Source organism: Lissotriton helveticus, chromosome 4_1 (assembly GCF_964261635.1).
Source record: "Lissotriton helveticus chromosome 4_1, aLisHel1.1, whole genome shotgun sequence".
NCBI classification, from domain to species: Eukaryota; Metazoa; Chordata; class Amphibia; order Caudata; family Salamandridae; genus Lissotriton; species Lissotriton helveticus.
Genome location: NC_136063.1, coordinates 2,111,094,768 through 2,111,166,856, shown reverse-complemented (window position 1 = coordinate 2,111,166,856; position 72,089 = coordinate 2,111,094,768).

Below are 72,089 nucleotides of genomic sequence, written 5' to 3'. Positions count from 1 at the left end.
AGCATATGAAAATTTTTGAGTTAATAGAGATATGAAATTAGGTGTTTCAAAATAACTGCGAAGGGGAAGTAGGTGTTGTTGGTGATTTATGGTATAACATTTTTAAAGAGCTAAAATAATTAACATTAATGATACCCTGCCTATGTTCACCATCTTCCATTTGGATGCAAGGGAATATATTTTTTAGAGGGGCAGGAAATTATTTGCCAACAGATAGCCTATTTAAAGTTGTGCACTTATAGGTTCTGATACCTTTGGATTGAGTTGCTATTTGTACTTTTTCATTTACTTTTTACTATTTTCAGTTCTTTTTGTCAGTAGCGCCACCTGCCCGCAAGGATTTTCGCTAGCTTCAAAATAATTTTTATTAAGAGTGAAAAAAAAAGAAATAATAAAACCATTTTTAAAATAGATATTTATTGTCTATAATAAATATTCCTTAATATAACTTATAAAGAACTACAGTCAGCTATGTAATTCAGACAATGAGTGTTAGAAGCGGCTGTCTCTAGTTGGCAGAGGAAACACTGCTGCCGGGGGAGGACACATGACCATTCACTGGTACCTCCTCATCCCTTTCCCCTGGCGGTACCACCACCGCATCAGAGGGATCTCTGGATTCCAACCAGGCCTCCAAAGCTTTGAGATATTCCTCCTTCGCTGAGATGCCTTTGGTAGGGACTTTAAATTTCTTGCAAAAAGATTTCAGCTCCTTTAATTTGTAATCCTTTATCTTACTCCTATCAAATTCCCCCACAACAACAGGGGCAGTGACTCCGGCATCACTCATGGTCAAAACTGGCAGTTTCAAAAATCAAGCTTCAGGAAAGCGGAGAACAAAAATAGAATATCCAACCAAGTAGATTGTGAATGCGCTATGGTCTGCTTTCACTATGTAGCGTACACTAATCACTGCACATGGGTCATAAATGCAAAGTTCAAATCCTCACCGCTGACCCACCAATGTTAGAAGCGGCTGTCTCTAGTTGGCAGAGGTATACACTTCTGACAAATAGGGACACACCTTTTCTAGTCAGGGCAAGGGGATCACACACTTAGATAACCCCTGCTCACCCCCTTGGTAGCTTGGCAAAGCAGACAGGCTTATCTCAGAGGCAGTGCGTTAAGCATTGATGACCACATACAGTAATAAAGTGAATACACTACAAATGGACACAACACAGTAGTATTATAAAAATAAGAATGTTTATATAAGGCTTAGCACAAGACCAAATAACGACAAAAATATACCACAATCTTAATAAATACTCTTGGAAGGAAAAACAATAGTTCAAGCGTAGTTTCTTCTTAGCACAAAGTCTTTAGTATCAAAAGCAACTCTTCTTCTCTAAAACACAGTTCTTGGCAACAATGTAACCCACACGGGAGTCACACGACGTTGAGGCAAAGTTAATCCAAAGGTTCGGCGTCGACCGCGAGGAGCGCTACGTCGAGCCCGGAGTCGCACAGACCCCAACAACACAGTACCTTCGAAAAGTGAAGCACTCGATGATCAGCGGCGTCGAGATGTCCGGCGTCGCGTCTTCGGCGTCGATCGGGCCTCGGAGTCGGGGCGATCTGCAGCGGCGTCGACCGAAGTCAGGCAGGAGCAGCGCTCACGAGGTGAAGCAGAATACGGCGTCGTCGATGTCGATGTTGCAAGAGTGAGCAGCGCTCACGGCGTCGAGAGGGCTCGAAGTCGATGCGATCAGCAGCGGTGCCGACACGAGGTCACTTGGAGCTGGAGCCGAACTCACTACTCACTGGCGTTGTTGCTGGCGTCGATCGAGCCCGGCGGCCGGCGTCGAGGATGCGGGACACTGGAGCCGTTACTCACGATGTCGAGCTGGATTCGGCGGCGTCCGTCGGCGTCGAGATTGCTGGATTCTTTCAGAGGGGCTGGATTCACAAGTTCCAGCAAACAGCACTTTAAGCAGATGAAGTCCTTTAGCCCTGTGACTTCAACAGGAGACTGGCACTCTTCCAGCCCTTGGAGATTTTCTTAGCAAAGATTGAGAGTACACACACAGTTCCTCTCTCCTGGTTCCTTGGCAAAAATAAAGAAGCAATGCAGGATTCCCCCAACAAACAACACTCTGGCAGAAGGGGTAGGCAGTCCTTAGATCAGCAGGCTTCTTGTCCTTGGTTCACGTTTCCTTGTCAGAAGTGATCTAAATTCTTGGTTCAGGGGTCCTTTCTCTTATACCCCTTTTTGGCTTTGATCCCTTTGTCCATGCAGGGGAATTTCCCCCCATCTTGGGTTTGTTGTGGGTGTTGCCAGGCCGAAGCACCTGGCCTATTCACTGTGCAGGGCAGAGTCTTCAGCCGCCCAGCAGGAGCGGAGCCAGCATTGTCACTGGCAGGGGCAGGGCCATCAGTTGCCCGGCAGGAGGTGGGCCAGGAAAGTCCCAGGCAGGCACAGAGTCATCCGCCGCCCGGCAGGGGGGCGGAGCCAGCATTGTATCAGGCAGGGCAGGCTATCAGGAGCTACTCTTCCCCTACTCTCAATGCAAATGCCCCACTCACCCCACACTGACTCATTCAGACCTCTGGAGCCACCCAGCTCCTGTCACACGCACACCAGAACCAGCAGAGACCGGTAGACAGTTAGACAAGAAAATAGCTACTTTCTAAAAGTGCTATTTTCAAACACAGAGTCCAAAAACCATCCACACAAACGGATGCGTTATTAAACCCTGAGTTCAGGGATACCAAACTCGACATTGCACCATGCTCCCCGAGTCCGCTAGGATTATAGCATTAATAATCCTGGCAGCCCATTCTAACTGATGGAGAGCAGGTTACCTTACAATAGTGAAAAACGAATATGGCTGTAATTCACTATTAGGACATGCCAACCTTGTCAGGCTTGTCCTACCTTATGCTTACAATGCACCCTGCCCGTGGGCCTACCATAGGGGTGACTAACATGAAGTTAAGGGAAGGTTTGGGGACTGGCAAGTAGGTGTACTTGCACAGTCTGCGTGACAGTACCAGACTGCACGTGGTCTAGCAATGGTAGACCTTCAGACATACTTTTACTAGGCCGCTCTTGTGAGGGGCACAACACGTGCTGCAGGCCCACTAGCAGCATTTGTATTTACAAGCCCTGGCACTCCTGGTGCACTCTACTAGGGACTGACAGTAAACCAAATAAGCCAAACATGGAATTCAATCAATACAGCAATTTCACATAGGGAGCACTTGCACTGTGGCACTGATCAGCAGTGGCACAGTGCCCAAAGCATTTACCAGCAAAAACATCGTAACAGAGGAGGCAAACAGAAAAAATGGAGGAGAGACTCATGCCAATGATGCCAGGTCTAAGACGAGGCCTGCTCTGCGCAGGGCCAACAACACTTCCTGGAGGTGGCGCAAGTGTTCCTCCCAGCTGGCGCTGAACACTGCGATGTCGTCCAGGTAGGCGGCACTGAAATCCTCCAGTCCAGCCAAGACCTGGTTGACCAACCTCTGGAAGGTGGCAGGGGCATTCTTCATCCCAAAGGGCATAACCCGGAATTGGTAGTGCCCATCTGGTGTGGAGAATGCTGACCTCTCTTTTGCCCCATCAGTCAAGGCGATCTGCCAGTACCCAGACGTTAGATCAAACGTACTAAGGTACCGGGCAGCCCCTAACCGATCTATGAGCTCATCAGCTCTGGGGATGGGGTGAGCGTCAGTCTTGGTGACTGAATTGAGTCCTCGGTAATCCACACAGAACCGAAGTTCCGGTGAAGCACCAGGCGCTGCAGCCTTTGGGACCAAGACCACTGGGCTGGCCCAAGGACTGCTAGAGGACTCAACCACCCCTAAGGCAAACATTTTGGAGACCTCCTCCTTGATGTATGCTCTGACCTTGTCAGTCACTCTGTAAGCCTTGTGCTTCACAGGAGTGCTGTCCCCGGTGTCCACATCATGGACACACCACTGAGTAACACCAGGAATCAAGGAGAACAGATCAGGGAATTGTCCCAACAGTTGGCGACAATCCTGCTGCTGCTCAGGGGTCAGTGTGTCAGAGAGGACAACACCATCCACTGACCCATCTTGCTCTTTTTCATACAGGAGGTCAGGAAGAGGCTCACTCTCCTCCTCCATTCCAGCATCTGTAGCTAGGAGCATGCCCACTTCGGACCTTTCTAAGTGGGGCTTCAAACGGTTGACATGCAGGACCCGCAAGGGGTTCCTGGGAGACTTTAAGTCCACCATGTAGGTGACATCGCTCTTTTTCTCCACAACCTCAAATGGTCCAGTCCACCTGTCCTTGAGCGCACAAGGTTCCACAGGGGACATGACCCAAACTTTCTGTCCAGGCTGAAGCTCTACCAGAGTGGCCTTCTGGTCGTACCACCGCTTCATCTCCTCCTGGCTGGCCTCCAGATTTGCCTGAGCAAGATCTCTGAAGCGCCTGGTCTGGTTCCTAAAGGCCAGCATGTAACTGTATACATCCTGGGGAGGTTTTCTGGGAGATTGCTCCCAGCCTTCTTTGACCAGACTCAAAGGTCCTCTTACCGGGTGTCCATACAAAAGCTCAAAGGGGCTGAACCCTAGAGACTTCTGCGGCACCTCACGGTAAGCAAACAACAGGCACGGCAAGAGGACGTCCCATTTACGCCTCATTGGTTCTTCAAGACCCATAATCATGCCTTTAAGGGTACGGTTGAATCTCTCAACCAACCCATTACCTTGAGGGTGGTAAGGAGTGGTGAACTTGTAGGTTACCCCACACTCCTTCCACAGAGACTTCATATAGTTGGAAATGAAGTTGGTGCCCCGGTCTGACACCACCTCTCTGGGGAACCCCATTCGGGAGAAAACACCCATCAGTGCCCGTCCCACCACGGGGGCCGTCACTGTTCTGAGAGGGATGGCTTCCGGGTACCGTGTGGCATGGTCCACCAAGACCAGGATGAACCTGTTGCCTAGGGCTGTCTTGGGGTCCAGGGGCCCAACAATGCCAATCCCCACCCGGTCAAAGGGGGTACTGACCACGGGAAAAGGTTGGAGGGGAGCCTTCTGCTTCCGCCCGCTTTTCCCACTTGCCTGGCAAGTTTGACAGGTCTTGCAATGGATATCTGTATCCCTTCTCATCTGAGGCCAATAAAAATGGGTGACAAGCCTGTCATAGGTCTTGTCCTGCCCCAGATGTCCAGCTAACGGAACGTCATGAGCCAAACCCAGTAGGAAGGCTCTGAAGCGCTGGGGTACCACCAGCACACGGGCTGACCCAGGCTCAGCAGCCTTAGGCTCGCTATACAGGAGGTCGTTCTCCCAGTAAACAAAATGTGACCCTGACTGATCACCTGAGGTTTGGGCTGAGGCCTGCTGCCTCATACCCACAAGAGAAGGGCACACTTTCTGTTCTACACAGAATTCCTCCCTGGAGGGACCACCATCCTGCTGCCAATGGGTCAGCTCGGGCAGGTCTCCCAGTTCAGCAACTTGTTCACCTGTGGGTTCCAGGGCATGCCCCTCAAGGCCTGCCTCCTCCTGGACCACGGGAACTACGGGGGATGGTTTCCCGCACCCCCTGCCTCTTCTCTTCACAGCTGGGTCCTGGGCCATACTTTCAGGCTCCAGAACACCATCAACACCCTTACTTGCTGTCATCGATCGAGTGGTTGCACACACCCACTCTGGCACACCCAACATTTTCAAATGTGTCTCCCTCTCCACCTTAGCCCAAGGGGAGTCTTCTAAATCATTGCCCAGGAGACAATCAACAGGCATGGCGGGCCTTACAGCAACTTGAAGAGTACCTGAAACTCCCCCCCATTCAAAGGAAACTTGAGCTACCTCACACTCTCTCTGGGAGTTGTCAGCAGCTATCACAGGGTAGAATCCGTGGGGAACAACCTGCTCTCTGGACACCAAGTGACACTTGACAGCTGTCACACTCGCTCCGGTGTCTCTGAGAGCTTCCACTCTATGGCCATTAATGATCACCCACTGCCTATATTTCTTAGTGTTACTAGGCAGCGGGGGTGGAGAGACCAATTCCATGTCTCCTAGAGAGACCAGGGACATCTCTGCGGGACCCTCCCCACCATGGGCAACCATCTCCTCCCCTCCCAGGGCTACACTCGCCAACTGACGGGGGGCGGCACGGGGTGGTGCACTAGAGTTCTTCAAGGGACACTGGGGATCATAAAACCGGTGTCCCACATGCTTACAAGCGAAGCAGGTCATTGGGCCCCTACGAACAGGTTTACCTGTCGGGGCCTCTGATTTCTTCTCTGGGGGAGGCTGGGAACCCTTCCCTTGGTTCCCTTGGGGATTACTTTGGGGCCCTTTCTGGAACTCCCTCTGTTTACCCTTGTCCCCCCCACTCTTCTGCTGGGGACCCTGCCCACCTTTGGCTGAGTCTCCCACTGGACCCTTGTGGACCCTGGTACTGACCCAGCGGTCCGCCTCCTCAGCAAGTTTTCTAGGGTTAGATATCTTGCTATCAATAAGGTGCTGGCGCAGCTCTGGAAAACAGTTATTAGACAAGTGCTCCCAAGCAAACAAATCATAAAGAGCATCATAACTTTCCACTTTGCTGCCCTTTACCCAACCATCCATGGCTCTGCAAAAAAATGACACATATTCAACCCACGTAGTACCAGGCAACTTCTTACATTCTCTAAAGGCCTGTCTGTACTTTTCTGGGGTTAGGCCATACCTTAACATTAAAGCATCCTTCATATGAGCATAAGACATCCTATCCTCAACAGGCATGTCTAACAGGGTATCTCTTCCCTCATTCACAAAGCGACCCCACAACCCCGCTCCCCAATCCTTCTCAGGGACCCGGTGGGCCAACAATGCTAACTCATATGCTTTAAACCATTGACCAATATCCTCATTCTTCTGAAAATCTTTAGGAAAATAAAACCTACTTTCTGCAGGCACAGATGGGATGCTGCCACCAGAGGGATTCAATTCTAACTCTTTAGCTTTGAGCTCCAACTCCCTCATCCTGGTATCACGCTCAAAAGCTAACTTCTCTCTTTCCAACTCCAACCTTTTGAGCTCCAGATCAGCTTCTCTCCTGCCTCTTGCATTCTCTATCTCCAACTGCCCATTTATCTTAAGTTTTGCCATTTCCATGTTGTAAGCTCGCTCTTTCTCCCTTTCTTCTCTTTCTTCAGGAGAAAGACCTTTGGAGGAAACACTGCTGCCGGGGGAGGACACATGACCATTCACTGGTACCTCCTCATCCCTTTCCCCTGGCGGTACCACCACCGCATCAGAGGGATCTCTGGATTCCAACCAGGCCTCCAAAGCTTTGAGAAAATACTCCTTCGCTGAGATGCCTTTGGTAGGGACTTTAAATTTCTTGCAAAAGGATTTCAGCTCCTTTAATTTGTAATCCTTTATCTTACTCCTATCAAATTCCTCCACAACAACAGGGGCAGTGACTCCGGCATCACTCATGGTCAAAACTGGCAGTTTCAAAAATCAAGCTTCAGGAAAGCGGAGAACAAAAATAGAATATCCAACCAAGTAGATTGTGAATGCGCTATGGTCTGCTTTCACTATGTAGCGTACACTAATCACTGCACATGGGTCATAAATGCAAAGTTCAAATCCTCACCGCTGACCCACCAATGTTAGAAGCGGCTGTCTCTAGTTGGCAGAGGTATACACTTCTGACAAATAGGGACACACCTTTTCTAGTCAGTGCAAGGGGATCACACACTTAGATAACCCCTGCTCACCCCCTTGGTAGCTTGGCAAAGCAGACAGGCTTATCTCAGAGGCAGTGCGTTAAGCATTGATGACCACATACAGTAATAAAGTGAATACACTACAAATGGACACAACACAGTAGTATTATAAAAATAAGAATGTTTATATAAGGCTTAGCACAAGACCAAATAACGACAAAAATATACCACAATCTTAATAAATACTCTTGGAAGGAAAAATAATAGGTCAAGCGTAGTTTCTTCTTAGCACAAAGTCTTTAGTATCAAAAGCAACTCTTCTGCTCTAAAACACAGTTCTTGGCAACAATGTAACCCACACCGGAGTCACACGACGTCGAGGCAAAGTTAATCCAAAGGTTCGGCGTCGACCGCGAGGAGCGCTACGTCGAGCCCGGAGTCGCACAGACCCCAACAACACAGTACCTTGGAAAAGTGAAGCACTCGATGATCAGCGGCGTCGAGATGTCCGGCGTCGCATCTTCGGCGTCGATCGGGCCTCGGAGTCGGGGCGATCTGCAGCGGCGTCGACCGAAGTCAGGCAGGAGCAGCGCTCACGAGGTGAAGCAGGATACGGCGTCGTCGATGTCGATGTTGCAAGAGTGAGCAGCGCTCACGGCGTCGAGAGGGCTCGAAGTCGATGCGATCAGCAGCGGTGCCGACACGAGGTTACTTGGAGCTGGAGCCGAACTCACTACTCACTGGCGTTGTTGCTGGCGTCGATCGGGCCCGGCGGCCGGCGTCGAGGAAGCGGGACACTGGAGCCGTTACTCACGATGTCGAGCTGGATTCGGCGGCGTCCGTCGGCGTCGAGATTGCTGGATTCTTTCAGAGGGGCTGGATTCACAAGTTCCAGCAAACAGCACTTTAAGCAGATGAAGTCCTTTAGCCCTGTGACTTCAACAGGAGACTTGCACTCTTCCAGCCCTTGGAGATTTTCTTAGCAAAGATTGAGAGTACACACACAGTTCCTCTCTCCTGGTTCCTTGGCAAAAATAAAGAAGCAATGCAGGATTCCCCCAACAAACAGCACTCTGGCAGAAGGGGTAGGCAGTCCTTAGATCAGCAGGCTTCTTGTCCTTGGTTCAGGTTTCTTTGTCAGAAGTGATCTAAATTCTTGGTTCAGGGGTCCTTTCTCTTATACCCCTTTTTGGCTTTGATCCCTTTGTCCATGCAGGGGAATTTCCCCCCATCTTGGGTTTGTTGTGGGTGTTGCCAGGCCAAAGCACCTGGCCTATTCACTGTGCAGGGCAGAGTCTTCAGCCGCCCAGCAGGAGCGGAGCCAGCATTGTCACTGGCAGGGGCAGGGCCATCAGTTGCCCGGCAGGAGGTGGGCCAGGAAAGTCCCAGGCAGGCACAGAGTCATCAGCCGCCCGGCAGGGGGGCGGAGCCAGCATTGTATCAGGCAGGGCAGGCTATCAGGAGCTACTCTTCCCCTACTCTCAATGCAAATGCCCCACTCACCCCACACTGACTCATTCAGACCTCTGGAGCCACCCAGCTCCTGTCACACGCACACCAGAACCAGCAGAGACCGGTAGACAGTTAGACAAGAAAATAGCTACTTTCTAAAAGTGCTATTTTCAAACACAGAGTCCAAAAACCATCCACACAAACGGATGCGTTATTAAACCCTGAGTTCAGGGATACCAAACTCGACATTGCACCATGCTCCCCGAGCCCGCTAGGATTATAGCATTAATAATCCTGGCAGCCCATTCTAACTGATGGAGAGCAGGTTACCTTACAATAGTGAACAAGCATTTACAATGCAACGGTTTCGCCTTTGACAAAGTTAGAGCCCATGCATCCTTCCTCACACCCATGCATCCACAACCCTGCGCATCACTCCCTGCGCACATCCCCTGCAACCACCCCCGGTCAAGTGCCCCGGTGTACATCACGGACAGATGCCACCACCACCCATGGCCCCACCCTCGGACCCCCCAACAAACTCTCTCTTACCTCAGGGCCGGAGACACCTGCAGGGCAAAGAGAGACATTAGAGGGTGGAGAGTGAGAGTTGTCGGGTGAGAGGGACCGAAGCCCCTCAGGATAGAAGGCGTAGTAGACAAGCAACGGCCGGTTATTGGGAGAGATGGACTGGCGAGGGGAGTCAGCAACGAATGGGTGCCCCCAAAGGCGGCGGGGTGAGAGGGAAGGGGCGAGGGCTGTCACGGAGTGTATACTACATGCGGGTAGTAGGCCATATGGTAGTGAGACGTACAATCCCCCCTCACCCCCCAAAAAAGCCATGGACCCTTGCCTGCTCCTCACCTGGAAACGCAGTCTGCCCTTGTCGAGGGAGGCGGTGGTTTCCTGCTGCCCGGGCTCTGCTGCTGCGTCCCCTTCGGCTTTCTGTTCTGGCTTCTTCTCTTCCTCCAAGCTAGCCTCCTCCTGCCGGTCTGCGCGGCCTCCCTCCGCGGGGCTACCCTTCTCCTCTGCGGGCCGCGCCCCCGAGCTCTCCCCGCTCTCGGGTTTCCCCTCTCCGCCGCCCCTGGCCTCCGCGTCCTCTTCCTCCGTGAAGGTGGGGAGCCTGCGGGAAGCGACGGGCGAGTACACCGCGACGGTCCGGGGGAAGCGTACGGTCTTGGGGGGCGAGGAGGCCGGGGTCCCGTCGGGCTCCTGCAGAGCCTGTCACCACACGCCCCGCCTCCGGCGGGACAGGGTACGGGGCCCCAGCGAGCACTGCACCGAGGCGTCCTGCCGGGGGTTCACCTGCACCCCCACATCGCGGGTGTTGGCCTTGCGCAGGCGCGGGGTCAGGTTGGGGTTCACCTGGGACAGGATGGCCTTGAGCTGCGCGCGCTGGTAGTTGTCGAAGTACTCTCCGGTGTCCGCGTAGGAGGTGAGGTAACCCCGCTGCCTCCAGCCGCCGCCCTTGCCTTTGGGGTTCAGATACCTGTAGTTGTACGGCGTGTAGGCCGAGTACATGTAGCTGTCCATTGCCTCGTCCGATATCGTAGCCATAGTGTCTGGCCCCGAGCCCGCCCCTGAGGCCTAATTAAATAAGGGCGGCAGGTGAAGTCTGCAAACGGCTCAATTAAGACATGGAATTGGAGTTTGGCAACCCCACCTGCAGAGACAGACCCCAGACTCGCCATAAGCGCATAGCAGAGCTTATAGTGGATAATACAAACTTGTTTTAGCCCAAATCTATATTTAAAGTCTGCAAAATGTCTCCCTTAGCTGAACCCGCGCGCCTTAATTGAAGTAGTGCAGTGCTTATTTTAACTTTACACGGGAGGCAACTTTGTCTCATGAAATTTATCTCTCTAAACACATTTTGCCTTAAGGTTTCTAGTGGCTCAGCAATTAATAGACCGCAAGAAAAACAAGTCAGGTCCCGGGCCGCGCTGTGATTGGCTGACGTCACGGGGGTGTCCCGGGCCGGCAGCCAATCACAGCGCGGCCCGGGAATGACGTCACGGGGGTGTCCCGGGCCGGCAGCCAATGGCAGCGCGGCCCGGGACAAAGGGGCGGGGCTTAAAAAAAGCACCAGAAACGCCCCCGAATCGCGTTTTCGAGAGAAAACGCGATTGACAGCCTCTGCCTCCCAATGGCTAGCCTCCATTTATGGAGCTAGCCAATGATAGGCAGAGGCGGGTCATCAGCCCAGATAGAACTCAAGAGGTTTTGCTAGCGCATGCGTACTTCGTACGCATGGCTAAGGCAAAACCTAAAAACGAATATGGCTGTAATTCACTATTAGGACATGCCAACCTTGTCAGGCTTGTCCTACCTTATGCTTACAATGCACCCTGCCCGTGGGCCTACCATAGGGGTGACCAACATGAAGTTAAGGGAAGGTTTGGGGACTGGCAAGTAGGTGTACTTGCACAGTCTGCGTGACAGTACCAGACTGCACGTGGTCTAGCAATGGTAGACCTTCAGACATACTTTTACTAGGCCGCTCTTGTGAGGGGCACAACATGTGCTGCAGGCCCACTAGCAGCATTTGTATTTACAAGCCCTGGCACTCCTGGTGCACTCTACTAGGGACTGACAGTAAACCAAATAAGCCAAACATGGAATTCAATCAATACAGCAATTTCACATAGGGAGCACTTGCACTGTGGCACTGATCAGCAGTGGCACAGTGCCCAAAGCATTTACCAGCAAAAACATCGTAACAGAGGAGGCAAACAGAAAAAATGGAGGAGAGACTCATGCCAATGATGCCAGGTCTAACAATGAGGTATTATAAAACACAGTGAAAACTGTCACAGACTTCAAGTTTTCAGACACTAGGGACTCACTGAACATATTTCAAACACATGGCAATTGACAATCAATAGGCTTTGATGTATATTTGGCTACATGCCTTTGAATTTTTCTAAGTAGTGGCTGGCAGGTAATGAGGGTGGAGCAGCCGGGGAAAGGGTTGCGGGGTAAACTACAAAACCATTTTTTTAAATCTTACCTTATCTGCTGGCCGCATCTCTCTTCTGCTTCTCCCGAACCAGGAACACAGAGGCTCCCCATAGCCAATCACAACTCTACAATGCAGCGTTGTGATTGGTCTGAGTGCCATAGATCGGCGCTCATATAGGGACGGGGACCTGGGCATGTTCCCCACCAGGTAGTGTAATGCAGCCTGGTGAGGAACATGCAAAGTGCGCATGACTGTTTGGCAGGGCCATGATGGCTGCCAAGCAGAAATGCCCACTTGGAGTGGGCAAACCACTCTGTCACCCTGCGCCTCCAGCCCCGCCCTAACCGAGCCCCGAAACCTCTGAAAAATAAAATGATAGAAACTACAGTGCTATCCTTTTATGCTTCCTGCTCAAAGAGCAGTGGGGTGACGAGCCACCCCTGGTGTTTCATCCTTAAGAAAGCTCTTGATGTGGGTATTTGAAAAAAAACATAGTAGTGATCAAAAAATAATTTAAAGTTTTCAACCACAAGTTATGTAATAATAATATCTACCTTTTCAAGCATGTAATTACATGGTAGTGCCCCCTACCATGACAATAAAGAAGGAATTAATACCCAATGGGGCAAGTTAGGACTCTCTAATGAGCTCACACTGGTTTTACTACAATCCCTATGCTTAAATATGTGTGCTGTATATACAAGATACATATGGGCCTGTCACAGAGTGTGCTACTACAGTGATCACGCGGGGGTGCTTTGAAATCATTGGTTATCTAATTTTTAGCATTAAATGATAAATCAAAAGATAGAAGTAATAATTAAACTATTTTGAATTATATCTGTGCCACAGGTAATTACATCGGCAGCAAAGACAGGTATGAGAGCCTTACGCCTCTACTATTAGTGCATGATGTTTTAATCTTAATAGGTGTAGTTCTTCCTGGGTACGTTCAAATGCATGAAACATCCACATCCAGAATAATTCGCTATTTAACCATATCCAAGGTAAAGGATGAATAAATGTAAACCACCTTTTGAGTATACCCTTTGATAACCGTATCTCTACTTCTATCCAGATATATAAAAAGATTATCATGAACTTCCAACATCCGAGCGGTATTCATATGTTTAGAAACATTTTCTTACATTGTAACATGATTTAGAGCACGCCAAGCATCTTTAGCTTTATCCTTCATCAGGGAGTACATCATAGGTCATCTTGTGTAGGGAGGAGGAAGATGTGCTCCTAGATCCCAGTGCTGAGCTGGAACATGTTGAGCCCTCTCAGAGCCACAGGTTTGGAAAAAAGAAAAGCTCTTCATTCTTTTGAAGGCTCTCCAGCAGCTGGCTTAGCTGATCACATAGACACTACAATGTATTTTTCTGTTAAGACATTTTAAAGATGCAGTGGCATCTGGTAGGGAACTCTGGTGGGGGTTCAAGGGGAAGTTGGTAGAAAAAAAAATCAAGAAAAGTTACCAGATGGTCGCGTTGCCAGCTGCCACCTCTCCTTGTCGCAGGAAGAACCCGGCTCTCAGTCTCCCTTAGCCAATGACAACGCTACAATGCAGCACTGTTAGTGATTCCCCTAAGGTCCCCTAAGCCAATCACAAAACTGCTTTGAAGCATTATAATTGGTCTGAGCAGCATGGTTCGACGCTCAGACGGGTTACAGGGAGCCTGTGCATGTTCCCCACCAGGCTGTGTAACGCAGCCTTATGGGGAACATGCAAAGTGCTCATGAATATTTGGCAGACCCAAGACGGACCTTCAAACATTCATGCACACTTTGAATGTGCTCACCACTCCTCCCTTGGCCCCTGCTCTGGCCAGCTCTGCACCTACCCGCACTTAGGTACAGAAAAATCAAATGATAATAACATTTCATTATTATAATTTTATTTTTCCTCTGCACTGCTCTTAAAGCAGTGGGGCAATGCTCCTCCGCCATAGCCGAGGAACCACGCCTGTAAAGATGTATCATACAATACCTTTCAATTCAATCAGGGGCTGATAAAGTGCGCTGCTCACCCGTGAGGGTCTCAAGGCGCCGGGTGGGGGCAACTCCGGATCAGTCAAAGAGCCAGGTCTTGAGGTCCTTCCTGAATGTGTGCAGGGTCGGGAGCGTCTGATATTGGGCTCTCGTTCCAGGTCTTGGCTGCGATGTAGGAGAAAGTTCTCCGGCCTGCTCTGTGCCTGCGGATGCGAGGGACCTCTGCTAGGGCAAGGTCAGTGGAGCGGAGGTTCCTCTTGGGTATGTGGAAGGAGACTCTCTCGTTGAGGTATTTGGGTCCGATGTCGTTGAGGGATTTATAGTTGTGGATGAGGAGCTCTTCTCGACGGGGAGCCAGTGGAGGTCTCGTAAGTTTTGGGTCATGTGCTCGTGACGTAGTGTTCCGAGGACGAGTCTGGCTGCGGCGTTCTGGATGGTTTGTAGTTTGTGTAGAAGAGTTCTGTTGATTCTGGCCATAGGGCGTTGACGTAGTCCAGTCTGCTGGTGATGAGCGCGTGGGTGTCGGTCCTTCTGCAATCGGGGGGATTCATTTGAAAGTCTTGCAGAGGATGTGTAGGCAGTTGAAACTGGTGGAAGCGACTGCGTTGATCTGGCGGTTCATGGAGGGGGAGTAGATGAGGATGATGCCGAGGTTTTGTGCGTGGTCTGTAGGGGTGGGTGTCTTTCCGAGGGTGGAGGGCCACCAGGTGTTGTCCCAGGCAGAGGTGCAGGGGCCGAGGATGAGGACCTCGGTTTTCTCTGCGTTGAGCTTCAAGCAACTGTCTTTTATCCAAGCAGCGACGTCCTTCATTCCTTCGTGTCTTCGGGGTTCTTCGTGAGCAAGAGGATTAGCTGGGTGTCGTCAGCATAGGATAATATGCTGAGGCCATGCTGTCTGATGATGGCGGCAAGAGGGGTCATGTGTATGTTGAAAAGAGTCGGGCTGAGCGATGATCCGTGAGGTACTCCGCAGTTGATGTCAGTGGGTTCGGAGAGGAAGGGAGGGAGTCTGATCCTCTGAGCTCTGCCGGAGAGGAAGGATTGGATCCCGTTGAGGCGGCTCCTTGTATCCCCGCCTCATGTAGTCTGGCTGCAAGCTTGCGATGGGAGACTGTGTCGAAGGCTGTGGAGAGGTCTAGGAGAATGAGGGCCGCGGTGTGTCCCTGGTCGAGTAGTATGCGCATGTCGTCTGTGGTGGCGAGGAGGGTGGTCTCGGTGCTGTGGTTGCTGCAGAATCCAGATTGTGAGGCTTTGAAGATGGAATTCTCTTTGATGAAGGCGGTCAGCTGGGCATTTACGAGTCTCTCTGTGACTTTGGCTGCGATGGGGAGGAGAGAGATGGGCCGGTAGTTTTTCAGGTCTGTTGGGTCGACCGTTGGCTTTTTGAAGGGGGGGTTTAACCTATGCCCGCTTCCAGTCGTCTGTGAAGATGCCAGATCTGAAGGTCCGTCCTAGTTCGGATGCGATGGCGGCGACGGTCCTGTGGAAGATATGGAGTGGGCAGGGGTCCTTTGGGGCCCCTGAAAGGGTTTTCGTCATGGTCATTGTGATATGTTTGATGGTGGTGGGGTTCCAGGTCGTGATGATTGGCTTGTCTGCAGTGGTGGAGAGGGGGGTGGTGTTCGGCGTCTATTCACAAAGTTGTCATAGAGGTCTTGGATCTTCAGATGGAAGTAGGAGCTGAACTGGTCGCAGAGTTCCTGGGAGGGTGTGACGTCCGTGGCTTCGCTGGGGGGTGTGGTGAACTGCTGTATGACATTGAACAGTTCCTTGCCATTGGCCGCATTGGCTTGGACTTTGTCTCTTATGAAGGACCGTTTGGTGTCTCTTATGCACTGGTGGTATTCCTTCAGGGCGCTCCTGTGGTTGTTTTGTGCTTCTGTGGTTTTCTGGTTTTGCCAGGTTTTCTCTAGGTGTCTGCAGGAGCGCCTAGCTTCTTGGAGTTCTGAGGTGAACCAGGTGGCTTTCAGTGGGGATCGCTTGGCGGGGTGGCTGAGGGGTGTGAGCTTGTCGGTGCAGCAGGAGATCCACCGGTGGAATTCTTTGGCTGCGGAGTTAGTGTTGGTTGTGGCGCTGGGGGGGTCTTGGAGGAGGGTCCTGTTGAGGTGTTCCTCTGTGACCTTGCTCCAGTTCCTTAATGGCTTGGAACTGGAGGTTTGGCTGAATCGGATGTTGGTTTCTCCTGCGAAGATGGGGTTCAGGGTGTGTCCAGCTCTGTGCAGGGCTTGTTGACCAGCTGCTTCAGTTCGAGGTTGGTGAGGTTATCAAGGAGAGTGGTGGAGTCGGGGTCATTGCTGTTGTCGAGGTGGAAGTTAAGGTCTCCGAGTAGAATGTAGTCTGTGGAGGTGATGGCGTGGGGTGCGGTGCAGTGAGCTTGGCGATGGTGGTCGTGGACTGGGTGCGAGGTCCCGGCAGTCTGTAGATGAGGGTGCCTCGTAGAGTGGTCCTGGGGATGGTCTGGATGTGCAATATTGAATTTTAGTACATCGGCTAATTTTGCAAATCTTGAAATACTTTTGACATCTGTGAAGAAAAACAAGTACCAAATGTTAGTCCATCATTCCTCATACATGACAAACCGCTCATACAGAACAAAATTAACCAAATCCAAATCTGATTGCGCTCCTGTTACTTAAGGGGTCCAACAAGTTTCGAGCCTGTCCCATAACTTCTTTGACCTTTATGTGGAACTCCTAACCACAATCTTGAAGCGATCAAACCTCTCCTATTATCTATGCAGCAGACATACAGCTATACCTGAAAACCTCATCCAAAGAAGATATAATCTCTCCACACAACACCCTAAAGGACATTCAAGCTTGGCAATTCTCTAACCACCTAAACAAAAACCAATGAAAACAGAATTCCCCCTTCTACTCCGCCCTCCTGTTAGACACCAGTCCAAGAGTGTCTGGTCTCAAGAGAAATCTTAACCTTCCCTAATAAAATCATTGAAGTTGCTCGGGATAGCCCTCGATAAGAACCTTAACCTTCAACTATGACAAATGTTACAACGAGAAATGGTCTATGAAACTCCACACCCTGCATCCCGAATCAGATTTTAAATCTCTTGTCATCCAGACTAGACTAAAGATATGTGCTGCTCACTGGATGCCCTAACTCCCACTTGGCACAACTGATAGCAAACCTCTAAGCTGCTGTGAGACTGACCTAGGAATGAGATGCTCGAATTACATCAGTCCTGTGCTCACCGCCCTCAGCTAGCTACCGATTGAACCCAGATGCATACTTAGAACGGGAAGCAGCCTTTAGCACGACGCCGGAATCACGCTATGCCTTTATAGCGCAGGCAATAGAATGAATGTGTGGTTAACACGCATTCGTTTAGCACGCAAGTCTTTACAACAACTTGCTTTAGGGGGCGCATTGGTGGAGAGGTATTGGATTTAAAATCCAACACCTTTCCTACTGTTTCGCAGGCTGGAGTTGGATTAGTAAATGATACTAACTCAAAGACCAACGCCCCCCCCCCTTGCAGGCAAGTCGTTGTAACGACTTGCGTGCAAAAGCAGCGCGTTGTTTGGACGCATTCGTACTAATGACGGCGTTAAAAAGGCATGTGTTCTAAATGCATGCATGATCCCAACATACAATCATTCAGAACACCTTGCATACACCCACAAATCCATTCACAAAAGCATCCTGAAAATACTGACTGAAAACAATCAAGTTGACTGGAGGCTGTTGCTTTCTGCACAGCGCCAAATCATTACTCAAACCACCCAAGTTAAAAAGAAAAGAAACCCATTCCTGGTCCTTCTCCGGAAATGTATACGGGATAACCCTCCTCAGAAGCCTTCAAAAAGAGCCGATAGCAGCTACTAACCTACCTCCGGGGTCCACACTTTGAACAAAGCCTGTGCGAAGCTACCTCAAATGTAACCCCTCAAGTTTTCATTACTGTAGACCCCTTCTGCCCTCTCGAACTCTCAATATAGAATTCCCTGTTCTGTTGTCCTTGTTGCCCTTGTGCTTAATTTGTAAAACAATTAGGTGCCAGGGCCCTTCTTGGAAGGCCCCTGCAGCACCCATACCCTGCCAGCGCTGCCAGGATGTATGACGTTACAACGCATACTTTTACATCGCATGCCTTTACAACACGGTTTTTACATCGCATACCTTTACAACGCATAGCGCTTTGGGGTGCTGGATAGTGAATAGTTTATTTACTATTCCAACTCCAGTCCACGTGGACACTAGGGAAGGTGTTGGACAGTAAATTAAACATATTCCCTATCTTAGAGCGCCCTCCAGCGCAATGCTTTGTAATGGTTTGCGTTGTAAAAGTTGCGTCGTAAAGGCACTGCGTGGTAAAAGTTGCGTTGTAAAGGATGTTTCCCGCGCTGCCAACATAGCACTTAACCACTGTGTGACTGAATGCTGTTTATCTTCCTGTGAGCAGTACTTTGTCTCTTCTCTCCCTATTATATCTTCTATACTTACTGTAAAGTGGATCGACTGACGCCCTAGGTCTACATAACTGCAAATAATTAATTACATTCAGAATTATGCACAAAAATCGATAGTTGACGCTAAATGTACGTATGAGGGGGCAGACATTCAGAACATGTCTGCATACTGGCTTCTGTACATTACAATATATAGCTATCATTAAGAGTATCTGCCAAAGTGGACACAACCCGCATTCACACTCATTTTGTTATTTTCTTCTATGCCTGCTCCAGTTTTCGCACACTCAGTTACCACGAGCTGCTAACTTTGAGTAACTACCGGTACAAAGCACTGTGCTTTGTACCGGCAATAGTGGTGCAAAATGTTTTTGCTTATTTTATTGCCCATTACTTACCACAAAGGTCATAATCATGAGCAAAAGCATGCAAGAAACACGGTGCTATGCTTTGCTCCGACTCAAAAAATACTAATCCGAATTTTTATTCGTAAACCAATTTTAAACATTTCATGGATCACAATAAAGAGCACATTAATCACGTGACCAAGCACCATGGTCGACTGTGCCACATAGTTACTTCCATTAGTACTCACCACATAGTATAAAATACTAAAGGAAGGAGTGAAATATACCTCGACAACCCCAAGGCAAACACCCCTCCTCTCTGGGCTTCGGACATTGCAAAATCTAATTATGAACTGGCCCAGCGGAACTTCACATCACTTAAATTCTTCCTACGGCAACACTCACTTACCCATCATGTGTTATCTTTTCAATCAGTCTCAGGGGGGAACATCGTTTTCAACGCGGTTTTTACACCGCAGTGCCTTTACCCCGCAGCTATTACAACGCAAGTCGTTACTACGACTTGCGCTGGATGGCGCTATGGGATAAGGAATCTTGTAAATTTATATTCCAACACCTTCCCTACTGTTACGGGTACTGGTGTTGGAATATAAAATTATAAGATTCCTAAATCCACGCCCTCCAACGCAAGTCGTTGTAACGACTTGCGTTGTAATACTTGCGTGGTAAAGGCATGCGTTGTTACAACATGCGTTGTAACAACGTACATCCGTCTCAGGACCCTCAGCCTGAGTAGGCATGCTAGCTTCCAGTCACCCCCTCTTTATACTGTAAGACAGGTAGCCTTATTGAGAGCTTCTCCCCTCCTCTTCCACGGCAGTAGCAAAGCGGGATACCTTTACTCATCACCTAAAAGTGACAGGTACCATGCCCCGGAAATGACGCAAGTGCTCAAATGTCCCAGGGGGTGGGACCACATAGGGGCGGGTCGTTTTGGAGACCCCAGTGAACCAAAACCCTAGGACTCCCTGTCCCCAAGTTGTGATGTAGAGGTGTACCCCTCTTTTAGGAGCTGCTTACAATATATATAAGGCGTTCTTAAGCGCTGTGTACAGCTACCAAGAGCCTGGATACAGAAAGCGGAACTTATTAATATGAAGAGATACAGCCCACTCATCAAGAGCACCCTGTTGTCGGGTGGACAGGCCACTATTGAGTACATATTTGCTCATATTTAGAACAAAACAGTAGAATTCCAGGGTGCAAAGTGGCTAGGCCGTATCCCATGGATACAGGTGTGGAGGATGCTAGAACTACAGAGTGTATATCTATAAAAAATGCAAAGCTAATATGCTATATACTTTGAAAATGTAAAGCATGTTTTGTTTATGTTTTGTTAATATTCTTTATTTCAATAAAATGGCCTTACACAAAAGAATGCATCTTTCATTTCATGGGCTGTGGCGGTTGATAACATGTCAGGGGACCTTTTAGGAAACTTTATTATGACACATGAGGTGTTTGTAGCTTTAGAAGCACCGATGCTCAGTATAGAAGGGCTGTAGCTGAAAATGAACCGGTAAACAGTGACCTGGTGAAGACCTGGTTATCAGGGGAAGAGTCGTATTCACTCCAAAAACCAGCCAGAAGGCGTTTTTAAAAGAGGCGCCCTACAATTGTTAATGCACAAATAGATTATCAATGGCAGGCGGACATATTCAGTCTTCAAGATCTAGCAATGCATAATAACTGTGCACGTTATACATTAACCGTCATTGACGTATTGTCCAAGTACGCCTTTGCAGACCCACTAAGCCATAAAAGAGAGGCTGACGTCATAGCCGCTTTCAAAGCCATCTTCGAGAAGAGGCAAACCCCTCATAAACTACAAACAGACGCTGGGAAAAATTTCTTTAACAAGTCGTTTCCGAAATTATTAAAGGAGCACAGTGTTCAACATTTTGTGTCACACAGGGAAGTAAAAGCTGCGGTTGTAGAGCGGTTTCACTGAACCTTAATGTCTAAGATGTGGAGTTATTTTATGGCCTACAACACGTACAGATACGTTGATGTTCTAAAGGCTTTTATGTATTTTTGTAATGCCAGTTATCACTGTAGCATCAAAACAACGCCCGTAGAGGTAACGCTGTATAATTTGTTAATGGTCTTGAGAACAGTGTACGGTAGACATTTCGCTACAAGGGTGAAGAAATCTCTTTTTAAAAAAGGGGACCATGTTAGGATTTCAAAATTGAAAGAGGTGTTTACGAAAGCATATCAGCAGATTTTTAGGGACAAAATATTTATAGTGGAAAGTGTGGAGCTTAAAGAGGGGTTGTATATTTACAGGCAGAAGGACTATGGTGTCTGGTGTCATTTACAAGGAAGAGTTACAAATAGTACCGGACGATCTGCGCAGGGTGTACAGGGTTCAAAAGGTTCTGAAAAGGAAGGGTAACAGTGCCAACAGCCAGGTATTTGTCAAATGGCAGGGATGGCCGGGGAAATTTAACAGTTGGGTGTTGGCCAGCTCCCTGAAGGGTGTGTGAGTTTTGGAACTGTCTAAAGCTCCTGATAAGATGGGTACAGCTCCCTTTTATATTACCCTGCCGTCCAACGCCTTTAATGACATGTTCCTCGACAACCAGATTTCTAATTACACAGTGAAATTGGCTAAACTTGTTGACTTGAAAGGTGATTGGGAGGTAGCCCTAACAGAAATCCAACTACAGAGAACCTGGAATACATTTGCACCAAACAAAGCCAAATCTATATCTAGACTAATATAATAAAGAGAGAGCCCAAACCTTTGAGGCGGGTAATCTCAGGAACCACAGCACCAATCACAACACCCAATACAGCATTGGAAAGGACAGTTGCAGCAGATGGACATAGGCTATACAGCTGGCCACCATATACATTTTTTTCTTTTTTATAAAGCGCATGGTTACGTCATCTTGGCGTGTCCCCACGCTAAGTGAGAGGGGGGTGGTATTTACCGCAACAGTGGGCCAAAGAAAGAACGTTAGGGGAAAAGTAGTCCGTTGTTGTCATGGGCGTTCTGCTTGAAAGCCATGGGCGTGTGCATAGAGCGATGGGCACGGCATGCTGGGACTGCCGTCCCGAAACGAGGGGGAGTTGCATTTGCCATTTGGGCGTGTGCATGGGCATGTGCATAGAGCGATGGGCGCGGCCTGCTGGGATTACGAGGGGGCGTTGCATTTACCATTGTTGTAGGCGTTGGCCTTTGACGCGATGTGGGGCGTGTAATTTCCGTCTGATGGAGCCGAGCCGTCCCAATACGAGTGGGCGTCATCCCAATACAAGTGGGTGTTGCATTTACCATTGTTGTGGGCATTGCATGTTGACGCCATGTGGGGCGTCTAATTGCCGTCGGCTGGAGCGGAGAGTCAGGTGGAGCGCACAAACACGTTCACGTCTGTAGCGGACAAAAACGTTCCCATATTGCATTGAGGACACGGTTTCACAGTGAACGCATTCTTCTGCGGGGGCTGAGCCGGGTGATGAGGCGATTCTGAGTCGCGGGGCCTGAGCCGGGTGATGGGGCGATTCAGAGTAAGTTTTTTATTTTAAACGCGGGGCCTGAGCTGGGTGATGGGGCAATTCAGAGTATGTTTAAAAAAAAAACGCGGGGCCTGAGCCGGGTGATGGGGCGATTTTGAGTAAGTTTAAAAAAAAATGCGGGGCCTGAGCCCGGTGATGGGGCGATTCAGAGTCATTAAAAAAAAACACGGGGCCTGAGCCCGGTGATGGGGCGATTCAGAGTACGTTTTAAAAATAAATTGCCTTGCAAATTGAAAGCATTGCAGACATTCGATTTCATCCCCGGACAACGTCGGGACGGGCTGCTAGTTTAACATAAAGCGTGAGCAGGACCCTTTGAGCAGACACGCAGGCTTTCCATACAGCTACAAGTGTTGTAGATGCCATCAACAAATCCATATCCGACATTGAAACATATACGAATATTCATCAGAAGGAAGGTGTTGCTTAATGCGTGGAGTGGCGCTGAGGGAAGTAGAGTGTCATAGAGTAGATTGTCAAAGAGTGGAGTGTCATAGAGTGGAGTGTCATAGAGTGGAGTGTCATAGCGTGGAGTGTCGTAGAGTGGAGTGGCATAGTGTAGAGTGGAGTAAGGTGTAGAGTGGAGTAGAGTAGAATGGCATAGAGTGAAGTGAAATGTAGTAGAGTGGAGTGTCATACAGTGGAGTGGGATAGAGTGAAGTGCAGAGAGTGGAGTGTCGTAGAGCTGAGGTGAGTGTCGTGGAGTGGAGTGCCATGCAGCAGAGTAGAGTAGAGTAGAGTGGAGTGGCGTAGCATAGAGTGGAGTAAAGTGTCATAGAGTGGAGTAAAGTGTCACAAAGTGAAGTAGAGTAGAGTGGTGTAAAGTGGAGTACAGTAGAGGGATGGTGGCCTGCTGGGGTCAGGAGACCATCATGTCTGTGACTGCTTTTTCAATGTAGCAGGTTTTTTTAAAATGAAGCCCATTTTCCTTTAAAAAAATGAAACGTTCTTGTTTAATTTTTTAGGAGTAAGCAGTGGTCCGTGGGACCATTGCCTGCTCTTAAAAAATATTTTCTCATCCAATCACAAAGGGGAAGGGGTGCCCTGGGGATCCCTTCCTGTTTGCGAGTGGCTTACCACTTAATCGAACTCGCTATTAGGCTATTAGGAACGGACGCCCTTGGTACGCCTCTTCCTAATAGTGTCTCTCAAACACTATTTTGCAAGTCACCGACTCGCAAAATAGCATTTGTACATACCAACACCCTTTTTTGCAGGTGCGAACGGCCAGATTTCCCATTTGCGTTTGCAAAAAACGGTTGTACATTTGACCCATAGTGTGGAGCGGCTTGGAGTGGAGTATGCATGGTGAGGTAGTACACTGCCATTACAGATAACATATTTTCAATTGAAAATGACAATTACATTTGCACAAACATACAGTTTCTCTGATAAAACTATACAGGACACAAACAATAATGTGTGGAAATGGCATCACCTAGTGATTGATTTGTTTGGATTGTATTCAAATATTTGTTTCCTCCCCGCTTTCGAATTACAAAAAACATGTGCTTCATTTGTGCTTTCCTAATTTTGACATAGTCTAAAATATTTGCACAGTTAATTTACAGACATTTAAATTTTGTTGTATGCTAGAAAAAAAACATTTCTTTCACGCCCCCAGATTGTGAGATAAATCTTCTCAGTTTGAAGTCAGAAAAAGAAACACAAATCTCCCTCAGAAGACAGAGTGTGACATTTGACCTCTGTCTTTCAATGCACAGCAAATGTGACAAGATAAGAACAAACAATAAAGGCCTGTTTACAGAAAGCAAGCAGTTGTGGAAGCATACAGGCTTATACTATAGAACAGGGACAAAGACATGCTAGACAACCTAAAACAAATAAAGCCAGCAAATAGAAAGCAAGCAAAGGTGAGTTACAAATCACAAAGCTAATCGTAAGCAATGGGCGGCATGCATTCTTAGGTCAGCTTTCAGAATGTCTCGAAGAAGTCTTTTGCAACTAGACAGCTTCGACCTAAAAAACACTGGTTTTAACGTTAAGAATTTTTTTTTATGCTTCATTATTGAATTTGTTTGGGCTGCTAGATTCGTATTAAAGTCCTGGTTATGCAAAAGAACAAATGAACATATGAAATAATTTCATTTTAGCTATTGACAACAGACAGCTTTAAGCTGTCATTTGGAGCAGCTATCTGGGATAGCACAAAAGAATTGGCAAAGCCAGTCGTTTTCACAGCCAAGACTTGGCTTTGCTTTTGAATGCCAACGTGCTAATGTACCAGCCACCTCCCTTCACTATCACTTTACTTACAGACAGAGGGACCAAGCCACTGCGTTTTCCATCTCTGACAAAGGATCTATAAATATTCCTCTGGTTTAAATGTGCACGGTAAACACCTGCTGTGGTGGGCAGCAGCCTTTTAAAGTGCCTGCTTTGGAAGCTTCAATGTTTATGAAGGCCTCAAGTAAGCAGGGAAATTGTGCTCTTTTGAGAAAATGTAGCGCCAGGAAGAAGGGAGAATCAGTAGCACTGGGCACAGGGGTGCAACAGGTGCTGCAGCACCCACTGCAAAATTGCAATGAACTTGGCAGGAGAAAGGGTAATAAACAAACTATTTGTTATGTCTTTTTTCTTGAATCCTGTTGCATACTTAAAAGTCAGTCACAGTATGAATTTAATTATGAAAACCAGCAGTTGTTTAACATACAACCGTTGATTCCAAGTCAACAAACTTTGTGTATTTTGGCTTCATTCAAAATGTATTTGGTTTAACAAAAAAGTACATCACATTGAAGAATTAAGGTGTTTCAGTTATCATAAAATACATTACGTGATGATTTCAAAAAGTAAACTTTAATGAAACATATGCTGGGGTCCAGGAGGAGGTAAAACAGGGAATCTATCTAAAAAAAACTCAAGAAGGTGAAAAACGTTCACAAGCTTTTTTCCATAGTTTAGAAATATTTTTAAAACATATTGCCACTAACAGAAGTATAAATGATGGAGTGCTATGGGTACGACTATTCTCGAAACCAATATCAGTCCTGGAAAAAATGTTCCAATTAGTCTTATAGTGCAGGAGGCGACAACTAGAATGGGGCAACTCGACCCCGATTGGGTTATAGGAGCACATCCTGCTCTGATGAAGTACCCTACCCTGCAGCCCACCAGGAAAATGCCAGACTGGCAGGAAGGCCAGTCCAGATCTAGTGTTGGAAGCTCGTGATCTAAGCAATGTCAAAAACAAAGACACAGTCAATAAAGGCTATTCCTCTATGGGAAACATCCTTTACAATGCAGTCATTACATCGCACTGCTTTTACAACGAAACTATTACAACACAACTGCCTTTACATTGCATGCCATTACAAGGCATGCCATTACAACGCTTGTCACTACAAGGCATGCCATTACAACGCATACCATTACAACGCATGCCATTACAACACATTATAAGGTAAGTAATGGGGATTGTTTTGCTTATGGGTGGGTCTGGGTTTTGGAGTATTTGGGAATAGTATGTTTACCCCTACACGATCCAACACTTTCCCTACTGTTACACTCACCGGAGTGGGAATAGTAATTTTGACCCCTTTACTAGCCAACACTTACCCTACTGTTGCCCGAAAAGTATTATGCATTGTAATGGTATGCGTTGTAATGGAATGCGTTGTAATGGTAGTTTTTAAAAATGCGTTGTAATGGCATGCATTGTCAAATCATGAGATGTAATGATAGTTGCGATGTAAAAACCGCATCTTAAAACCATGTGTTGAAATTGTTTGCGTGTAACGTCATATATTCTGCTACATAGTTCATTGTGCTTCTTAGTAAATACATTTCATTTGAGATGAAAATGACGCAATTGCAGACCCACAACTCTATTTTAATGAGATAATGGGACAGATCCAGTGTATTACTACCATACATTGTCTGGTATCTTCACAATTACATCCAGTTTTTCCAGTCATTTTAAAACGTAAATTCTCACATTATTTTCAGAACATATTCTGTTGTTGGTTTACTGATTGTAAGCATTTAATACCAAGGAGAAATACATTGCTTTAAAGCAAGCATTCGTATCGCAGCAGGGGCACCTCAAACATGAGAAACTTTATATAGTATAGTGTTGTCACTGGATGGAGATGGTAGAAACCAGATTTCATAAATAGGGTGTGATAGACAGACAGGCACAGATGCAGTTGGAACAGTAATATATGGCTCACCTCACATCACACATATTTACAATTTAAGACACATGAAGGTAAAGCAATTTCCCCAAAATCACACATTAGAAACAACATATTAGGTATGGAAGATAAACTGCTATCCTACAATATTTTAAGTTATGTTATGTTGTGTTTTGCTATTTTATGTTATGTTTCTGTGTGACCCTTGGTCAGAAACATTGGGGGGGTTGTGACCTTAAGATTTTCCAAAAATCACACTGGCATATATAGAATAATACAAACAAGGCATGAGGGGCAGTGGAGACAGAAAGGAAGGCTGGTTGTTAGGGCTAGTAAGTCGTAGAAAACGTAATATTTTGTAAAACAACAAACAATGTGTGTTTTTGTCTGGGGGTATATTTAACCCCTCAACTGCTGGACCTTCAACTCCCTGCCCTCTCATCCCACTCATGCTAAGCCCTTAGGCCGCCATAACTTTTTGTCCACATAAAGTAGCCACGCCAAAGTTGCGTCCTTTTTTTTCCAACATCCTCAAGATTCTAAAGGTACCCAGGGTTTGTGGATTCCCCTGTAGCCCAACTTTAATATTTTTTGTGCTCTCAACCTAAATCCAGTTTGTGGTGGAAACCAGTGTGAAACTCATGGTTGATCCAGGAAAGTTATGCATTTCTGAAAACTAGGCAAAATTCCAAATTCAGCAAGTAGTCATATGTGTAATCCTTCAAGGTTTTCCCAAATAAACTAACGCTTGAAATAAAGAGAAATTGAATATCAGTAGGAAAAACAGCCATTTATAAAAATGTTTTCATCTGTAACGTTTTGTTGCGACAGCCGATTTACAAGCAATGTAACATTACGTTCGTTAGACCCTGTTGGTTGTAGGGATACATAGGGTTTGTAGGTTCTCCAAGAACCCGAGGTACCCAGAGCCAACAACTGAGCTGAACCGTACAATCGTTTTTCATTGTGTACTGAGTATTGATCAAGTCACGTGGTGAAACGTGCAGAGTAAAAAATAGGTAACCTATGTAATTCTGAAATGGGCACAAGATATGGAGTTTAGGAGTAGTGGTTATTTATACATCTCTGAATTTGTGGGTAACCAAACAAGCATATGATTTAAAGGGCATTTTTCAAACTGTCTTCTTTCTGACACACTGGCTTACATTTTACAGTCATAAATAAAGCAAAATCCAATTGGTAATAACAAATATCCTACTAATCTATACTCGCACATGTCTTTGGATAAAAATGATACCTCAATTGTGCAGGTAGGCCTACTGCCTACAACAGGAAATGCCCCAAAAGGTAAACATCCCTCACAATGAAGCCGTCATGACCGAGTTGTAACAACTCATACCATTACCCCGCAAGTCGAAACAACGACTTGTGGAGGAGGGAGAAGGTGTTGGATTTAAAATCCAACACCTTCCCTACTGTTTGCACAGACTGGAGTTGGAATAGTAAATTATACTATTCCAATATCCAGCGCTACCATCAGCAAGTCGTTGTTCCTACTTCAAGCGAAGTAAAGGCATACATGAAAAGGAGGCATATTTGCCCCATAATGCAACAAGGATACATCACATTTTTCCATTTAAAACTAACTCATTTTTTGCAATGTGGGTAGCTGCGGATTTAGGGCCCTTGCTCAGCGGCACCTAGGGAAACCTAGCAAACCTGTACAGTTTTTTAAATTAGACACCTGGGGGAAACCAGGGTAGGTTACTTGTGTGGCTCTCACCAGATTGTTTTACCCAGAATCCGTTGTAAACCTATAACTTTGACTAAAAAAACAAATTTTCCTCACATTTCTATGATGAACAGTTCAGGAACTGTTGGGAGTCACAAACTTCCTTTCCCCTAAGTCTTTTGATACAAATGGTACCTCACTTGTGTGGGTAGGCCAAGTGCCCGGTACAGGAAAAGGCCCAAAACGCAACATGGATTAATCACATTTTACCACTCAAAACTGACCCTTGCGTGGGGATTCCTATTGACCATGGTTTTATCCGTTCCTGTTATAGGCATTAGGCCCAACCACACAAATGGCACCATGTTTTTAATTGCCACAAATGAGGCAATCCTGGGTGTTAGAAATGTTGTGGATTCCTGCGGATTGCGGATGTTTCCATCACAGAAATAAAAGGAAAATGTGTGATTTCAGCCAAAGTTTGGGGTTTGCATGCCCTTGCAGGTAAGAACACCTCCTATGATTCACACAAGGCACACCAACCTGGAATTCTATGGTTGTCTACTTTTCAAAAATGTCTGTGGTTGATAGGTTTCCATGAATGGTGGCCGAGCATAACCCCAGACCCACAGCTACCCCTATTGCTGATCTCTCCACCTACCACTTAAGGGCCATTTGTGTCATGGTCTCTTTGCCCACCCACACAACTGAGGTACCATTTTTACCGGGAGACTTGAGGGAATGCTTTCTGGTAGGAAATTCGTGCCTATCTCCAGATTCCAAACGTTTTCCTCTCAGAAATGTGAGGAAAATGTGTGTTTTAGTCAATGTTTGAGGTTTGCAGGGCATTTTGGGTAAATAAATAGTGTGGGATGCATGCGAAGCACACCACCCTGGACCCCTCCGGATGTTGAGTTTTCATAGCTGTCTGGGTCTGAAGGAAGTGGCCCGAAACGGGTCACACTGGTCACTCAAGACCACCTATATGCCTTCCCAAATAATGAAGAGTTGGTGAGACAGTAGAGAATAAAAACCAATTAGTTTATTACCTATACACGGCAGCGGAGCCCAATCTGATCAGTCTCCGAGGAGGACTGCAGAGGGGTCTGATCTCCCTCCTCATGGTCACAACAGTTATACAATTTTTACACCTCCAGAGACCCACCCAAACTGGAATTTTCCAGCTCAGGCCACAGCAAACAATGGGAGGCACATAAGATAGGCTGTGCCACTGTACAAGGAACACGCTATCTCAAGGCCATGCAGCAGCTCTCTACCATGTAAAGCTGTGAGAACAAGCACAGCTAATGGCCAAAAAACATGTAACAATAAACAGTACATTCATTAGGACAACGAAGCTCCAACCTTGAGGAATACGAGTCAGTGGGCGGGGTGGCCTTCTCGCAGAGGCGAGCATTACAGAGACAGACACTTGATCTTGGCTATGAAGCAAAAGGGCGCCAATAAAGATGGCACCATGCATGCTAACATAAGAAGAACAAGGGTTCATACGTGGAAATAGAGCACAGTAATCACAAGTGTTACAGGAATTACATTTCAAATTCAACAGGTCTGTTAGTGTTTTCCAGATTGGCTGCCTATCCAATCCCAAAATGTTCAACTTTTCACCAATGCACCTGGCCTATACGTAAAAACAGTACTCAAAAGAATCAAATGTCCTCTCGCTTGCCATTGAGATGGGATGCTTTAATCCGCAGGAAAGATGAAAGACTGTTGAGATTTTAGGGGTGAGGGTGGGGCCTGATGTTGAGATGGACAAGACCCCCCACATTATTTGATTAAAAATATATATTGCTGCCATACGGTGGGCTAATTAACCCCATGTGGCCCCCCGTGGGGGCAGAAAGAATGCTTCCCCATTACTTTGGGATGGCATGGCCATGCCCATGCCAATCAGCCCCGCCCTTATATTTTAAAAAAACAAAACTTTTTTCCTATCGTCCAGTGGGCTTTCTGCCTTCACTGCAGGGCAGATCGGGGGTAATTACCCCATCTGCCTCTCAGGGGGAGCAGAAAGACTGTTGCCCCATTTACATTGGGTAGAGAGTGACCATGCCTATACTGGGCAGCCCCCACCACTGTATTTAAAAAAACAAAATCCCTGGTCTAGTGGCCTTTTTGCCCTCCCGAAGGGGCAGTTTGGGGGTAATTAGTTGGGTTGGAGGCATGACCATGCCAATGTTTAGAAGCCCCCACCTTTATATATATATATTTTTAAATCCCTAGCGCCCAGTGGACTTTCTGCCCCCCATGGGGCAGATTGGGGGTAATTACCCCCAATTGCCCCCAGAGAGCAGAAATACTGTTTCCCCATCTACTTGGAGTGGGGCATGGCAATGCTCATGCTGGGAAACCCCTCCCCTATATCTTAATACAATTTTAAGAACTGATATCTAGTTGACATTCTGTCCCTTTGGAGGGTAATTGTCCCATCTGCCCCTGGAGGCAGAAAGGCTGAAACATAAAAGTTGCCAAGGGGGAACACAAGCCCTTGCCCAAGGAGCAGCTCCCCCTGTCTGTGGCGGCTAAGGGGCGGATCCCTGCATTGGGGTCGCTCTCCGTTGCCGATCCCCAAGCAGGGATCCCCACTGGACAGAGGTACCTTTGGAAAAGGGAGATTCTTCCCTTTCCAGCGATACCTTTCTCTTGAGAATCAGTGCTCGGGGGCTGAGATATGCCCCTGATCAATGAATCAGTAAAAGTAAAACGAGACATCGGCTCGTTTTACTTTCACTTTTACCAGTGTGCCCTGCGCGCTGATCATCATTGTAGTAAAAATAAAACAAGCATTGTCATAGCCATTAGGTCCCGCCTTTGGGACCTTATAAGTGTTTAGCCATGCAACACTTGATGTTGTTGCACCAAGAATATTGTGCTAGATTATTAAACACTTATAAGATCCCAAAGGCAAGATCCTATTGGCTATGCCAATGCTTGTTTCTTATTATATCCACTTTTTCCCATCCGAGAAAACTTGAAGTAAAAAACTTCACTCAGGGAGAAATTGCTCTGACTGAAAGTAAGCGTTTTAGCATGGTATGCAGAGAGGAGAATGACCTCTCCTACTGTAAAGCTCATGGAGGGTGTGTACAAATATGTGCCTTTTGCCTTTTCTAACACAATTGTTTCCAGAGGCGACCCATATGCGTTGATGTGCAAGAATGTCTTTGCGTAGTGCCTTGTTCCTCAGAGGAATAGTCGATTTTAGCTTGTTGTGCATGAATCTAGGTATCTGATGGTCAGATTTTTTTCTGAAAGCTTATGGAAGGGGCTAAAATGGGCTACGGTATGTGTCTTGCTCCATTTTTCATACACAATGGTTTTGTAGTGATATCAGTTGTGCTAGCCGCATAAACTATAACTGAGAGCATGTGGTGGTTTCTGCACTCTAGGTTGAGCCTGACTGGAATCCCTACAGTCAGTATTTTCTCCAACTGGCACTTAGGCCTGGGCGGAGTTCGCGAAGTTCCAAAAAACTCTACGCTTAGTTCTGCAAGTGCTCACAGTGTGTTGCGTCATGCTGTTTGCACTGATTTTTAGTGCCGGGTGTTTGTGTACCACACTGGGAAATCAGCGCAAACTGCACCATGAACAGCTCAAGCTTGCATTGCTTCTTTATGCCGTTTGAGCATGTAGGCAGCTTCCTTAAGGCAAATGGATGGTTTCTCAATGCGAGCAGTCGCGAACATATGCGACCGCCCACGTTGAGAAATCTCACTTGGAGGTGATCTACGTTGGATTTTCTTTGCTCGCCAACTGAAAGTTGGTGAGAACAAGCGAGGAAAAAACTCAAGCAGAGCTGAGTTTTTTGGAACTCCGCATGCACCGCAGAGCACATAGTGCGGAAAACTCCCCATACTTCACTAACAGAGCAGAGTTCACCGCCCAGGCCTACTGGCACTAACAGTCTGGTATAATAAATTACAAGAGGGTAAACCCTTAAAATAGATGACATTGTTTCTTTTTCAATTTCAACTTATGATTTGTGCCTTGGGTGAACACAGTGTGATCACTTGGGATTTTGACACATGTAATCCGCTACACCCCGCTGTCTTCGCTCCTTTGTCCCAAAAATATAAATACTTCTGTCAGGCATAGAACACAAATTAAATTCAGTGCAGCCTTGCTCGTGCTATTAACCAACATAAAATGAGAATTGCTGGAAAAAGGAGCACTACAAGGATTTTGGCACTACAGACGAAGTGCCTTTTTGACTCCTCCCTGGCAAAGGGGGCATTTTTGATGCTTGGAGTGGGATTGCTTTTATCTGGGGCAGCTATTGGCCTGGTTTGGAAAGTTCTGTGTTCCTGAATCAGTGCCCCAATGGTCTGCCTCTGCTGGAGGTTCCGCTTCGAGATGTGATCTATCCATACCATTTTCTCAGATAGGGTAACGCCCAGATATTCCAAGGTAGCCACTCTCTCAAGCGGTATTCCTCCCAGTAGTATTTTCCCCCTGAATGTTCTATGAAGGTTTATTAGCAAAAGCTTTGTTTTCGAGGTATTAACCTCGAGGCCTCTTAGTTCACAAAAGGCCTTAAAACGATTCAAGAGCAGTGGTAAAACAATGGGCATTTTAGATACTATCAATGTGTCATCTGCAAACAGGAAAGTAGTTACCTTTACTTCCCCCAGTGTCGGGGCAGCCGCTGGCACATCTGATAAATATCGGACAACACCGTTAATAAATAGTGAGAATAAAGTGGGGGCCAGCACTCACCCTTGCCTGACTCCCATTTCCGCACTAATTGGATCCGACAACTGCCTCTGATCACCCCAGCGGACCCTGGCGTAGTTGCCCTCATGGAGTCGGACAACCAACGCCAGGAGTGCTGGGGGAGGCCCAGCTCCTGTAAAACACACCACAACTTATATCTGGGGATTAGATCAAAAGCAGACTTCAAATCTATAAAAGCAATATATAAGCCCACCTTTTCAATGCACACGGTTTTCCATGCCAATAGACTAAAATGAAAGACCTGGTTGATCATACTAATCCTCTTTCTGAACCCTGCCTGGAAGGGGGACAGAATATCTTCCTCCTCCACCCAAGCGGTAATTTTAACTAAAAGTGCCCGAGAAAAAACTTTCTGTGCACTATCACTATCAAGTCTCTCCACGACCTGGGCCCCAAGTACCTCAACGACCGCCTGACCTTCTACACGCCCACCCGCCAGCTACGGTCCACCAGCCTCGCCCTCGCAGCCGTACCACGCATCCGAAGAGCCACCACCGGAGGAAGGTCCTTCTCTTACCTGGCTGCCAAGACTTGGAACTCCCTCCCCATCCACCTTCGGCTGACCCAGGACCATCTCGCCTTCAGGAAACAACTCAAGACCTGGCTGTTCGAGCAGTAGCATACCCCTCCCCCCAAGCGCCTTGAGACCCTCCCGGGTGAGTAGTGCGCTATACAAATGGCATGATTGATTGATTGATTGATCGATCAGACTGATAGGCCTATAATTGGTTGCTAATGAACAATCACCTTTCTTAAAAACTGGGATCACCTTGGTTTCCTTCCAAAAAGGTGGAATAGGAGCCCCTGCAGCAATGCCATTTGCCAGAGCCAAAAAGTATTTGGACCAATTGGAAATATCACTTAAGAAGACATCTCCAGGGATGCTATCAGGCCGCGGAGGCTTTTCCTTTACAATAGATTTTACACTGAGTGTAATATCTGCTAAGGAGAATAGATTTGAGGTCCGATGGCAGCTATGGTCAATGGAGAAGACCTCGTCAATCATATCCATTGAACCAGTATATACCGCAGTAAAATGGTCATACCACGTGGATATGGACATATTATTGGAGGGTGGAGTTGGTTTTTCTATCCCCCCTTGTCACAAGAAGTCAGAATTGCCGAGTGTCTTTCCTCATACATGCATCATTAATCTGAAGCCAACGGTCTTCCTCCCAAGCCATTTTCGCCTTGGTTAATGCTGCCTTATAGTTTCTCCTTATTTCTCTTATTTCTGCCAGAATATTTGCCCTAATTGCAGTTGCTACTTCCAATAATAAGACCCTACATTCTTTGTTAAACCAAGCCAGCTTTATTAGTTTTGGGCTTACCCTTAGGCCGATGGGGTATAATAAAATAAGACGTCAGTTGTTAAAAAAAAGCTGAATGGCACTCCATGATCTTGTGAAGCTCATCCTGTTGCTCAAGTAAATTTCCCAGTTCGCTGCAACTATCTAATAGTTCAATCTGTATTTTTCCAATTTTCAATGTATCAATAGCGACTAGCTCCCATTTTATTCGCCTGTTGTTATACATTTCCCTAGACGTAAGTTGTACACTAGGAGCTGTTTGGGCCAATTCATGAGTTTCTTTATTCAAATGTTACTTTTCGGTAATTATCACCATTTGTCATGGAAACTGTGATACGACCACCTCACATTGCACCAGGAAGGCTGCCAATTTATTTTAGAGCCGTTCACGACCTTCAATGTTTATCTGGGCACATGACGGATTCATGATTCAACTCAGTAAAAATTGATGTGTACTGAAGCATTGCCTGGGTATGGAATAACAAAGCTCATACAAATATTGTTCAGTTTGGGAACTGCCAGAAGGGAGGACTATGATGAATATGTATAAATAGTAAAGAGACTTGACAAATATTTCCATGTGCAAAAAAGGAATGTGGTCAAATGAAGAGATTTTTTCAAGGGTGCAGCATGTTGAGCAAGTTAATTGATTCACTCGCAGTGGGTATTGATGACACCTTGTGAGTTTGACAACTTTACAGAGCAGGTCATTTGGGACCAGGTTGTGTGAGGTGCAGGGACAAACAATGCAGCAGAGATTGTAAACATACAAGAATCACACCCTGCGGCAAGCCATAGAAATAGCAAACAGGACTTAGAGCTTGCAGGGATATACAGTGATACAAGTCTAAGGTTTGCAGGACAGTATGACACATTTGATTTTAACAGTAGGTGTGGCTCAGGAAGCAAAAGCAATATTAGTGAAAATCATAGCGAGACCATATTTTCTGTATAATCACAGATGGTACAATGCTTGAGTTGTTGGTCAACAAATGTGCATTCACAACTATAATCTCAGACAATACGTTTGAACAGAGATGACAAAACACACCACTCAATGATCTAGCTGCAACTCCTGGAATACATAGTGGGAGGATGTATGACGTTACAACGCAGGCTATTACAACGCCTGCCTTTACAACGCGGTTTTTACATTGCAATCCATTACAACGCATAGTGCTTTTGGGTGTTGGATAGTGAATAGTTTAATTTACTATTCCAACTCCAGTCCCCGTGGACACTAGGGAAGGTTATTGGATAGTAAATTAACCTATTCCCTATCCTAGAGCGCCCCCAGCGCAATGCGTTGTAATAGTTTGCGTTGTAATGACCGCGTTGTAATGGTAGTGCGTTGTAAAAGTTTCGTTATAAAGGTTGTTTACCATAGTGGGATAAAAAAAGATTTCGGGGGTGATTACCAGTTTGGTGGAGTGGGAGTGGGCCGCCACACCACTGCCCCACTCCCACACTGCCAAACTTGCTATGCAGGAACAAGGGGTGCATCTACACAGGGGGCACACCATGGCCTTGAGGCAACAGGGGGCCTCACCACCCTGGCGGTGAGGAAACAACTAATTTGTCTGGGGGAGCCATAGGGGCACAGCCAGCATATTGTGAGCCTCTAACCGCCGCGCCACTTCCGAGGGATCACAAATCCCTGGCAGCTGCGGCTGTCCAATGGTGGTCTAACCACCAAATTCGTAATAGGGCAATTGGACTGTAGGTGCAGCGGTTGCCTTACAGCCACCGTGGGCTTGGCGCAGTGGCGTCACTAGGGGGGTGCGGGGGGTGCGGACCGCACCGGGTGTCACCCCATCTGGGGGGTGACACCAATTTACACTGACGAGTCTACCTGTGTCCTGCTTTAGTGCAAGAAGCGCGCCACCACCGCACCCCGGCCCGCCGTAGCTACGGGCACGATCCGCCATCTGCATTCTGCACGTGCACGGAATGGATGGGTCACAGAAGTCAAATAGTCAAGGGTTTGGGTTTGCATTGTTGTTCTGTGATGAAAGTCGAAACGAAACCGAAGCCAAACCAAACCCAGTTATGCATATACCAGGCAGGCAGGCAGGCAATGGCATCGTTAACTTGCAGTTTGGTTTCACTGACCCTTGCCCAGCAGTTTGGGTCCCAGGGCCAGAGGGAGTAAGACAGCGAGAGAGGGAGTAAGACAGCGATAGAAGGAGCTAGACAGAGAGAGGGAGCTAGAGGGAGTAAGATAGAGAGAGGGAGCTAGAGCGAGAGAGAGGGAGCTAGAGGGAGTAAGAGAGAGAGAGGGAGCTAGAGGGAGTAAGACAGAGAGGGAGACAGGGAGCTAGAGGGAGCAAGACAGAGAGAGGGTGCTAGAGGGACAAAGACAGAGAGAGAGGGAGCTAAAGAGAGTAGGACAGAGAGAGAGGGATCTGGACGGAGCAAGACAGAGAGAGAGAGGGAGCTAGAGGGAGTAAGACAGAGAGAGAGGGAGCTAGGGAGTAAGACAGAGAGAGGGAGCTAGGGAGTAAGACAGAGAGGGAGAGAGAGGGAGTAAGACAGGAAGAGAGGGAGCTAGACAGAAAGAGGGAGCTAGAGGGATTAAGATAGAGAGAGAGGGAGCTAGAGGGAGCAAGACAGGGAGAGGGAGCTAGAGGGAGTAAGAGAGAGAGAGCTAGAGGGAGTAAGACAGAGAGAGAGGGGGCTAGAGGGAGTAAGACAGAGAGAGAGGGAGCTAGAGGGAGCAAGACAGAGAGGGAGCTACAGGGAGTAAGAGAGAGGGAGCTAGAGGGAGTAAGAGAGAGGGAGCTAGAGGGAGTAAGACAGAGAGAGGGGGAGCTAGAGGGAGTAAGTCAGAGAGAGAGGGAGTAAGACAGAGAGGGAGACAGAGGGAGCTGGAGGGAGTAAGACAGGAAGAGAGGGAGCTAGACAGAAAGAGGGAGCTAGAGGGATTAAGATAGAGAAAGGGAGCTAGAGGGAGCAAGACAGGGAGAGGGAGCTAGAGGGAGTAAGAGAGAGAGAGAGAGGGAGCTAGACAGAGATAGGGATCTAGAGGGAGTAAGACAGAGAGAGAGGGAGCTAGAGGGAATAAGACAGAGAGAGGGAGCTAGAGGGAATAAGACAGAGAGAGGGAGCTAGAGGGAATAAGACAGAGAGAGGGAGCTAGAGGGAGTAAGACAGAGAGAGAGGGAGCTAGAGGGAGTAAGACAGAGAGAGGGAGACAGAGGGAGCTAGAGGGAGCTAGACAGAGAGAGGGAGCTAGAGGGAGTAAGAGAAAGAGAGGGAACTAGAAGGAGCAAGACAGAGTGAGAGGGGGCTAGAGGAAGTAAGACAGAGAGAGAGGGAGCTAGAGGGAATAAGACAGAGAGGGAGCGAGAGGGAATAAGACAGAGAGAGGGAGCTAGAGGGAGTAAGACAGAGAGAGAGGGAGCTAGAGGGAGTAAGACAGAGAGAGGGAGCTAGAGGGAGTAAGACAGAGAGAGAGGGAGCTAGAGGGAGTAAGACAGAGAGAGGGAGACAGAGGGAGCTAGAGGGAGCAAGACAGCGAGAGGGAGCTAGAGGGAGTAAGACAGAGAGAGGGAGCTAGAGGGAATAAGACAGAGAGAGGGAGCTAGAGGGAATAAGACAGAGAGAGGGAGCTAGAGGGAGTAAGACAGAGAGAGAGGGAGCTAGAGGGAGTAAGACAGAGAGAGGGAGACAGAGGGAGCTAGAGGGAGCAAGACAGAGAGAGGGAGCTAGAGGGAGTAAGAGAAAGAGAGGGAACTAGAAGGAACAAGACAGAGTGAGAGGGAGCTAGAGGAAGTAAGACAGAGAGAGAGAGGGCTAGAGGGAGCAAGACAGAGAGAGAGGGGGCTAGAGGGAGTAAGACAGAGAGAGAGGAAGCTAGAGGGAGTAAGACAGAGAGAGGGAGCTAGAGGGAGCAAGACAGAGAGAGAGAGGGAGCTAGAGGGAGTAAAACAAGAGAGAGAGGGAGCTAGAGGGAGTAAGACAGAGAGAGAGGGAGCTAGAGGAAGTAAGAGAGAGAGAGGGAGCTAGAGGGAGTAAGAGAGAGAGAGCGGGAGCTAGAGGGAGTAAGACAGAGAGAGGGAGCTAGAGGCAGTAAGACAGAGAGAGAGGGAGCTAGAGGGAGTAAGACAGAGATAGAGGGAGCTAGAGGGAGTAAGACAGAGAGAGAGAGGGAGCTAGAGGGAGTAAGACAGAGAGAGAGAGGGAGCTAAAAGGAGTAAGAGAGGGAGAGAGGGAGCTAGAGGGAGCAAGACAGAGAGGGAGCTAGAGGGAGTAAGACAGAGGGAGCTAGAGGGAGTAAGACAGAGAGAGAGGGAGACAGAGGGAGCTAGAGGGAGTAAGACAGATAGAGGGAGCTAGAGAGAGCTAGACAGAGAGAGGGAGCTAGAGGGAGCTAGACAGAGAGAGGGAGCTAGAGGGAGTAAGACAGTACCTAGCGCCGTACATTTCGACAGAGGTGGTCCATGCGGTAAGTCGTGAGGGGGTTGATCCAGCGGGCTATAGAAAATATATCATAAACTACGCTACCCAACTTCATAACCTATAAACAAAATTCTATACTAAATATGGACCCATTTATGAACCTGATATATTTTGGGCCTACTGAATCAGGTGGTCAGAATAAATCTATATACACATTATATACACACTATATACATTTTTATACATTTGCAGAAAGAATATTGTCATTAGAATAAAACCCAACCATTTAAACGACCACCATAGGCGATGTGATCTAGCTAAAGGTAACCTATACTTCTAAATAACCAAGACCAGCTTGTTTGTTAAAAGTAAGATTTTATTTTCTAAATTATGATATATATGTTGTAAGTTTTATAAATGAAATTTATTTGCAATAAAGCAAGCATGATGGTAAGAAATATGGAAAAATACAATTTAAGCAATTGAATCAAATTTAAAGAAATTATATAAAGTTTAGCATTTCTAAAACCTATTTCCCTAACTGAGCTAAATAGACAGAAATCAAAGTAAAGATCTTTGAGGATTCTTACGTGCTCCACGCAAAGTCCAGCAGCACATCACCCTCATCGGAAAGTCAGAAAGCAGCAGCCAGCCCAACCCTAAGGGCATGACTTTTTATACCTTTCTACGCTAACTAAACTAGCAAAGGAAAGTTTTCAGAAATCTACGACGTCCCATTGGTTGAGAGTGACAAGTGACATGTCACCCGATTCTTAAAAAGTTCCACAAAATCATGTCTTACAAAGACCATTGTCTCTTCCACGTGAAGCCAGAGGCTTCCTGCGACTGCAACTTTGTATTAAGTCATCCTCGCAGCTTCCATAGTCTTTCAGTGCAACTTCCGCGGATGCCAAGTTAAGGACTGACAAAAAGTTCACTTTCGACCTTGGCCATGTCCGACAGAATGATGTCAGCTCATCAGTTTTTGCTTTGTGAATGCAGCTTCAATAAACGTTTTAATTCAGAATGGGCGTCTCGTGACTTTCTGCAGAATTATATATCAGCTTTTATTTTGTGGCTCAAATAGCTAGGCCTCAAAAGCAGGCAACTTATGATTTCTAGTATAAAACAAACACAAGAAAAGTATTAATGTAAGAAATAAAGTATAATCTGTATCCACCCCATGGTTTACTAATTAATTAACCCACCCTATTAATCAAAATGTTACCTAGCCATTGCAAACAAATAAAGCAGCGTTTATATTTACCAGTCTCCGTTTTTCAATGAGACCCATATGCACCTAGAATAGTAGAAATGACATTACACAGACAAGGAAAAGCAAAACAAGCACATGCTTATTTAAGTTTGCAGCAGTTAGTAATGACAAAAACGAAAACAATAAATTATTTTATTATTTTGCACGAACAAAAAGATGCAACATTTATGCACGTTTATGAGCACACATGTTAGTCCCCCCACGTGTAAAGTTTAATCTAGGTTGTATTAGCACGACATATCACAAATCATTAATAATTTTATTCATGTTATGGAAATGTGACTTTGCGAGTTTAAACAAAATTTTGTTTTCTATCTCGCTCCATCAACTCCCTCATCTGGTGATTAACAAATCACCACACCAGCACTCAAAATTTTGGTAAATTAAATTTTTAAGAAATCGATTCAAATTCATTTGTATTAGTAAACCTAAAAGTCTGTTTCAGCATAATCTTTGCAATTAACATGACGCTCTCTATGTAACTCCTGTAACTCGATCTCCCTTTCCTCTTCTTTTCTGAGTTTATAGATTCTCTTCTTTTCCTTCAAGTGTTTCTTTCTTTTATGTAACAAACAACCTACTTTAGTCAAAATAAAAATGAATACTATTATAATCAAAGGTGCCAGAATCTTGCCAAGAATTGAACTTCCGATATTATGAAACCAGTTTTTAATTGCTTGAAACCTTTTTGAAAGTTTCCCAGTAAAATCTTCTTCTTCTAAAGGAATTATCTCTGAATGCATTTGTGTAATATTCTTAATATACATTTCAATATTTTTACTTTCATCCGGTATATATGTACAGCAATGTTGGACATGTAAAATGCCACAGACTCCTCCTTCTTTTGCTAGGAGTATGTCTAAAGCAAGACGATCTTGAATTACCATGGATCTAATAGCAATAACTTCAACATTCACTAATTGAAATCCATCAGCAGTGTCAGTTGATAATCTATCAACTATAGTGGACAATTTTCTGATTCTCCCTGCATTTAGGGTTATACCAACAAAAGGTATTACAGCTTGGAAAATATCTCCCAGAACTTCAGTAAAAGTTTCTCTTTTAGCTCTATTTACATAATTATGAATTTTAAACAATCCTTCTGAATCTCTGTCAACATGAAACACTTTAGGAAAAACAATTCCCACATAACAAGTTCCATACCAATGGTCTGGAAGGTTATAGTAAGCTTTGTCACCACAAACAAAATAAATTCCAGGGAAGATAGGATCTTTTCCACCTTTAAATCCCCAACCTCCCATAATCTGATAAGTATCTTCACAGTTACTTGCACCTACAAAATAATTATCAAAAAGTGTATTATCTCTTCTAATGCAAAGCTTTCCACTAACAGGTTTGTCTATGTGAATTGCAATATTTTCAAGCATTTTGCCATTTAATTTCTCATCCTCTTTTTGCCAGAAGGATGACTTAGTCTGCTTGACTAATTCATTTCTCTTATAAATTGCTCTTCTCTCCTCAACCATATTCAAAAATTTCTTTCCTTCAGCACTTAATTTACATGTTAGATTATTCTTATAAGCATACTCATAAGTGAGTTCGTTAGTAACAAGGAAATATTCTCTCAATTGTTTAGCTTTCTTATGCTTATTTAAAGCATTATCAATTTTAACATTAGCAAAAATTTCATCATAATTTGAATAGTAATATTCTAAACGACCAGTTTGATAAAATAAACTAGTTAATACACTACATGTAACAGCATAAGTGAGAGGAAGCATATTATATGTTACTCCCTCAGAAACAGAAGCGGGTAATTTAACGCATACATAACAGTCCTTTGCATCCATTACCTTTACATATTCACTCAAAAGCTTTGTGAATGTATTGCTTGAAAAATCACCTATTGATTTATCTTGATGGATGTTAGGCTGATGATCAATTACTTTTGCAGATGTACTATGTTTAGTTTGGCTAACCAAAGCTTTGCTTGTTATGTTAACTTTGTGTAATTCTCTATTCATTTCTAAAGGTATAATCACAGCTAGTACCAACCAGAGCAGAACTAAAATGAGCAGACATACCAGAGTCATCTTACAGCATCTTTTAAAAACAGAACATCTTGAAGTGCTCTCCTTAACGTAAGGCATTTTTAGGTTAGTTTTAGCCTCAAAAAAAAATAAATTTTAAAATTTATATACACCCCCTTTTAAAATATATTTTTCTTTTATAACCCTAAACAAGATTTCTTCGACCTTATGTCATACATAAGTTTTCTTCTACTAAACAGTTTTTCTTCGACCTTGTGTCAACTAACAGGATTTCTTCAGCCTTTTGCCAATTTAATAATTTTGTACTTCAATCATTGTCACTAATTTCTTGGATTTCGTTTTCTTCTTCACTACTATCATATATGTCAATAACAGGTGGAATTACCAAGTAAGTCCACTCAGGAGACTTGTATTTCTGGTTTGGTTTAATTATTCTCTTCCCTTTTCTCGATATCACTTCTATTTTTCTTCCAACTCCAACTTCTTTTCCTGGACTCTTTTGACTACTTATTTCTTCAACTTGTTCTATTGGCTTTTTAATCAATCTGACTCTCAATCTTCCACCAGGCCAGTAGTCTGCTTTTCTCACGTACTTCTTCTTTGGTTCAGAATTATTTGATTCTGACTTCCAAGTCCTTTTCTTTCCGTTTTCACTTCCACCTTCCACGTCACTTTCTTCAGTTTCGTAGTCTGAAATTTCAATTGACTCAGGAACTTCTCTATTCGGCAATTTCACTCCTTCAGGAACTTCACTTTGTCTTCCATCACTGGTACTCGGTAATTCGTTCTCCTCCTCTTCTTCAATTACCTCTAGCTTCCCAGATTTCGGATTTTTGTTCCTTACTTCAGAGCTTGTTCTCTGCCTTTCGATACTCTCCTGGTCTGAAACTTCTTTTGGTTCAGCTTCTTTATCTTCAATATAGACAACTGAATCTTCAGTTACCTTTCCTTTTAGCAGATTCTCTTCACCTTCAGAATCTATTTCAATTATTTCTAAGTCTTTTCTTGTCAGATTTCCATTCACTGACACAGTTTCCAGATGTCGACTTTCTTGTCGATCTTCAGAATCTGGAATTACTTCACCTTCTGTTCTGTCTTCTGCTTCAGAATCAGAATCATCTGTGGTATCACTTTCAACATCAGAATTCTCAGGAGTTGGTATTGGAATAGTATGACTTGGATGAATCCAACGCTTCAATCCTCTGCACTTTACAGCATTAGTAGTGATCAAGATTACCTGCCTAGGTTTCTGCCATCTAGGAGATAGACAATTCCTCCTCCGATGTACTTTCGTTCTGACCCAGTCTCCAGGTCTCAGATCATGTGTCAAAACTTTGTCATTTGATTGAGCTTCAGTTCCCACCTGATTAGACACAGAAGTTACCATATCAGATAACCTTTTACAGTAATCCAAAATTGCACTGTCATTTATGCTCAACAGTTTACCTACAGGTACAAAAGCTTGCCTCATAACTCTTCCCATTAAAATTTCATGAGGACTCAGACCTGTCTTTTTATCTGGTGTACTTCTTAATGACATCAAAACAAGTGGAAGAGCATCAGTCCACTTAACTCCTGTCTCTAGACACATTTTTCCAATTCTGTTTTTGATAGTTCCATTTATTTGTTCAACTACACCTGATGCCTCTGGTCTGTATGCACAGTGTATTTTCTGCTCAATGCTCATAGCTTCACAAATTAACTTCAACAGTTTGTTATCAAAATGGCTTCCTCCATCACTCTCAATAGTGACTGGAAAACCGTACCTTGGGATGATTTCTCTGAGCATTAGTTTTGCTACTGTAATTGAATCACAATGTCGTGTAGGGAAAGCCTCTACCCACCTTGAGAATAAGCATACAATTACAAGTACATATTTCAAACAGTTGTGTAAAGGCATTTCAATGAAATCTATTTGTAACCTAGTAAAGGGACCACCCTCTCGACCAATTATTCCTGTCCCCACCACTGATTTTCTGTTTGGATTCATTTGTTGGCATGACAAACACCTTTGACAAAAAGATTCTGCAATGGTTCTAAATTTGGTATTGAACCATGTTTCTCTAAAAAGTCTGACCATAGAATCTCTTCCTAAATGTGCAGGACCATGATATAATCTGGCCATGTCAGAAATCAAACAATTTGGTAAAACTACTCTGCCATCTTTGTAAACCCACACTCCATCTTCATCACGTGGTCTACAATCTGATCTTAACCATAGGTCTTTTTCTTCATCATCTGCTTCGTTTTGTAAATCTCTAATCTCATTCCATGTTTCTACAACAGTTGTTAGCATTAATGAATTTGAATCAGTTTCTGTACTTCTATTCCGATTGTAAGAATAATTTTTTCTTGCGCAGTACTTTGCTGTCTCGTCTGCGAAGGCATTTCCTTTGGAAATATAATCAGTTCCTCTAGTGTGCGCTGCACACTTGACTATGGCAATTTCTTTTGGCAATTGTATTGCTTCAATTAATCTTCTAATGAAAACTGCATTTTTAATTGGTGATCCTGTTGATGTCATATATCCTCTCTGTGACCAGAGTTGTCCATAATCATGCACAACTCCGTACCCATACTGACTATCAGTAATGATGGTAACTCTAATATCCTTTGATATTTCACATGCACGAATTAAAGCAATCAATTCAGCCACTTGTGCTGAACGAACTCCTTCAAGACATGATGCTTCTTCAACATCTTCGACTGTACAAACTGAGTATGAAGCTTTCAAGACACCTCCTTCGGATCTTAAGCATGAGCCATCTACAAAGTAGACAAAATCCGATTCAGGCAAAGGTCTGTCTTTGATGTCTTTTCTTGGTTTTGTGCAGAATTCCATGACATCTAAACATTCATGTTCTGTCTCAATGTCATCAACAATTTCAGAATCAGGCAGTAATGTAGAAGGATTCAGATTCAGACATCTTGAAATCGAAACATTATCTGCTCCCAGTATGATTTTCTCATACTTTGTCAATCTGCTACTTGTTAAATGTTGAGTCTTACCTCTTGTCAGTAATATTTCAACTGAATGAGGCACAAAAACTTTCACAGGAAATCCCATTATGATTCCTTCACTTTGTTCAAGGCTGATACTTGTAGCTGCGACTGCTTTCAAACAACCTGGTAATGTTTTTGCAATTGGATCAAGTACTGCAGAGAAGTATGCAATAGGTTTCTTTAAATTTCCATGTCTCTGTATTAATACAGATAATGCACATCCTTCTCTCTCACTGCAATACAGTTCAAAATCTTTCTCATAATTTGGCATACCCAAAGCAGGAGCTTGGCATAAGCTCTTTTTCAGGCTCTCAAAAGATTCCATCTCAGCATCATTGAGAATGATTGGATCTTTTACATCTGATTTGGTCAGTCTTTGTAGTGGTTTTGCAATTACTGAAAATCCACTTATCCATTGTCGACAGTAACCTACCATTCCCAAGAACATTCTAACCTGTCTTTGTGTTTTTGGCGGTAACATTGCTTGAATCATTTTTATTCTCTCTATTGTTACTTGTCTTTTTCCCTTTGCTATTCTGTGACCAAGATATTTTACTTCTTGTTTGCAAAACTGTAGTTTTGCTGGGGACACTTTATGTCCTTCTTCTGCAAGGCGATTTAACAGAATTTTTGTGTCTGTTACACAATTTTCTCTTGTCTTTGCAGCTATTAACAAATCATCAATATACTGCACCATCGTAGACCTACCTGGTAAGTCTAAATCTTCTAGTGATCTTTTTAACAGTTCGTTAAAGATTGAAGGACTTTCTGTATAGCCCTGAGGGATTCTTGTCCATCCAAGGGTCTTACCTTGGAATCTGAAAGCAAAGATTTCATAACTGTCTGGGTGTAAGGGAACAGTAAAGAATGCATTGCAAAGGTCAATGACTGAGTACCATTCAGCATCATGTGGAATCTGAAATAGAATTACTGCTGGATTTGGAACCACAGGACAACATGGAATGACAATTTGATTAACCTTTCTCAAATCTTGTACGATCCTAAATGTTCCGTTAGCCTTTTTAACTCCCATAATTGGTGAATTACAAGAGCTACTCTTCATTTCTTTTAATACACCTTGCTTGATTAACTTTTCAATTATAGGTGTAATACCTTCAATTGTTTCTGTTTTCATTTTATATTGTGGAGTATTTGGAAATTCTATTCCCTGTTTCAATGCAATTTTTACAGGATCTACATTTTTCATTAGACCCATCTCATTTCCAGTAAAATCCCATATTTCAGATTTCACTGTTTCTTTTAGCTCTTCAGGTAAATCCTTTTCTTCAAATGCAGGAAACAATTTTGTTTCTTCTGCTTCTATCATCATCATTGTCATTCTGTACAAACCATCTTCCTCCATTGTTTGTAATTCAACTCCTTCAGGAGAACAATATATTCTGCAATTCATTTTACATAGGATGTCTCTACCTAATAAATTTACTGGACTACTATTACAAACCACAAATCTGTGTTTGTCTCTGTAATTTCCAATTTCGACTGGTACTGGATCAGTTAAGTCTGTTTTAATTTGCTGATTACTTACTCCCACGACTTGGATGGTATCCCCAGAGAGAGGTAGGTTTTCAATTTCCACTGATCTAACAGTAGAACGGGTAGCACCAGTGTCCACTAGAAAAGTGATGTCTACATCATTAACTTTCCCGTTTACATAAGGACCAGACTGGTCAACCTCAAGAGTGGCTCCAACAACACACTCTTCCTCCTCTCTCGGGCACCGTCAGCAATAATCATCAGAATCACTGTCTTGACTTTCTGTTAATAAAAATTGTTGTGAAGCATTTTGCATTTGAACCTTTTGCTGCTTTTGCTGTTTTTGTGGTTTTATTACCTGTTCACATCCCTGAAATCCCACGTTTGGATTATATTTTTGAACTCCCCCACAATTCGGAAAAGGTGGTTGTGGCAATTGGTCTTGACGATTATTCACCTGTTGTTGTTGCTGTTGTTGTAACTGTCGCTGAATATTAAATTCATTTAACCCCTGTTGCATCTGTAGCTGTTGCTGCAGGTTAACACCATTCTGCATCTGTGGATTCAATAAGGGATTCTTTGAGTTTCTAGGAGGATGAGGACACTCGTCCCTCCAATGTCCAATTTCGCCACAATTAAAACAAGGTAATCTTTGTTTCAGCTCTTCTATCTTTGGGCTAAATTTCTTTGGGAAATTATTACCTTTAAACTTTCCTTGTATCTGGTTTGTATTTCCAGTTTGAACAAAATTAGTGTTCTTGTTTCCCATGCTGGCAATCTGTTGCTCAGCTACCTTTACCTGAGCCCACATGGCTTTCTCCTTCAGCTTTTTCTGTTTTACTTCTAATTCATCGCTACAATATTTTGCTTTTCTTAGAATATCATCTACAGATAGTGCTTGCCATCCAACAATACTAGTTCTGATCATTTCTCCAATTTCAGGTTTTAGTCCATAAACAAATCTATAGATAAAATGACTCATGTCTTTTTCATCTAATTTTTCATAACCACTGTATTGTTTAAAGATTAACAATAGTCTTTCATAAAAAGAATGAACTGATTCTTTTGTTTCCTGTTCTGTTCTTTCTATTTTAACCCAATCAACTTCTTTGGGTGGAATTTTGTTTTTCATCCAAACAATTACTTTCTCGTAAAAATCCATTACAAGTGGATTTGGGGCACCTGTTTCTTTGATTCGTTCAGGTTCTGCTTTAGGCCAACTAATAGATATTTTACATTCTGTCCAAAGATCAGATGGGACTACAATGTCAAAAAATCCATCTAAATCAATCCACAGAACTTTTGACACTTTGATAAATCTATCGACTTGCCTGTACCACTCAACAGGTTTCTCTCTTAATTTTGGAAAGTCATTTGTGAATAACAGAATGTCCTGTCTTGACCATGGGACATGAACATATCCTCCACCTGCAACTTCTCTCATTGGAAATTGTTTTGACAATTTTTCCAATCTTTCATCTTCCTTTCTTTTGGTCCATTTCACTCTCCATTTGTTCAGTTCTCCTAGCTTTTTGATATAGACAATCAAATCTTTAATGTGAACTATTCTTCCCATTGAGTTCAAACTCTCAATGTCACTTTCTGAAAAATCTAATCTGTAATGCTTTGCAAAATTCTTTTGTTTACTTACATCGATTTCAAGTTCTGCAGCTAGATCCTCTAATTGATCATATTTATTTTTCGTTTTCCACTGAATACTTTTGCAAATGAATAGTAGTTCATCATCCCGATAGTAATTTAAACTATCTGGGCCAATTGTTCCTATTATTAATTCTTCAATATTAGCTTTTAATTTGGCCACATCAAGTTTTGGTGTGGTTACCCTGACTTCAGGACTTCCTACATCTGACATAGCACCCATTGGTGTTTTTGGAGATAAATCCTCATTAAAGGTTAAATCAGGCATTCTCGATCTAGAAGTGTTTAATTCAGTCAAGTCTGAATAAAATTTTTCAGTAGCCTTTTGAGTTTCTGTATTTAAAGGTATAGTTAATCCATTTTTGTTTGTATCTCTTTGATCAAATACAGGCTGAACAGGACCTATTGTTACTGGAACTGTGACAGCTTCCATGCCTTTTGTCATTCTTTTAATTAATTCTTCTTTAGACCTTAAATATTCATTATAATCGACATCATCAACATTTCTTGTCTCTCTTGCATAATCTTTTGGAGGTTCCCTTGCTCTTGGAGTCATTGAAAAATGTCTACCTTCATTTCGAGCATTCTCAAATTCTGATCTTCTAGGAGTTTCAGTGATTTCACTATTATTTGGGTAAAGTTTAGGAGCTTCGCTAATTGGAGGTGCACTCGGTGAAGTTTCAGTAGAAACCACCGGAGTAGACCATGATCTAGGAGGTCTCAAAGGCTGATTAGGCTGTTTCTTTCTAGCAGTTGTATATATTTCTTCCATAACTGCATCCTCAGATTCACTTTCCATAGATTTTCCTGTAGGAGAACCCATTACCATTTCATGAATTAAATACAATCCTTCACTCATGTTTCCCTGTCTCCACATTCGCAATCTATCTTCATGAGTTTCTCTTTTCCATGATGGATTTTTAGAAGGTCTTTTAATTCCACTAGCTTCTCTTTGTAACTGATACATCTCATCTTCCCACTCAACTAAAGCTTCAAATTGAGTTGGTCTCGGTTTTGGAACAAGAGCATTCATTTTTTCTCGTAAGTTTCTTAAAACTCTTACATTAAATGAACCATCGTCAGGCCAAGCCAAAACACCATCGTTTTTAGTATAACGTTTCCAACTGTCAAACCATAAGACAGTATGATATCCGTATTCACCTTCCATGTACGCTGCAGGTGTTTTATACTTATGAAGTAGTTTACCACCTCGCGTTTCGATTTTCTTATCAGGTGAAAATAAATTCTTAAATTTCTGAAATAATGTTGTCTTTTTCTCAACATGTTTAAAATGATAACTCATTTTTAAGAGTTAAAATTAATTCACAAAATCGTTCGTAAAATATTTCCGGGATGTTCCGCAAAACAACCAATCCGTGCGCGAAACACACTAACAGGCCAATGGTAGTTGAGCTGCGTCACTTTTCAGCTCGACCAATAAATTTGGAGATTTTCCGAAAGACCAATCAGCTCACAGGCCGTCAGAGACTCAGGAGCCAATCAGAATACAGCTTGTGACGTAGGTCACCCAATCCCAGCGCGGCTCTGTGACGTACACAGCAGCTGCGGTTTCTCGCTTCTCACTCCTGGCGCTTACCCCTCCTTCACAAAATCCTTTCACAGCGCCATTTTAAGAACACTTTTCAGTGTAAATTAATTCTTAACAATGACTATAAAGACAACATCTGTTCGTTTCACTAATTAGGATAGTTTTACACACATTCAAGTATCCACACTTCGGAATAGACGGCGCTATTCACACTAAGGATAATATTCAATTGTCAGTAGAGTAACCTTACTCCACCCTTCTAACACGTATAATTATGAACTCGCTTTGCTCTGAACCCACCGCGAAGTGAAAGTTCTAAGAGTTCCACTTGAACATAAAATACAATTCAAACTCGCACTTTTACACGGAAAATTCCCTAAATTCAAACACACATGAAATCCGTACAGGACTCTCACCTGTTTATAGAATTCATGCACCGTTAGCAAAATAACGACGTTATCCGTACAGGGCTCTCACCTGTTTATAGATATGAAACATGTACCCGTACAGGACTCTAACCTGTTTATAGATAATCATGCACCGACGTTAATCTTACCCTTCACTCAAGCTCGGATTTAACTAATACTCTCATCACAGTGAGTTTTATGGAAGGCGCTTTGTCCCTATTCTCATGCTGCTTTGATTTCTTAGAAAATCCTCACTATACAAGATTCAGACCTAGCCCTAAAACTGTGCTGCTCGGCGACAACACTATGGTACACGGCGATACCTCTTGTGATACTCGGCGATATCACTACAAACTGAACAGATGGCTTGCGTGACTAATTTCTCGTCACACAATCTATACCGGTATAGCTTACAGATAGGCACGAAAAACGAACTTAACAAGTGTTAAAACATCGATCCTATTTCCATACCATGACGCAACCCTTAGCAACCAACATATTACCTTGGTTACCTCTTAGCAACCATCCTCTGCTACCAGATAATTGATCCAGCGGGCTATAGAAAATATATCATAAACTACGCTACCCAACTTCATAACCTATAAACAAAATTCTATACTAAATATGGACCCATTTATGAACCTGATATATTTTGGGCCTACTGAATCAGGTGGTCAGAATAAATCTATATACACATTATATACACACTATATACATTTTTATACATTTGCAGAAAGAATATTGTCATTAGAATAAAACCCAACCATTTAAACGACCACCATAGGCGATGTGATCTAGCTAAAGGTAACCTATACTTCTAAATAACCAAGACCAGCTTGTTTGTTAAAAGTAAGATTTTATTTTCTAAATTATGATATATATGTTGTAAGTTTTATAAATGAAATTTATTTGCAATAAAGCAAGCATGATGGTAAGAAATATGGAAAAATACAATTTAAGCAATTGAATCAAATTTAAAGAAATTATATAAAGTTTAGCATTTCTAAAACCTATTTCCCTAACTGAGCTAAATAGACAGAAATCAAAGTAAAGATCTTTGAGGATTCTTACGTGCTCCACGCAAAGTCCAGCAGCACATCACCCTCATCGGAAAGTCAGAAAGCAGCAGCCAGCCCAACCCTAAGGGCATGACTTTTTATACCTTTCTACGCTAACTAAACTAGCAAAGGAAAGTTTTCAGAAATCTACGACGTCCCATTGGTTGAGAGTGACAAGTGACATGTCACCCGATTCTTAAAAAGTTCCACAAAATCATGTCTTACAAAGACCATTGTCTCTTCCACGTGAAGCCAGAGGCTTCCTGCGACTGCAACTTTGTATTAAGTCATCCTCGCAGCTTCCATAGTCTTTCAGTGCAACTTCCGCGGATGCCAAGTTAAGGACTGACAAAAAGTTCACTTTCGACCTTGGCCATGTCCGACAGAATGATGTCAGCTCATCAGTTTTTGCTTTGTGAATGCAGCTTCAATAAACGTTTTAATTCAGAATGGGCGTCTCGTGACTTTCTGCAGAATTATATATCAGCTTTTATTTTGCGGCTCAAATAGCTAGGCCTCAAAAGCAGGCAACTTATGATTTCTAGTATAAAACAAACACAAGAAAAGTATTAATGTAAGAAATAAAGTATAATCTGTATCCACCCCATGGTTTACTAATTAATTAACCCACCCTATTAATCAAAATGTTACCTAGCCATTGCAAACAAATAAAGCAGCGTTTATATTTACCAGTCTCCGTTTTTCAATGAGACCCATATGCACCTAGAATAGTAGAAATGACATTACACAGACAAGGAAAAGCAAAACAAGCACATGCTTATTTAAGTTTGCAGCAGTTAGTAATGACAAAAACGAAAACAATAAATTATTTTATTATTTTGCACGAACAAAAAGATGCAACATTTATGCACGTTTATGAGCACACATGTTAGTCCCCCCACGTGTAAAGTTTAATCTAGGTTGTATTAGCACGACATATCACAAATCATTAATAATTTTATTCATGTTATGGAAATGTGACTTTGCGAGTTTAAACAAAATTTTGTTTTCTATCTCGCTCCATCAGGGTGACACCATGAGTTATCCGCACCGGGTGACACCAACCCCAGTGACGCCACTGGCTTGGCGGTCCATCCGACCACAAAATCCATAATCAAGCCCTTAGTTCGGTAGTTTGGGGACTCCATTAAATTTAAAGGGAAAAACATTTATTTGAATGTATAACTGGCATAGAAAGGAAAAAATATCTTGAGGTGGTTTCAATAGGACCTTCAAGGCATTGTGCTCAGAGCAGGTGTGGAAGATAACGCATGTGAGAGTGGTAAATGTGTGTAAATGGTTTAAGATCAAAAAGAGAAATATGTACAGAAAGGTGCTGATGATGCATTTTCCAGGCATGCTGAAGTATTGCAGAAATAGATGAGTGAGCTTTTGGAATAATAAACTGCTGCTGGTATGGACTCATACATCCTGAACAAGGCAACAAGGGTGATAGGGCATGCCCAGCGCGAGGCTGATGACAAAAGCTCTTATTATAAATTGAAGTATTTTGCCCTTAGCTATAACTCTGGATGAAATTCCGCACATTACGATTCCAAGTCTTTCAGGGCCTACAATTACCTAGTCTGCAAACTTCAAACCCAATCATTTCAGGACCAGAGACATCAAGTCTGTCTTCACTGCTGCAGGGGCAGGTGTCAGGCTGGCAAAGGTCCAACCCTTTCAGTAGTATTGCGAAGCAGACAATGGTCTCCTAGGACAGGCACAAGCGTACCATGCACCTCAGCCCTCACATTTATTCCTTCATTATACTAGCCCTCCCTGTGAAACATGCACCCTGCTCAGTTCAGTGTTTTTTCTCCAGAATCAAAGAAATATGGACAGAAAAGGACCCAATATAACTAAGTGTTAGACCAGGCATCCTTGGAGTGGTTTCCACTGACTTTTTGCCTTCAGACCTCCTGTTTTTGCTGACTTCATTTTTCCTGGGCTTAGGACTGTGCACACTTTACCATTGCTAATCAGTGCAAAAGTGCTTGTGCTCTTTCCCTAAAACGTGGTAACATTGGCGTATCCACAATCCAAAATAATTTACTGATAAGTCCCTAGTAAAGTGCACCACATGTACCTAGGGCCTGCAAATTAAATACTAATAGTAGTGCTGCAGCTCTGCTTGTACCGCCTACTTAAGTAGCTCTTTAAGCATGCCTTGTCGACCTGTCAAGATAAAGCCCTTGCCAGGCCCAAACCTTCCTTAATAACACATATAAGTCAGGCCCTGGACAGCCCAATGGCATGGTGCTGTGTATGTAACCGCATGCGCGCTAGCGGTTTTCCCGCTGCGCGCTGCGATTTAAAAAAAGCCGCGTTACATGACGAGCTCAGCTCGTCATCAGCGTGCGAACGTCCCGCTCCCATAGGATAACATTGGGGTTTCCTTATTACATTTTATAAGTGCAATTTCCAACTGGGAAGAGATTTAACCACCCCCCCCTCACAAGTTTGGTGCCTCTTGAATCCTAATTTTAGATCCTAATTTATGGTGACCTTGGATTTTAAATTGCTATTCTGAAAATGACACTTTTAGAAAGTTGACGTTTCTTACTTGGTGCCTGCTGTCTGTCTGTGCTAATATGTCTGGGGTGGGTGACAGCTGGGCTCTGTGTATTTCCCTTAGACATTCACACACAATGGGAGCTTAGATGTGAACTGATGGGCCATCCAGGCAGGATGGGAGGGAGGAGCTGGACACAACCTCACTTACACTTAAATAGGCTGTGTCCTGTCTGCACACAAAGGGCTGTATAAGCTCCTGTAGTGAGTCTGGAGCCAGGGCAGGAAAGACAGGGACTCTGTGCACTTCAAAGGCATGTCTTTGAAGTCTCCCCCATTTCAAAGACACAACTGGATATAAATACTGTACCTCTGACACCACCACTTCAGTATACTTCTGGACTTGTAGATACTCTGCCAGGAAGAAGGAGTGCTGTGCTGCTGAAGGACTGCCACCTAGCTGGACTGCTACTCTGAAGCCTTGCTGTGCTGTCTGTCTGCTGCCCTCTTGCCCGGGAAGGAAAATTGGACCTGGAACCCATCTTGAACCCAGGATCCCAGAGTGAATCAAAGGGCTAGTCTATTGACCTCCTCATCTGAGCCTCATGGATATAACAGGCTCCCCACAGCTCCTGGACCCGTCTTCCACGAGCTCCTAACCCCCAAGAGGCATCTCTCAGGTCTTGGGCCCTTGGAAGTTGTGTTTTTGCTCTCTCTTTAAGTCAAGCTTTTGAGCTCTTCACGAATGTGAATGGGCCAGTTTGCTCCGGAACCTTGTCACTCGCACAAAGATCCAGCGTGAGGATTTCGCAAGTTCATCTCTTTGCCCAGCACATATCGCCAGTCACGACTGCGAGGCTCAAGTCCGCCCATCAGGATGCATGTCCGGCTCTTCACGCCCTGCCCTAGGCAGCGATGCTCTACTTGCTCCCAGCGAACTCCTTCCCCATGAACGGGACTCTTGGCACAAAGCTTGAGACGGTAAAACATCAACCGGACTAATCTGGAACTGTATCCGCCCAGCGTTCCATAACAGTCGGCCTGAACTTTTGGATTTGACTCGGTCCGGCGCAACCAGATATCCCTGGTTGGTGCTTTGGCTTTTAAGCGCTATTTTACAGTTTATTCTTTTCAAATTCATAACTCCAGTTCTCCTTCTAAGATTTTTTGTCAGTTAGGTCTTGTTTTATTTTTTAAAAATGAGTTCTATTCACCAAAATGGTGTGGAATCTTTTTGTGTGGTGTTTTCACTGCTTAACTGTTTGAAATGTTGCACAAATACTTACACATTGCCTCCAAAGTTAAGCCTGACAGCTCTGTGACAAGCTACCAGCGGGTGAGCACAGGGTTATTTAGGGTGTGTTTGCACTTTGCCCTGACTAGGATTGTGATTACTGCTAGTCAACCAGGAACCCAATTTCTAACACTTAGGATGTACAGTTATACCTCATTCCGAGTGGAAAAACAATTTGTTGCGAGGATATTGGAATTATCGATTTTGGGCACTTGGTAGCCGTGTACCAAATTCCACAATACTTGTAAAGAAGGCCATAATAGGTATAAATGGACATGCTTAATATTTTACTAGGTAGAGCTAAGATCAGTCCACTATCAGATGCATCTGGCAAAACTTTCACATCATCTATCTGCATTTGTCAATCCAGATGGGGGTTTCGACCTCATGAGATTGCCATTTGGGTTAGCATTTGCAACAGCTGTGTGTCTTCTGACCGTGCAAAAACTGTGCAAGGGGCTTGAGGGTATGCTAGACTTCCAGGACGGCATACTAGTGCATATCAAAAACAGGAAACAACATCATGAGCCAATAGATGGAGGTGTCAAAATATTGGCTGAAAATATTATGGAAAGACAAGAGTGTGTTTTGTAAGGCTGAAGCAGAGCACCTGGGGCACCTAACTAATACCGAGGGAATAAAACCAGGGCTGTTGGCATTAAAAGCTGCGGAAGAAACTCAGGTACCTGCCAACAGAGTTGTTGGCCTTTGCAAATTTGATGTGATATTTACAAATAATTTAACACTTACTGAACCAATTACCAAATTACCTAAAAATGGGAGAACATGTGTGTGTAAAAGGGAACAAGATACTGCTTTACATCCCATCTCATTAGGTTTGTTATTTGCTCCTATTTCTCAACCTTTCATACCCCGAATTACTTGTAACAGCTGCTGATGGCAGCAATTATTGGTAGATGGTGTTCCTCATGGGGAAGAAAGGAGAGGTACATGTAGGCACTTACCTTGCACACATTGTGGAAACAGTTGAGACAATATTCGGTTACTGTAAAAGAAATGCTTGCAGTTCAAACTTTCAAAATATATATCTGGGAACAAAGTTCACATTGATAACAGATCACAAACTGTAATTTTTCATCCTTGGAGGAACTAATGTGCATTGCAACAGACCCACTGCAACATGGTATATACAAAGCACAAAGTTGCTAGACTACAATGTTATAGCTGAGCACATCGAAGATTCGAACAACAAAATGGCTGACTTTTTTTTAAATCAAGAATATCCCTGAAAGATATGAAGTGGATCAGAGAAAAGATTTGGAATACATAGGTGCGACAGATCCATGATTATGACAAATTGGGTGACAAAGGTTGAGCTGCAAGCAAATTTAGTTGCATATGATATGTTGGAAAATGTTGTGAATAATGTTAAGTCATGGTTGGCATAAGAAGCAATGTTAAGGGGAAGAACCAAAGTTCCTCCTCAAATATCTATTGAAAACGTTACCTTAATGAGGGCTGAAAAACTTGTGAGACGTAAAAGTGTTAGTTGTAGACTAATTAGCCAAGTGCATGCAGGTCATTGGGTTATGACACTTAGAAAACAAACATTTGCAATGCAATAGGTCTTGCATTTGCGAGATTTGACTTTTACCCATTTTTTTTGGGAGTTGTTTGGAAAAATATTGAATATTTGCTAGTGCAGTGTACTTTTGCTTACCTCAAGTTTGCGTTATATAAATTCTGTTTGCATCCATGTAAACATATGCATGTACATAGGCATACATGTAGATATAAATGCATACTTGAGTACATACATGTTTTTTTACATATTTACAGATATGCATACATATATGGGCATATACTAATATACATGCATGCATGCATTTATGAATACACACATTTATACCTACCTGACATCAATGCATACATACATGCATACATATACATTCGTATAAAGATACAACTGGAGCATCATGCCCAGTTTGTGAAGCTACCAGTCCGTGCAACTTCTAAAAACAAGATTGCGTGCAAATCAAAAACTTTTATTGGAGAAGAGACTCCCTGGGGAGCTGGGAGAAAACAAAGCCATCCGTATAAGAAGAAAAAAACAGCATTAAAGCGGCAGGAACCAGGCAGGAGAAATGTGACTATCTGCAAAGAGAGTTCTGCAGCCGCACGAAAGTGAAAGTGCCTCTCAGCTTCTTATTTATTTAGTGTATTTTGTATAGCGCACAGCTACCCCAACGGGGTGTCTCGGCGCTTCTGCACATTTGCTGAGTCTTACACAGATGAGTTTAGCAAAAAAGGAATGTTTTTAGTGCTTTGCGAAATGGTGGCTCCTCCTGAATCATCCGGATAGAGATGGGGAGTTTGTTCCATTGAGAGGAGGGTGTAGTGCTAGATATATTTTATTTGGAGGGCGGGGGTTAATGAATGCTTGTATCAGGTGATGTGTAGGCGAAATGAAGAACACCAGGGTGCAACAGGACTGCGCAGCCCCCTAACTGTAGAGAAGCCGCTCCCCCCGGGGAGGTGTTTACAGCTCAGCAGAGTTAAAAACACTCAGCAGGGGCACAACACCCCCTGCATCAGAAGTGGCATGAGAAGTGGGGTCAGAAGTGCACTTCCAACCCCACTGCCAGGCAGGGAGCGGCTGCGAGGATTTCTACCCCACATGCATCACCTTCCGAGTGCCCCTCAAGCTATGCTCACCACACACAAGAGGCATAAACAAGGATAGCAGGGCTGAAATCGAGATTGTGCTTCTTACCATCACAGCCTCAAGCACTCCGGGCAGGAAACCCGTCTGCACCCCAATTCCACCTCATACCCAATTACCTGGGGACATCACCTGGCGTTAGCATTTACTCACCTGGGTGGGGACAACCGAATTGTGGGGACGTGCGGTATACCCAAGGAAGAAAGTGTAAGTAAAAGTCTGGGCAGCTAGAAAACTCTACCTGGAGAGCAGATGAGGGAGTTGTGGGGGGCATACATCAGGTGTGTTCGTCGCCCACTGACAAGCATAACGCGTGGTGGGAAAATTCCATGAAGAGCATGTGGTAGAGAGTAACGCCGCTACCCTCATATAAACGTATGAGGTGATAAGCTGGGAGGGTGATGGCATCGGCTTATATTGGACTCAATTCTTCCAAGACCATCATGATGGGAGTAAACTTGGAGTGACCCCAAATCTCCCACTTAGATGGTGGGAGAGATGTAATGTGAGGACTTGGGTTAGGGGTGTAATTGGTTAAGAAATTAAGAGCAGTTTAAAAGACAGGATGAAGTACAGAGGGTTTTTTTAGGGGTGGGCTAAAGAAACCCTCACCTAGGCAGATCATCTTATGGCCCACTACCATCCCCGTGAACAGGTGAACGGGCCACTTTCCTGATGAGGGCAGGCAAGAGAGTTTCAGGCTGAGATGCCCCCGTCCCCGAACCTGGACCCTTGTTTGTTTAGCATTTGTAAAGCCGCTTCTCACCCCTCTGTAGGATCCAGAAAGCGTTTTCTGGTGTGTAGCATGTTACGCCCCAGGGGAGGGTGTGGTTGGCTGTATTTTGTTTTGTTTTACTTGTTATGATCCTACGTATGAAGCGTTTAGGTGTCCTGTCGCTGTGATCTCACTTTCAGTGGGCAGGGGCTGCTCTTTTTGGGTAAAGGTGTTTGCCAAACCCATAGGGCCCAGCAACTTATCTTTTTCAGTGTACAACTGCACAGCTGGTTGCGTTACATACACTTCATTGTTGTTTGTATTAAAAACATCTTGTCTTCTCCAAAAAACATAAACTGATCTAAAGAGAATGTGAAAGCAAACTTTGCAACAGCATTTCCCGTGCTTTTCTGTAGTCTCCTAACTGCTTGCCTCAGCTCGCGCTTGCTGCTCCGGTGTTGTGGAATATGGCTGCACAGCAGCCCCGCCCACTTCAGGCAAGTTGAACCTTGGCTTCAGCAGGCAGAAGCAGCAGCTCACCGAGCCACTGCTAGGAATGTGTTTGAATGCATAGTTAAGGAAAATAATAATGAAGTTGCCGAAAGTTGCACATGAGCGCGTTCCCAGTTGCACAAGTAAGCCATAACTAATAAAAGCAGTTGATGTCTACATTGCATGGAGTGGGTAGGCACAGAGAAGGCGGCAGTGTTTGCATAATGAAGGAAGGCGAGGAAGGTAATGGAGGAGTAGGGCAGTGACTAAAGTAAGGGTGGTGTAGGAGAAGCGAATGTCTACTGCTCTAGACAAAATGCAGCTTACCGATGCGATAAAGTGTGCCAGCAGTCGTGCTGATTATAATAACAAGTCAAAACGAACAAGTTAGAAAGCAAGGAAACAACTGCAGCATTAAGGAAACAGGGCCTTCTGTGGCATTCCCAGCTCTGTGCATATTAAAGGAGTGCTTGAATCCCACAGAGGAGATATAACAGATAGTCTGGGCTCGACCTAATACGGCTGCAATGCCAATAGGAGAGGAGGGAGGCGGGGACATCACACGCTTTACAGTGTGATGGCCAACGAAAATGTTGTCTTAGTGAAATTGCCAGGGAGACATTTACACAAATGCACCAATAACAAGCCAGCATTTCTGAAGTCATAGGTAACAACAAATACCAACCAGTGGGTGTGCCAAAAGCCCAGAGAAGCAATACAACAGGTCTTGCGTACTGCGTATGCGCTTTCGAGGCACCACCTAAAAAAGTGAGTCGCTGAGACATATTGCTGGCTACCTATGAACAGGAAATGGTGGGATGGGAGTGTCCCCTGCATGGTAGTACAGATGTACACTTTTGCCCTGAGTGACCCCGTATATAGGTTATCTAGTATCCTGACATTTTGGACCCAACATGTGTTAACTCTGCTTGAACTCTGAGGCCCAGGCCTTGAAACTTACCACGAGACCCAGGGCCTGGCTCTGAGGTCTGGAAGGGCAACCAAGCGTACTCTCTAGTCGACGTAAGACTACCATTCATGTTCTGGGACATATACATTCAGTGGCAGTGTAACTGTTTTTCTGATTGATAATACTTAACAGGCTGTTAATGCTGTTTAGGTATATGTGTGTACCCACAGGCCCTACTTGGGTAAAGTTCTTCTTGAATGTAATGCCCAGACACTGTGCTTAGTTACATCCCTGTGTGTATGTGTGGTGACTTGTAGAACAGTCCAGTGGGATCCATTTTTGATCGATGGCGGAAGAGCATCGCCCCACTGCCTGGCACAGAGCCAGTAAATGAAAAATAAAACGATGCAATGGATTTATTTGTCATTTTCCGGCTCTGAGCCAGCTTGCGTAGTGAGGGGCGGGGCATTGGGAGGAGGAGCCCGACGTGCACTCCACTCCCTAAGTGTAAATATGTGTTTTGGCCGGCTGTCTCAGGCCGACCAAAACACACATGCGTGGTTAGGGGAGAAACCCCATTGACTCCCTGGTCTGAGCAGGGCATCTTTCCTGTCTGCTCAGACCAGTCCCCGGGCTGCTCTCATGTGAGCTCAGCGCGGGGATTGCAGGGAGTCCGTGATGTGGTCCCATTGCTTTCTGGGACCAGGAAGGACCGTGCTGAGTGCTACACAGGAGGTGGGAGGAGGGACCCCCACGCACACCCCCCCTCCTGCGCTCCCTGCACCCTCTCCACCCGTCCCACTACCTCTATATTGTGTCGGCCACGACTGTTTTTGATTTCCCTGCTAAAACACAGCACAAGATAAAGAGTGTATTGCTCACGATTCAGAGTGGAATGATTGTAGCCTCGGACACTGAAGGTTTGGTTGATGGAGACAGGGCTCTTTTATAAATGCAGCTCTGAGCACTGCCGTTTGGTTGATGGTGATTGTGAATAGGCGAAAAGGGAGCTCTCTTTTGTTGTGCAGAGGGAATCTTCTAGACAGGTTCTGCCCCTCGAGTTCTGAGTCTCTCACCACCCACTACCTCCCTGAGACGCGTTTGAATGCTTGTCCTTATGTCGATGAGAGTCAAGTGTGGAAGTGGTGTACTTGGTGCCATGTTTAACATGCAATAGTAGGTCAGTGGTAAAAGGCCCTATTTATTTTTATTTATTTATTAAGTTTATATAGCGCGACAGCTACCCGTAAGGGTTTCCCGGCGCTGAAAGACAAATGCAGCTAAATACAATCCAAGGAGAAATTATTGGACAAAAAGCCAGGTCTTCACAGCTCTACGGAAGCGGATGTGGCAGTTCTCCATCCGCAGAACCAAGGGAAGTGAGTTCCAAAGTTTGGGTCCCAAGGTTGCGAAGGAGCTTCCACCCATTCTCGAGAGTCTAAACTTAGGAATACAGAATAAGTGTTGGGAAGACGAGCAAAGTGAACGGGCAGGAATATAGGGTGTGACTAGGGACTGAAGATAAGAGGGGGCAACTCCAATCTTGATCTTGTGCATGAAGCACAGTGCCTTGAATTTTACACGGTTGTCAAGACTGAGCCAGTGAAGCTCCCTCAGTCGCTCAGTGATGTGATCACGTTTTCGACAACCACAGAGAAGCCGTGCAGCAGCATTTTGAACCAATTGGAGACGGCGTATGACTGCCTTGGTAGACCCCAGATAAAGCACGTTGCCGTAGTCCAATCTGGAAGTCACCAAGGCCGTCATCACGGATCTCTGGGTGTTAGAAGGTAATATCCAGAAGATTTTTCTCAGCCACCGTAAGATGGTAAAGCAGGTGGCAGCAACTTTGTTGGCCTGATCTTTCATAGATAGACCCTTGTCAATAATGACCCCGAGATTACGTACTCGTTCTGATGGAGTGGGCAAAGAACCCATGGCCGAGGGCCAATGTCTCGGGCTCCAAAGATCGGGTTTGTTACCGAAGACTAACACCTCAGTCTTTCCGCTGTTTAATTTAGGAAAGTTGCGGTTCATCCAACAAGATATTTTGCTGAGACCTGTTTGCAGAGAAGAGGAGGAAGTAGAGTCAGCTTGGGATAGAGAAAAAACAATTTGCGAATCATCAGCGTAAGTGAATAAATTTAAGCCAGAGAGATGTGCAATATGAGCCAGAGGAATAACATAAAGATTAAAAAGAAGGGGACTAAGGATAGAGCCCTGGGGCACACCATGTGGGGATGCATAAGTGTTGGAAGTGGACATGTGAGAGAAAATTTGGAAAGTCCCATCCGTGAGAAAAGACGTAAGCCAGTTCAAGGCTTTTTCGCCAATGCCAAAGGAAGCTAGGTTGTGAAGAAGGATACTGTGTGATACAGTATCGAAGGCTGCACTGAGATCAAGTAATATCAGTGCAGCCGTTTCACCTCCATCCAGAAGCAGGCGAAGATTCTCAGTCACTCCTAGAAGAGTGGTTTCTGTAGAGAAACCCAGACGAAAACCAGACTGGGAGGGATGAAGAAGATTGTTAGTTGCTACAAATTTTGATAAATGCAAATGAATATGCCTCTCAAGGATCTTGGAGAATGCAGGCAATAATGAAATAGGGCGAAAGTTGGAAGCAACATTAGGATCCGCGGTCGTTTTTTTTAATAGCGGGGTGACTATTGCGTGCTTCCAACAACTAGGGACAGTGGCCGAACTAAGTGAAAAATTAAGTAGAGTGCAAATCATGGTAAGTTGAGGGAGCTCCAACATACGTAAAATCGAAATAGGTAAAGGATCAATTGGGGAACCCGACTTAATATTGTTCAAGATCTCCAGTAAAGTAGAAGGGCAAAGATCAGGCCAGGTCAGAAGTGAGACCGAAGATGGACACAAGGCTGTGGGGAACAATAAGGGGTCTGCGCCATTCCCCGCAGTCGAGGGTGAATTCATCAAGGCATTGCTATCATCTCGGGTTGCAATATCCAAGTAAATATTCTCGATTTTAGAGACCCCCACATTATCGACCCCGTAATCCCTGCTTGTCCCATATCCCCTGAAAGGGTTGTGACAGCGCGAATGGGTTACAAGTACAAGGGTGAAATGTGTGTCTAGAACACCTGACAAGAAATTGTATAGCAGTAAAGCACCTATGGTTTCTCTGGAATTTCCTGTTGGACCTTGGGAAAAGCTAGGGATTGATTTTCCTGGTCTTTTCCTTGTGTTATGAACCATCTGTGTGCTATAGTATCAACTGTTCAAAAATTCAGATACTGTTCATAAAGTCAGTAACTGAATTTTTAACTGATGCATTGTTCAGAAGAAGAAAAACTTCTCAGACAGTTAATAAAGGATAATAAATTAAAACTTATTTGGAGAAGATAAAGCAATGTCTAAAAGGTACAGGAGTAATAGGCAAGAAGTACAGTTTGCATTGTCCCAAAGGTAAATGTGTTCATAGGGTATACCAATGAGTTGGTGGGGGAGTGTGGATGCTTGGTATTGATTAATAATTTTGGGGTGTGGATTGTAGCCAATATATGGCTATGTGGCGCTTAGCCAAAAACGTGCCCAATGCTACATATCTGTGTCATTTTACTGCCTTTCGGTATTGAACTATTCCTAGTTGCCATTGCATAATCAATAATTGTGGAGTCTTTACCCAAAAGATGGTGCTATTTAGTGACAATCTGATTCCAATATCCGCTAAGTTTCCTCAGGACCACATCATGTGCATAAAATCAGTGCACACTTCTCGCCATTTAGGGCAGTTACTTGTGGGTGTGGTAGATTTTATCCAACTGTAGGAGAATGAGGTAGGTACTATGTGTGTAGTGTACCAGTTTGAATCTAGCATTGCTCAAGCCTTTTTTTTTTACATGGAGACAAGCGTTCCTTACTCCGTATCAGTGATGGGCGCGTGGATGTTGGTGTCCCATTGATGCCTAGTTTCAGTCCACTCTAATCTCATCACTTCTGAGTGCTTTGTAGGGGTTGGGTGCTCAGGTTCTAATTTAGAGTTTGGCAGACAGGTACTCCATTATAAAAATGACAACTACCATGACATGACACACAAGTTCATAATATGCAAATGCATTTGTAATAGGACAGTCGGGCTGTCTGTCACATTGGTGGGGGAGTACAAGTTCATCAAACGCTAAATCAGGGCCTACGTTCTTTTCCTGTCCCAGTTCTAATATTGCCAACAGACCAGTCCAGACTTCTATTGCCACTCTTGATGACTAAGCATATTATAAAAATTGCCTGGCTCCCATCCAATACCTTTATTCTGCTTCTTCATATGTGATAAAGCTGTTGACAGGGTTAAGTTCTCTGAGCTATCTGTAGCCCTCTCTCTACCACCCAGATATTGACATGTGTCGGCTAATATATGTTTAAATAGGTTCTGAATATGTATTCCATCCCATATAATTTCCCTATTTCATTTTTTACAGCACTTTCCCACATGGCTAACCCTTGTCTAATGAGGTTATTGAAGGGCGGGTTCAGCTTCCCATCATTAACAACCCTGCAACAAGTGGCAACATTGTTTCTTTGTTTGGGAACAGCAAGCTGCTACTGTTACACTGTGTGTTTGGTAAGCAGCACTTCCAAAGACTACTGAGCAGAAGACGAATGAAAGATGCACAATTCAGAGCAACCAAAGGACCCGGAAGTAATAGAAGAAGGGTAATCTGTGTCGCAAAAGCCGACTTGGAGACATACAAAGTATAACTGACAAGGCAGTATCCCCGGCCTTCAGAGCGAGGGAAGGCCAGTCATCCCCTAAAAGACCACTTTGGCTTCTCCAGAACATGCCCAGGACCCAGAGGATGCAAAAGTAAAGGGCATATGTGTCCAAGTGTTGAAGTTAAAGGAGGTACTTTAACACTATAGGCAAAATCTGGCATTTCTGGAAGCTTACCTCTGCTTGAAAGGTGCTGACTAATGAGTGGACAGAGGGTGGTAAACACACCTTACCCCGCTGCCTAGTTAAACGATATCTGTGCAAAGGGTTGCAGAAGGGTTTCCTCACAGGTGAAAGTGGATTCTCTGATGGAGGGGTGTCCTCCCAGGACACGATAATATCAGAAGATCACGGTCGGACCCGGTGGACAAAAAAAAGTTAGGTTAGGGGTGAAGAGAGCAGATTCAGGCCCTAACTCTTCAGTCCCCGCATTTGCATATGCCAGCTAAACTATGCACTCTTTTTTTAAAGACTTCCAGAGGATGGCAGAACAGATGGAACAATGTGCAGATTTTTCTTCAAACATTTCAAAAATGAAACAACAAGTTCACTTCCTTTCAATTGTACTTTTTGATTCTCTGGTGGCAGCAGCAGCAGTTGCAGGTCATGGATAGCGCCAAGAAGACAGGTATGGATGAAGTTGTGGTAGGTAAATGCCACACAGAAAAATCTCTTTTTGCATACTCCCTTCACAGGAACAGAATTGGAGACGCTAGTTAAAAAAAATCCTTGGAGTATAGCAAGCTCATGGCACCCTCAACAAGCATTGGTAAAGCCAACAGGTCTCGCCTTTGGGACCTTATAAGTGTTTAGCCATGTAACAGGTGATGTTGTTCCTCCAAGGATATTGGCCTGGATAACTAAACACTTATTAGGTCCCAAAGGCGAGACCTATTGGCTAGGACAATGCTTGTTCTTTTAGGTGGACATAATGTTTCGCTAGAAGCTCGGTGGACTGATGCACCTGCACAACGAATCTGCGAATCTTGCCTTGTCCAATCAGCCTTTCATCATTCCAAAGACGATTATCTCTTAAGAAGGGAATAAAAAACATATTATTTCTCAATAGCCTAAGAGACCACCTTGGGGCGACACTTATGACCTACAAATTCTCACGTTTTGGCTTACATTTTACCAAGAATTGTAACCAGGGTATCTTCCCTCATTTATATTTGTAATATTGATGGTATTTTTATAGCGCATAGTTTGTCATTGGCATGGCATCACTGAGCTTTTCTGTACATGATTTGAAACAAGTAATCCAAAAGAACAAACTTCTGTGGCCATTAGCTCAGATTTCTATAGAAATATGAAAATAAGTCCATCTTTGAATACTTTATAGAAGCCTGAATGATGCATTTTACTATTATTTTGTTTTATATTATTTAATTTAGGCAGAAGGTGTAAACACCAAGGGGCAGATTTACAAGCCCCTTACGCCACTTTTGCTTCACTTTTAACATGGGGAAAGTGACGCAAAAGTGGCGCCTGGAGCTTGTAAATCTGCCCCCAAGGGTTTGGTGGCGCTGAATATACAAACTGTGGATTTACCTACACTGACAAATAAAGAGAAACGTTTGCAGCGTCTTGCTCAAAGAGAGGCAAAAGGGGTCCGGGATGGAGAGGAGGGTGAGGGGGGGGCGGAGAGTATTTCACATGGAAGGAGCAAGCAGCCAGCCCAGGTCCACTACTTGAACACATAGTTGCAATTCCTAGAAGTGCAGAAAATGGGTAGGGTAATAGCCAAAGCTTATTTGGGGGGAATTAGGGCGAAGTGCCACACGCTACAGGACGTACTGTACATGAGGCCTCCTGTAATGTGGCGGTGATTAGGCAGCCAATTTGAAAAATGGCGACAAAATGAGTCAGCCATCCTGAGATTCAGGATAACCCTTGCTGTAGCACTCTGGCTATTCCCGCCTTCAGTCAAAAGCTTTTTTAGAGCCACAGGTAAAATGCAATTATGTCAATTTGTCACTCCCCTCTCGCCTAGCAACATCACAGTTTGGGCGGACTTTTGGTGCAACCTGGTGCCCTTTTATTATGGAATCCTGTGGACTAAGATACCTTGTAAACAGTCAATAAACAGTAAAAGGAAACGATCCTTCCTCTATTTCAAACATTCCATTTATTTTAGGTTCGCTCTGTTTTCCCTCGACTTAATGACAAGCACTCCTTTACTGCCATGACTTGCTACTATGTCATAGTGTCGAAAGGCTAGAGTTTTGTCACAGCTGTGCGCCAGTGTGGTGACGTGTGGAGGGGCTACGTATCCCTTGATTAAGCATTAAAAAGGAGCCACGTCACTGGAGGAAAATATATTTCCCAGGGGAACATCCTTTACAACGCAACTTTTACTCCGCACTACCATTACGACGCAGCTATTACAACGCAAGTCGTTACAACGACTTGCGCTGGAGGGCGCTGTAGGATAGGGAATAGTTTAGTTTTCTATCCAACACCTTCCCTACTATCCACGGGGACTGGAGTTGGAATAGAAAATTTAACTATTCCACTAACCAGCGCCCCCCAACGCAAGTCGTTGTAACGACTTGCTCTGTAAAAACTGCGTTGTAATGGCATGCGGAGTAAAAGCATGCGTTTTCCCACGAGTAGCTTAGTAGTGCCTGGTAACAGACACAAAAATATGATCTGAGGGAGAGGATGTGGTGAGTGAGACACCGAAAGGCAGCTGCAGCAGTTAATGTGGATATGATGCAGTAGAGTTGCAGTGCTTTTATAATTGCACTCTGTGGTGGCCATGCTGTGGGAGTAGTGGAGAAGGGGAGGTAAGAGGGTGCCACCAGTGAAAGAACGTGGTGTCTGAGGGCTATTTTAAGGTGCCCAGACAGGTGGTGGGTCATAGGTAGAGGAGGGAAGTGCCTCAATGTGTCAAGTGCGAAAAGGGAAAATGCATGCGTGGTAGAACCAGGCTTTTCAGGTGGTAAGGCACTGGTAGGGTTGTGCTACAAAGGGGTAGCCGTAGGGTTCAGGGCCTTGAACTAAACAAGGCAAGCTGTCGTAGGGCCTTGCAGGGCAGTGCAGGGCCCATGGCCCATTTTGAAAGGGTGGGGCGAGGGGGGAGGGTGGGAGGCAGTGGTACATGCACACGCACCAGGATGGCTGGATTAACCTAGAGCGGAAAGGCTCTTTCTACACATGTGGTCCGGCAGGGTAGGCTGAGATCCAACCACCCGCTCTTTAACTCTTCAGCTGCTGGTTTTTGTGAGGAGAGATCGACATGAAAGGCATTTGGCTATCTCGGCGCGCCCCCTAGAGTTGGTGGGTCACCTGCACCATGGAGAATTAAGGGGTCCGGGTGAAAGAGTCAGCATAGGGGCATATCTTCCATTTATGCACCAGGTGCAGTAGCACCATGGTCAAGAGGCCCGAGGGGCCCACTGAACCCGAATATTGCTTCATTTCATAATTTAAAAAACTGCCGGATGGGGGCCGGCCGAGCATTTCTTCCTTGCACTATGGCCAACGACACAGTGTCTACGCTGCTACTGCTGCAGCTATATACAAGGCCCGCAGCCTTGTGAAATACAGACATCGCGCAGTGGTATTCCACCAGCAGATCGTTTAACATCACAAGTCGTAAAGTGCATCAGAATTGGGGTTGGGTCAGGCGCGAAGGAGCAGGGGGCTGAGCCGGGCAGAAGCTCGGAGCAGAGGCTGCACCTCGGCTCAATCACTGCCCAGGCTGCAGCTCAACACGCTCACCTTTGTTGTTGCGTGACGAATCACCGTCCCTTCCCTCCGGAGAGGATAGCCTCGCAGCGAGGAGTGGCAGCAGGAATGTGGACGGAGCAGGAGGTTACTGCTGGGAAACAAGCGGTTACAACTGCACCCCGGGGCTCAAAGCAAAGCACATCACTCCAAAGAGCAGGGACTGTCATGGCACCCGGAGGCACAGGCACAGCAAGTCACCGCAATGGAGTAACCACGTCACCCGTGGGCCCTGGTCATGGCAGGAAGTACATTTTGGTTAACAAACAACAAGTGCGCGCGCCTCGCGCTAAAAGTGAGGGGTTTGAGGGGAGTGCAACCAAAAGCGTTTCCCTTGCGGGAGCGAGCCATGGGCACCATGTGTTTGCGATAATTACTAACACATGGCGCTGCTCGTTCTCACAAGGGAATCACCAAACGTGCACGCGTTGCCATTTAAAGCAATGCAACACATGCACGTTTTAGCCTGCAAACCTAGAGCGATTTCTAAAGGTCTCTTTTCTATGCAGCGCATGCGTGCTGCATAGGCAAGACCTAAAAACACCAGTAAGAGGGAAATTCTTTACCGCTAATAAAGCTTTTGGATATGTTTTGTAGGCTAGGGTGATTCAGCCTTTTGCGAAAGGGGACATAGCTACGGTGTCCCTGCTCCTGAAATATCCTGGACTCTGGCTGCAGGATCTGTCACTTCACCTATGCCAGCCTGCAGTCATAACTATGCTGGGGAACATCGTCAGTTGCTGGTAGGGGGCAGGCTGTGGTAGGGGGCAGACTATGCTGGTAGGGGGCAGGCTAACTATGTTTCAGGACAAGTGGAAGACTTCAATTTCAGACTAGTGGGTTCTGAACCAGTCATAGTATCATAGAGAGGGAAAGATTTTACTTGAGCCTTTTTTTGGTAAGAAAGGCATCCGGGTAGTTCAGACCAGTAATGGACTTGAAATGAGTGAACGCATTTATCACACATGTCAAGTTCAAGATGATGTCTCTGCAGAAAGTTCTGTTCTGTATAGAGAGTGGGGACTTTTTAGCATCCTTAGACCAGTTGACCTCTTACTTGCACATCAACATTCATCAGTCATCACAAACGTACCTGTGATTTCCAGTAGGAGACAACCATAACCAGTTCCCGGTTCTACCTTTCGGGTTAGCTTCTTATCAAAGGGGTTTTACTACGGTTTTGAGTTCCATTAGTAGGGTTGATCCAAGCGAAAATGATGGTCTTGCCGTACTTAGATGACTGGCTTATTTCTTCTTCTTGTTACTCAAAGGCTGTTCAACAACTGGAAAAAGTCTGTGGGTTACTGAAAAAACACTTTTTTTGATAAACCATAACAAATCCAATTTAACTTTGATGCACAACGTTCAATAGATATAAACACACTTCAAAAGAGACCTGCCCTCCTCTCAGAGACAGAAACATAATATTCAATTTCAGACTTTTGGGGATAGGAGTCCCCATAAGAGAGGGTTTCGGGCCTGATGGCATCATCAGTAGTAGTTCAGCCATGGGCCAGGTTATATTTTTCCCCACTAATGATCCATCTGTTAAATCATTTTGGAACCCACATCACTGCAATACGAAGCAAGAATCCTACTGGGCTGAGAGGTGAAGTTGGCATTGCAGTAGGCGTTACATCAGGAGTATGCAGCCGAAGGGTTGTCCCTAGAAGCCCCTCCCCCAAATATGCTGACCATGAATGCGGGGGAATAAGACGAGAAAGGGTGGCAATTCTGGAGAAAGAATCAATCCAGGGCGTTTGGTCCTTGACTCAGATAGGGTCCTCGTCCAATGGGAGAGAAGTGGAAGCCGTCCACTTGGCACTGTTACATTTTACCCCATCTTTGCAAAGCCCAAATGTGCAGATTAGGACAGAGAAAGGGATGGTTGTGGCATGTGCCAGCCATCAAGGGGGCTCACAGGTGAAGTCTTTGTGGTCTCTAGCTTAGGAGATGAGTTCTGGAGCAGAGTCCAATCCCCTGTCTCTCCATACAATTCATCCTCTGATGAAGGAGAGTGAGCATGTAAACTGAACAAACTGAGCTGGTTCTTGCCTTTCTCAGTAGAGCTAGCCCTACTTCAGACCATGTTTCAGGAGATAGTCCAGAAGTTTTGGCTGCCAGATATAGACTTATTTGCAACCAAGGACAATGTACTTCTACCATGGCTTTGTACAAAGGCTCCATGTCAGGAAGCCTGGAAAGTGTAGGTAATGTCTTTCTCTTGGCCAAAGGTACTCCTCTAGAATTGTGGGTGTTAAGGAAAGAGCAGGAGGATCAGGGTGGGATAATTCTTGTTGTACTGTGCTGGAAGAAGGACAGAAGGCCTATGTGAGTTACTGGCAGAATTTCAAAAAGGTGTGCAGAGATAAGGGTGTGGACCCTATTTGTAGAGCCCCAGCTTTGGTACTGAAATAAACACAACCAAATAGAGCAGTTTGGGCCCTAGAGCGACCAAACTGGTGCTAATAATGTACATTTTCAGTAAAAGTGCTCAACCCCTTGTGGTTCCACTGCCCTGGAGCCACTGAACATAACCAAGAAGCTCTGTTGAAGAAGGAACACTATAAGTATTGTTCAATAATTTATAAAATTTCAGTTTAGTTCATAGTTTCAATCCCATAATTTTTCTTCTTTTGATCCACATTAGAGAAGGGAGCCAAAGGAATTCCAAAATGAATGCCGTTATGAATATTTTGTTAATATTTTGCACTCCAGCCCAGCCCAGTCCATAAAGGAAATCATCTTCTAGGTCATGAAAGTTTGGGAAGCTTAGACTGTGTAGTCCTCGTGGTATACGCTGGTTTTCTGTATAACTTTTACAGTTCTGCCATCCCACTATTTAGATAATTCAGCTATTTTTTTTATTAAATGGAAACTTCCAATCATTGCATGTATTAATTTACAAACCATTTGGCCATAAAATCTCAGGTGCATATTGTTGTCCACAGGTATAGACTCATACAATCAGATCAGATGTATAATGATTATTCCTAGACATTTCCATTTCCACAGTCGGAGCTATACATAGGTCCCCTCGATATGTATTCCACACACTCCACATTTCTTGGGACATCCCCTAGATATAAACACTTATTTTTCTTTTTCTGCAAACAGTTCAGCTTTTTAAATTAATTTCTCCATCTTATGTGGATCAAAAGAAGAATACTTATAGCATTTCCCGGGGAGGCTGGAGTGGTGGGAGCCAGTTTTGTGACAGATAGCCGGTTTTGATCCCAAGTACAAGTGCTTTAAATTAGAAAAAAAGAGTGCAGGTACTCATTTAAATGTGGTGAGGGCGCGGGGCTAAAGCCTAGACATGCAAAGTTTACAGACTTACATACTAGTTGCAGCACATACCAAAACACGAGAAATTTGTTTCTATAAAACCAGGTTAATTTGCTATACAAAATGAAAGTCAAACAAAGTGATATTTTAACATTTCCTTATTTTATAATTTTTCTCTCGCTTTTCTCTCACACAAAAACACGCACACCCAAGCAGGCAAACAGACAAACATAAGCAGACACTCACACAAACAAATCAGGTGGGATTAAAGCCTTTTTAACCTCCTTACCTCCCATGGCTTTCCTCATTGTGCTGTCACTGGGCTGCCTCGATTCCTTGGAACACAGCATGACGGCGAACACCCGGATATCATGCAAATGAGCCCACGCTGAATAGTTCAGCAGGGGCTCGGCTCAAGGCTATAAAAGTGCTTTGGCTGTCAAAGAGACAGGCGACCACCACTAGAGGCCAATGCGCTTACCCTTTCATGAGAACTGCTACTCTCCTCTGCAGTAGAGAAGTGCCGGTACTCAGAGTGAATTACAAGTACCTGTTTGTACCGGCCCAT